Source organism: Hydra viridissima, unplaced genomic scaffold (assembly GCF_058129835.1).
Source record: "Hydra viridissima isolate aposymbiotic clone 2 unplaced genomic scaffold, HvirCarnegie_v1 scaffold_5, whole genome shotgun sequence".
Taxonomy (NCBI): Eukaryota; Metazoa; Cnidaria; class Hydrozoa; order Anthoathecata; family Hydridae; genus Hydra; species Hydra viridissima.
In genome coordinates, this window is record NW_028324304.1 from 12210717 (window position 1) to 12263498 (window position 52782).

At 29.6% G+C, this 52782-nt stretch overlaps 4 protein-coding genes, 2 long non-coding RNA genes and 1 pseudogene across 13 annotated transcripts; 4 read left to right on the forward strand and 3 right to left on the reverse strand.

The window, feature by feature from the left end:
* Positions 1 to 2040: 2040 nt before the first annotated feature.
* On the reverse strand, positions 2041 to 2716 carry LOC149888738 (uncharacterized; annotated as a pseudogene).
* Positions 2717 to 5332: 2616 nt separating this feature from the next.
* LOC145189447 (metabotropic glutamate receptor 3-like) lies at positions 5333 to 8473 on the forward strand. The gene is made up of 3 exons (XM_090088764.1): positions 5333 to 5435; positions 5591 to 5666; positions 5752 to 8473. Exons 2-3 carry the CDS (start codon positions 5591 to 5593, stop codon positions 8250 to 8252), a joined length of 2577 nt encoding a protein of 858 aa, XP_089944890.1. The 5' UTR covers positions 5333 to 5435; the 3' UTR covers positions 8253 to 8473.
* Positions 8474 to 13493: 5020 nt separating this feature from the next.
* Positions 13494 to 16159, reverse strand: LOC145189358 (uncharacterized). Of its 7 annotated transcripts, XM_090088246.1 has the most exons (4): positions 16062 to 16153; positions 15701 to 15987; positions 15465 to 15599; positions 13494 to 15356 (listed from the first exon to the last, which is right to left on the reverse strand). In XM_090088246.1, the coding sequence occupies exons 2-4, from the start codon at positions 15909 to 15911 to the stop codon at positions 13540 to 13542; spliced, it is 2163 nt and encodes a 720-aa protein (XP_089944372.1). In that variant the 5' UTR covers positions 15912 to 15987; positions 16062 to 16153; the 3' UTR covers positions 13494 to 13539. The 7 variants fall into 7 exon arrangements, with proteins under 7 accessions (XP_089944372.1, XP_089944370.1, XP_089944371.1 ...); XM_090088244.1 differs by having other exon boundaries at positions 13494 to 15599; positions 16078 to 16144; XM_090088245.1 differs by having other exon boundaries at positions 15701 to 16132.
* A 208-nt stretch (positions 16160 to 16367) lies between these two features.
* Positions 16368 to 17258, forward strand: LOC149888739 (uncharacterized). Its single transcript, XR_016452759.1, has 2 exons — positions 16368 to 16493; positions 16782 to 17258. It is a non-coding gene; the product is annotated as an uncharacterized LOC149888739 (long non-coding RNA).
* A 4912-nt stretch (positions 17259 to 22170) lies between these two features.
* Positions 22171 to 27713, reverse strand: LOC145188931 (uncharacterized). Of its 2 annotated transcripts, none has more exons than XM_090087276.1 (9): positions 26769 to 27713; positions 24824 to 25081; positions 24551 to 24715; positions 24332 to 24476; positions 23864 to 24126; positions 23164 to 23731; positions 22933 to 23090; positions 22639 to 22834; positions 22171 to 22526 (listed from the first exon to the last, which is right to left on the reverse strand). In XM_090087276.1, the coding sequence occupies exons 1-9, from the start codon at positions 27012 to 27014 to the stop codon at positions 22339 to 22341; spliced, it is 2187 nt and encodes a 728-aa protein (XP_089943402.1). In that variant the 5' UTR covers positions 27015 to 27713; the 3' UTR covers positions 22171 to 22338. The 2 variants fall into 2 exon arrangements, with proteins under 2 accessions (XP_089943402.1, XP_089943403.1); XM_090087277.1 differs by having other exon boundaries at positions 27004 to 27227.
* Positions 27714 to 27774: 61 nt separating this feature from the next.
* Positions 27775 to 30183, forward strand: LOC149888740 (uncharacterized). Its single transcript, XR_016452461.1, has 3 exons — positions 27775 to 27882; positions 28332 to 28417; positions 29894 to 30183. It is a non-coding gene; the product is annotated as an uncharacterized LOC149888740 (long non-coding RNA).
* Positions 30184 to 32941: 2758 nt separating this feature from the next.
* LOC145189005 (double-strand-break repair protein rad21 homolog) lies at positions 32942 to 40896 on the forward strand. Its single transcript, XM_090088145.1, has 6 exons — positions 32942 to 33411; positions 37613 to 37696; positions 38249 to 38430; positions 38518 to 38808; positions 39686 to 39911; positions 40029 to 40896. Exons 1-6 carry the CDS (start codon positions 33041 to 33043, stop codon positions 40693 to 40695), a joined length of 1821 nt encoding a protein of 606 aa, XP_089944271.1. The 5' UTR covers positions 32942 to 33040; the 3' UTR covers positions 40696 to 40896.
* Positions 40897 to 52782: the final 11886 nt, after the last annotated feature.

A 52782-nucleotide genomic window follows, 5' to 3' on the forward strand; every position in this document is an offset into this window, starting at 1 on the left:
GGCCGCAGGACGGGACCCATACGGGTAATCCAGACGGATCCCGCCGGTTTTTGTCCGCGGGATCCAGACGGGACCCGTCCGAGATTCCCGCCAGAATACGTAAACGGGACCCAGCCGGGACCCAAATGGTATTCAGAAGGGATAGCAAACAGAACCCATTCGGAACCCAGCTGGTATTCAGCTGGGATAACCCAGGTGGATCCCACAATTATCCCAGGTATTATAGGTATAATAATGATAATAAATATAATAATAATAATAACAATAATAATAATAATAATAACAATAATAATAATAATAATAATAATATTATTAATATTTATTATTATTATTTTTGTTATTATTATTATTATTATTGTTATTGTTTGTGTTATTATTATTATTATTGTTATTATTATTATTATTATTATTATTATTATTATTATTATTATTATTATTATTATTATTATTATTATTATTATTATTATTATTATTATTATTATTATTATTATTATTATTATTATTACTATTATTATTATTATTATTATCATTATTATTATTACTATTATTAATATTATTATTATTGTTATTATTATTATTATTATTATTATTATTATTATTATTATTATTATTATTATTATTATTATTATTATTATTATTATTATTATTATTATTATTATTATTATTATTATTATTATTATTATTATTATTATTATTATTATTATTATTATTATCATTATTATTATCACTATGTCACATTACTAAATAATTGCTAAAACTGATAAGCGGTTAACTATATGCAAAAGTCTATTTCAAAAAAAAGCAATTACAAGTCATAAACTGAGAAGTTTTCAAAAAATGCACCAATAATATCATATAGCATACAAATGATGCAAATCGCAATAATGCATCACTGCAAGTCATAACCGATTAAAAATATAAATATACCAAGAAATACACATGAATGATTACAAGTAATAACAATTAGTTAACTAAATTTTCAACGAGCATAACTGAATTAAACAAATAAGAGTATATGAAATCAGGTCCTCTGTGGTATAAGGCAAAATATATTTACAGGCTGGACAAACCAGTATAATGTATACAGTGCTTGAAAAACAGATCACTTTGGGTACTATTTTCAATAAATCATAACTTAGACCATGGCAAACAGTTTGTAAACTCTTAACTGATGCTAGATAAAAAAACATTGTTCACTGTTTAACATTTGTAACTGCATCATCAGGACTTGTATTACATTATTGACTTCTGTTGCATTCTTCCCTTTCGGTTTTCGGCTTCCTTCCCCACGATCCCGTGAATTTCCAAACCCCGTAGAAAGTTACTTCTCAAGCATCTCCTTGCTTGTGTCCTTAGTGGCAAAGTTTTGTTTAGCAGCACCTAAATGCATATAAAACAATTATGTTGATGCCGCAGTATACATGTTAAATTATTATTATTATTATTATTATTATTATTATTATTATTATTATTATTATTATTATTGTTATTATTATTATTATTATTATTATTATTATTATTATTATTATTATTATTATTATTGTTATTATTATTATTATTATTATTATTATTATTATTATTATTATTATTATTATTATTATTATTATTATTATTATTGTTATTATTATTATTATTATTATTATTATTATTGTTATTATTATTATTATTATTATTATTATTATTATTATTATTATTATTATTATTATTATTATTATTATTATTATTATTACTATTATTATTATTATTATTATTATTATTATTATTATTATTATTATTATTATTATTATTATTATTATTATTATTATTATTATTATTATTATTATTATTACACCATTTAGCAAGTATTACTTTTCTGGGCTAAATATTGTGACCTAAATAAATAACTCAAAATTAATATGTTGCTGTTAAATGTGGGCATATAAATTTGAAGTGAATACTTACTAAACAAAATCTGAAAGTGTTGCAGTGCTCAAAATTTGATTTTGCTTCGTTGGCCAATCAAGCTACACTGTTGCGCTTGCTTAGATGTCATTAAATAGGCTAGAGAGAAATGTTTGAGCTGTTAAATAAAGGAATACCATCAATATTTATGTGAATTGTAAGCTGTGTAATATCAGATGAAATTGAAGATTTATTTAGGAGCAAAGATAACCAGTTTTTTAATCCTATATTAAAATATTCACAACCAGCTACAGAAGCAATAATAATGTTTCGATCAGTTCTAAGAAGTGTTCTAGCATCGTTAGGCAAATCTAAATTTGATTTTTTCAAATTCTGAAGCAAATTATTTATAGCACTATGAGATATGTTAAATGCAATCGTCCATTGCCTTAATTCATCCGATACAATTTCATTAACTTTTGTTACGCAATTGTTGCCATCAATACCATCACTGTCAAAATCATCATGCAAACAAGCTTTCCATTCGATGTTATCACTAGATTCTTCAAAACTAATGATAGAGTTACTAAAAGGTAAGTTTATATTGTCATCCAACCAGCATTAATTTTCGGGAATTTTAGAAGAAGACTCGGGTAACAAAGTATTTTTGACAATTGGACATGATTTAGAAGAATTAAACACTAAAATATTATTAAACAACTCGGATTAATTGCATGATACTTCTTTCACTATTCTTGCTATTTCAGCAGCAATTTTTCTACGTTTTGTTCTGTTTGAACTCATAGTGAGGTTACTTATATCTTCGTAATTTTACAAAATGTTTTTCTATTATTTAACAAAATTAATTAATTAACAAACAATAAATAGATAATAATATAATAACAAATAATATAAAAAAAGTATATGGGTTATAAAATCTTATTAGGTTATAAATATTCCCCAATAACTAAAATAGTTTTATTATAAATTAAATGAAGATAGATTTTATAAATTATATGCGGTAAAAATTATTAACAACGTATATGTTGCTTTCTCCCGGCGAAAAACTCCCATCTACAAAAAATTCGCCTTCAATTTACACTTTACAAATCAACTCAAATATGTCCATAAAAATACCGCTCAAAGTATGTTTATAGGATTTTAAGGAAACTGCGCAATGTCCACTCTTTGTAATTGCTTTCGCGCGTAGTTTAATTACAGTATCTCAACAACTAAAAACCAGTGTTTTCAACTTTATGTTTGAATCAATTTGCAAAAATCAACATAGAATTATCTATAAATAGTAATTGCAAATATAACGAAAACATAATGAAACTACACTACCTAAAATACTGTTAGTAAATTATTCTCAAATATATTTTACTATAATCAAACAGTAAAAAAATTGTTCTTATCCGACAATCGTAATTTAAAAACGGATAACTTTAACGAAATATTTTTAAAAAATATCCAAAAAAATACATACCAATATTTGAAAAAGAAACAACATTAAAGCGTAAAAGAAATATAATATTAACAAAGTATCGCAAAAACTTTCACACAACAAAATGCCAATTTCAAACTTCATCCCAGAGGTAAATTCTAAAACAGTCAATATGTGGCGTTAACGCCCGGGAAAACCGTACGGTTCCCGTCTGACTCCCGGTGCCATAACCTGGATAAAAAACCATACCAGATCCCCGGTTCAATACCGTACGGGACCCGTCTGACTCCCGGTACCATAACCCGGATAAAAACCATACCAGATCTCCGGTTCAATACCGTACGGGACCCGTCTGTATAGGCTAGCTGGGTAGTTGCAACTTACAGCAGCTTTTTGTAACATACAAAAAGCACTTGTGAAAACTCAAGTCGTCAAAAGTAATCCAAAGTCATATTTGTTGAAGAAAGTCATATTTGTTGAAGAAAGTCATATTTGTTGAAGAAAGTCATATTTGTTGAAGAAAGTCATATTTGTTGAAGAAAGTCATATTTGTTGAAGAAAGTCATATTTGTTGAAGAAAGTCATATTTGTTGAAGAAAGTCATATTTGTTGAAGAAAGTCATATTTGTTGAAGAAAGTCATATTTGTTGAAGAAAGTCATATTTGTTGAAGAAAGTCATATTTGTTGAAGAAAGTCATATTTGGTTGAAGAAAGTCATATTTGGTTGAAGAAAGTCATATTTGTTGAAGAAAGTCATATTTGGTTGAAGAAAGTCATATTTGTTGAAGAAAGTCATATTTGTTGAAGAAAGTCATATTTTCAAATCCTGCAATTATTTTTTGAAAATTATTCATAAATTCTTACACATTATAACAATTTTACTTCTAATGGGGTTGTGAAAATTTACACATTTGATTAAATAAACAATTATTTGGCAGAATATGATTAATTAACAGTATTTCCTGCGTTTGTATTCTTTGAATCTCTTTCATCTCTTCATAACTTCCCACGCATCTGCTGTTTGTAGCTGTTAATGAGACAGATGTTCGCATTCTTATCAATTCTTTAGCGGTTTTCGTTACCAAGTAAGATGAAGGTTTCATTCGCATATTTTGACATTTCAAACCAAAAAGTTTTTCATGATTTTGCAGAACCGAACTTAGTTTGCTTGAAAAATAATTCCCAGAACCTGATAAAAAAAAACATAAGAGTGTATTTCTTATATTCATCCTGGACCTCCACGTAATGCAAACGTTCGTTAATGAATACTCAAGATCAGTTCCTTATTACAGCCTTATTAACTTTCTCCGTAGGGCAAAAATTAAATGTAAAAAGAAAAAAAGATAGAAAAAAAATTCAAAAAAAAGCTTCATAAAAAGTAAATAGGAATTGAAGCTAAGGATTGCAAACCAGGTTTTTTGAACTGCTGGAATGATTCAGCGAGTGATTTTAATCATATCTTATGACGTCAAAATATATTTTCAACTTATGCAATTAAGAAAAAGAGAGAGAAAAAATGAGATTTTAAGTTTTATTGGACATTTGTATAAGTTCATATATGCTAAAGGTTGAATGAAAGAAGAATGAAAAAATCAAAAGTAATGTAATCATGAAATGACATGTTTCTCGAGTCCCTAATATCAACCTCGCTCCCAACACTTTCTGAATTGAATTTCAGACACAGTAAAAGCTGCCCTCTTGATAAAAAAGAGAACAAAGTTTAAATGTTTCTTTACCGAAGAAAAGCAAATTTTCTCTAGAAAAAATTTTCTCTTAAAGTAAAACAAAATTTTTAAGCAAACATTAAAAGTTGGCGCAAAATTCTCGTGTATTGAATATGAAACGAACGAATGAAAAGGAAAATTTGAATACAACGAAGTAAACGAATGAAATAAACGAAATAAAAATTTTCTTTTGTTTTCTTCATTTTCACAAGAAGGGAAGAAAATCATTGTTACAACTCCATTGTTCTCTAAAAGTATTAAAACAAAAGAACGGCAGATTTCTTACCAAAACATCTTCCAAAAAACTAGAGGATCGCGCAAGTTTTTATTACTAAATGAATTAAAATCATCGCGCAAGTTTTATAACAAGTAGTAACCATAACAAGTACTTTTCTTTTAATTTTTGCGGGTTTTATTCTGTCAGCGGGCGGTTTTCTATTTTATCTTGAAATTAATCTTTTTTTTTTTTCAATTTTATAATGTTACACAGTTACACTGTTACAATGTTAGAAGCAATAATATTTGTTGTTGACTTTTCAGATGATTTCATATTTTGCTGTCGCTAGACTGACTTGGTACTCTTTTATTTTTATAAAGTCATTTGCTTTTTCAAAAGGTGGGCATTTTAGAACGCAAATATCTAATTTGTCATGGTTTAAATAATTAAAACATTTCTGGTGATTCTTCTTGTTATATTGTAGATCTTGGTGTTTTCAAAATTAACGGAATTTTTCCAATATCGTCAGAAGATCACAATCAAACTTACTTTCAATCAGGTTTGATAATGGCTGAGGCTATGAAATATGCTGTCGAAAAAATCAATAACGACACAGATTATTTGCTTGGTTATAAACTGGGCATTGAAAAGATATTTGACCATAAGTCTGATAGTGAACTTAGAAGAAACGTCCTTTCAACATTTATGAAAGATGTACCGTTTTTGATCGGACCATACTCCTCTGAATCGTCCTATATTGCAAGTATTTTAACTGGAACATTCAGACAAGTCGTAATAAGTTACAGTGCTACATATAGTGATTTCGATAGGTCAGGAATAAAGTATGGTTATATGTTTAGAACAGTTCCGTCTGACAAGTTCCGACTGAAGCTTTTATTTTCTTTAATACAAATGTTGCAATGGAACTATATTTCGGTGATTGGTTCTTACGGTTATAACGGAGAACAAGATGCGCGTCATTTTATCTTCGAATTAGATAGTCTAGGGATTTGCTCAGCAAGGCACTTTTTTTTACCAAAGCAGCAGCAAGCAATTGAGAATTACATTGTTAAAAGTCTGCTCGAACTAAATGATGACAAAAATCTTCGCGCTTTGGTCTTGTTCACAACGAACGAAGACTCCGCGAAAGTTTTATCTGTAATTAAAAAGTTAACCCTAATTCATAGATTTTATTTGATCTGTGTTTATGGCTGTACAAACTATTTAGAAGTTGTAACAGGAAATGAAGAAGCTGCTAATGGGACAATCAGTATAGATTTGAATTCTCCTGAAGATATTGGGTTCAAAGAATATTTTCTCAAAAAGAAGCCACACAACAACAGCGAGGTGCATTTCAAGAAATTTTGGGAAAACGTTTTTAACTGTTCACTTGACATCACAACATCATTCATTTATACACGAAATTGTACAGGAAACGAAACTTCACTTAAATATAGCCAATACTTTCAAAATACCCCAGTTAAAAATGTTATCAACGCCGTATACGCTGTTGCTTTCACCATCCGAAACCTAGTATTACACTTGTGCCCTACCCTAAGAAAAAATGATCTTGATAAAAACTTCTATTCTATAAATAAATCAGATGTTAGTTGCTCTTTTAATCCAAGCGATACAATAGGTTATTCTCACAAACTATTTTTAATGCTCACCAATATGTCTTACGTGGACGGAACACTAGGCTCGGTAAACCCGTGGTCCATCATGACTACAAATAAGGTTCAATATGATATTCACCAGGTTTTTTTTGTAAACCAAAAGTATGAAAACAAACTTTCTGGTAGATGGAAAATTGATCGACCAAACTTTAATCTTTACCCTGAAGAAGAATTAAAGCTTCAAAAGCCTGAGTTCTGGATTTCAAACGAAACGTTAACAAAACTAAAAAATAAGGCCATGTGCAGCTATGAATGTCCAATGAACTATTTCAGAATTAGAGATTCCAATGGACTAAAAGCACAATGCTGTTGGTCGTGCAGCAAATGTCCTTTTAATAGTATTCTTTTGAATTCCACCTGCAAGCCTTGCAAAGAAACAGAAGCAGTTAACGGAAATCAATGTGAAGCCCTTCCTAATAGGTATATAAAAATAAGTGGTAGTATCTTTTCGATCATATTACTTTTAACAACAGTAGTCGGTTTAATCGGTGTGCTAGGTACAACTTTCATTTTTGTACGCTTCAATAACGACGCCGTAGTTAAATCCGCCGGTAGAGATCTTTGCTACATAATCTTATTGGGAATAAGTTTAGGTTTTATTACGCCGATCGCCTACCTACTTAAACCATCAATGTTTTCGTGCGTGTTTCGCAAAATATTACCTGGATTATCTTTACTTATATGCTATGCGCCGTTGTTTTTAAAAACAAATCGAATTTATCGAATATTTAAGCACGCCAAAAGCTCCATATTACCCCCCGCTTTGGTAAGCCCAAAATCCCAGTTTCTTCTCTTTCTTGGAATAATAATCGTGCAAATTTTATTGGGAGCAATTTCGTTTGCATCTGAAATGCCGAACCAAATAAAAATAGTTTCTGAAAATCACGAATATGTGATGTTATATTGCATAGGCGACACAAATCCATTGGTTATGTTTTTAAACTTTACGCTCAGCTTTATGTTTATGATATCGTGCACGATACTCGCTTTCAAAACAAGGCGCTTTCCTAAAAATTACAACGAAGCAAAATATATAGGCATAACACTTTACATAACGTGTGTAGTATGGTCAGTCTTTTTACCTGTATTTTTCCTGATTCCGGACAGAGGCATTTTTATACGAGAGTACCTAATGTGCATTGTGTGCATTGTCATTGGCTATATTAATTTGTTGGGATTATTTGGACGAAAACTTGCACAGCTTCTGTTTTTAAAAAATAAAAATACCAGTTCCACGTTTTCATTGAGTAACTCTTTGAAAACTCTTAAGAATGAAAACATTACTTGTATGATACTCCTCGATCAATAGTTTATTGAAATAAAAATATTCCTAAAGACCCTACATCCCCCTAACCCCCTTCCTCCTGCGGAATCTTCTCTGTGTCTATATGCACATGTGAGTTAAGTATTAAATAATATAAGATTTATTAAAAGATAAAGGTCTTCCCTATTATATTACTATATTTGTTTTGTTTCAATTTTAATATGTTGTAACATTTCATATTGCAAATATTTTATGCTGCAAAGAAAGTTTTTTTTTAGAAGTTTATAGTATTTTAAAAAGTAAGTGAAGTTGGACTTTAAAACTTATTAACTTTGTATAGGTTATAGAATTAGTAAAAAAAAACTCATAAAAAATAGAGTAGAGTTCAACCTTCTTCTTCTTCTTCTTCTTCTTCTTCTTCTTCTTCTTCTTCTTCTTCTTCTTCTTCTTCTTCTTCTTCTTCTTCTTCTTCTTCTTCTTCTTCTTCTTCTTCTTCTTCTTCTTCTTCTTCTTCTCCTTTACATGCCGTCCTTCATTTTGCTCAATCTAGGGCATCCACAGGGGTGACTCCTGGTTGAGTAGATATTTTGGAAGACATAAGATGCAACTGAAGAGACCTTGACCGACGCGTCGCTCCACCTGTCGTCAAAGACCGTCCACCGTTAGTCAAGAACTAAGGTCTTGTTTCCAGCTGGCACCACGAGAAGCAGGTATTAGGATTTCGCCAGCCTGTAGAGTGCAAGCTTATGTTCTGGAAAATAGAGTTGAGTTCAAGGATATGTCCTTTATATTTCGTACTAAAAATTTCTTTATTTTTTTGTTTTGACCTCACAAAAGGATTATAGCTGAAAAAGTCAATTTTCCCTCAAAATTTTTACATTTTTAATGTTGATTTTAAACATTTTATTAGAACCCAAAATACCAACTTCCAGTTAAAAACAATTTTGAAACTTGTACTTTGATTGTCAATCAGCTTCACAATTTAATCTTTTCTCAACCAAAGTATTTAACTTATAAAAAGATTATTAAACATTTAACAGTAAATTGTTTTTTTAACTTCCTAAAAATGTACGCGAGTTTATAATGTATTAAATTCTCGATGGGTACGCAAGACACATTCAATAAGTATTATGTCTCTGTGATATATCAGCCATATGAAAGCAGAGTTAACCTAAAAACATATAAACTAAAAGCATAATTCACCAAATCTATTGCACATCTGTTTTTATTTATTTACAGTTGTTAATGAATTTATATATATATATATATATATATATATATATATATATATATATATATATATATATATATATATATATATAGTCAGAAAAAAGATGAATTCTTTCTTCGAGAGAAATTCAAATAATAATCATAATACTAAAAATTTAACTTTTATTTAAAAAGACAAAAAAATAAAAAAACTAAACAACAATAAAAATAACAAAATTTAAGTTTGTTCTAAGTTTTTTGGCCAAATGAGAATTTTAAATTATTTGAGGGAAATTTAAGTTTGGGGTTGTAAATTTTAAAAATAGCATCTGTTATTTGGCAACCATGTAAATTTTTTTATTTATTGGTGGGTTAATAAAAATAGCATTTGGTTTTCGCGAAATTTCTACCAAACAGTTATAATATTTCTAAAGTAAGAATATAAGTTTGGAACTTAAAAAAAAATTATTATGGCTAAAAAAAACAACTGCCAGTAATCAAAATTTTTGACTGAGTGATTTTAATGAAAGACATTTCGTTTAAATAATACTTCCCAACAAGCACACAACGTTGAAACAACGTTGATCAACGTCGATCAACGTTACTTCAACGTTGTTTCAACGTTGTGTGCTTGCTGGGCTGACTTACACCACTGGACAAACGTAACTAAAATAATTTGACATTTCACAAAGGTAAAGAAACATACAACACCAAGCAAAACTTCTATTAAAGAATATTTTTCATTCGTAACCATATTGATTAGAATAGGGAAGTGGGAGGAAGTATTGAGAAAGGAGAGAAAACAGTACAGTTTATTTGAAGAGATTTTAATTTTCGGATATAATACTTCTCTGCTGCACAAAACTCACAAAACTGTTTAATTTCCTTGACCTTAAACTTATTTAGATAAACAAGTTCAAAGTTCGTCATTTCTAAGCTCAATCAAACACAATAAGTAAGTTTACATTGCCGGCCTAAAGTTTCACTTGAGAGCTGTAAATTACATTGCCAACCTAAAGTTTCACTTGAGAGTTACAAATTATTTAAAAATAATGGTATACACCTCTATTGAATGTAAAAATATTTTGGTACAGTTGTCGTACAAAAAATAAGAAACTTTAATACTGGATGAGGCAGCAAAACTTAGAAAATCCAAAATGTTTTTAGGGCCATTAAAAAACATTTTATTTAATATGGCGCCTTTGTTGTCTATTACAGCCTGCACACAACATCTGAAGGCTTTCCCAGTAAACTTTGGACGTCATGAGGCGTCCGGTGGACATTCTTAGAAAACATTGGATGTCCTTAGACGTCTAGTGGACGTCTAAGGACGTCCAATATTTACTGGGTTGCAACTATTCACAATGAAGTCTCAAGATATTTTGTCACATTCTAATCTCAATACTTGCTTGATATTATTGACACTAGGATGAGATGTTCTGTTGGTTGAGTGCTCCAATTTGCCTCAAATTGAATAGTTCTGGCAGTTAATATCAGAGCTAGATGAAGGCCAGGAGTTAGTTGGCCAAAAGTATCCAAAATTGTTTTTACATAATTTATGCTTTCTTTTTTTGCAGTATGAGGCGGAACACTATCCTGAATCCACACATGATTCCCATTAAGATAATTTACCTTCGGCCAAAACTTTCTACTGTAGAACCTTATAACAAACTTCAGCTGCCACTTTTTTAACAGGTTTGAAAGAATGGAGAGGCATCTTTTTTCCATCAGACGCCACATACCCCAAAACCATGACTTCAGCTGGGTTCTAAAGATTCCGTTCACAGCATTTCTTATGATCCGTGGGCTAACATTCAAGTCTCAGTTTTCTGATGAATTCCGTAGGATCTTTCAAAACATTAGTTTTGAGAAACTATAGCAATACAAAATCTTGTTTTTTATTCCTCCGTTTCCTAACTTCTCTTAATGACTTCTCCAACTAAAGAAAGAAAATCAAATACAGCCTTTTAAAGTTAAAACCACTACAGCCTTCTATTAGCTTCTTTTAAAATGATTCTTTTTAAAGTAAAAATGTCACAAAAATGTGAAATGTTTGTGAAACTAATGTCGAAAAGTCATCTGTTATTTTATCATTACACAATGAAAAATAATCAGAACACAATATTGCAGTAAATCTGAAAATATCACATTGGAAATAACATTGACTTGTGTTCTTTATGACTTCCACTTTGATCTGTAAATCTTCGATAAAAATACAAAGAGAAGTCATCACAATCTTCCTTTGTAAAGAAAGCCAAAAGCTGCATCAAAAAGAAAAGAGCAGATTATTGTTAAAACCAACAAGCGAAATGGATGACTCACAACTCCAGGAATCCGCGTTGATTTAAAAGACGTCTGCAAGAATCTAATCTGTTTGGTCGAGTTGCCGTCAAAAATCATTGCTTCAACCTCAAGATGAGAAAAAAAAGAAAAAAATGTCCCCTTGCTCACCATGAATTGACAATAGAAGACTTTGATAACATGGTTTAGAGTGGCGAAAGTTGACAAATATTTGTTTCAAAAAGAAGAGTTAACGTTCACCAAAGAAAGCACATGGAGCCTTCAGTGAAGCATGGTGGATCTCTCATGGCTAATCGTTGTTTCTGGCTTTGGAGAAAAAAGTTAAAACCAATGGTGTAACAATAAAATAAAAAAAAAAATGAATAAAATAAAATTCTTGAATAAAATGCAATCTGTATTACGAGGTTAAAAAAACTCAATCTTAGGGAGGTTTTTTCGATGAAAAATATTTTTTCACAAAAAATCCATTTTTATCTTTAACTTTTTTTTTTTGTTATTACATAAATCAATTTTAAAAAACTTTTACAAAATTTTGCAAACACCTTATCACCTTAAATTTATTCTTACCATGTTATTAACTAACTTTCATTTTTTATTATTTTTTTCATAACTCAAACTTTTGGCTGGCATTGTAGTGGCTCAAGCATAAACCTGTAACATCACATGTACTTATGTGTAACATACAATAACCTGTAGCATCATCTGTAACATCTGTAACATACAATAACCTGTAACATTATACTTTAAATAAGTTTTTTAAACTTTTTGTTTATAAAATCCTTTAAAATAATTTTATAGCAACCCTTTTTAGAAACAAATTGGTAACACCTTTTATACAGGTTAGTAACAACTTTTCAGAGATGCCTTCTTTTTTGCTTTGTAAGTTTTGGAATCAAACTCCAATTTAAGTTGATCAAATTTTTTCAGTTAATTTGTATTAGATAAAAATCCAATTAGTGTTTGCCACACATATGATGAAGTTGAGATTTAGTAAAAGACACGGCCTGGTCAACAAATACCGGAAAGAACAAAGGTCCAAAGTTGTCCTCGGCTGACATAGTGCTATCTTCGACAATGACATGGGATCCATACTCAAATAATCTTGTAAAAGTGTCTGGTAACTCATCTTATTCAATTTTCTAGTAATTCTTTAATAGAAATTTGAAAAAATAAATTACCAGACACTTGTACAAGATTATTTACATACTCAAAAACTCAGCTAACCCATGTGTATATAAAACATCCAAGTTATAAGCAATTTTGAGGACACGTGTTCTAAATAACGAGAGAGCATCACATCAATTTCATCCTATAATCCAAAAAATATCAAAGAGGATTTACTAATCGGTTTTCATAATAGCCAGGCGATGTTTAAATTTCCAGAGTACCTAGTTGCCCTATTGTTAAACGCTGTTAGCAACATTATTATAGGAGCCAATAATTGTTCGTAATCCCCCTATTCCCAATAAGGAGCGCAGTTCCTCCATAAGTTCTTCATTCATCACCAGTTTTGACTGTTAAGAGTATGAAACTGCGAGGAGCATATTTTAAATTTGACTATTGGTAATTAAAATGTAAAATGATCAATTTATAGCACTACTTCGTTTATACATTTTACAACTTAAAATCTTAATTTAAAAATCGTATCCTTTCCCCTTTTAAGATAAAATGGATTCGTCTCTGCACAAAGAAATAGAAGGTTAATCAGGATTCATTTTTTATCCCCTACGTTAACCATATTTACCATAAGTTTAAACCATATTTATGACATACTTGTGACATATTTATAACATATATTTTTTTAAACAATTTGATTATTGCTTTAAACATAACTCATTTTAGTTGATTCAAATGCATCTGCCATCTCATCGTTGATATCATTTTTTAGCTTTACATGGATTAAGTAACATATCTTCTTTTTGTGAATCTGATCTGTAGTTACTTCGCAGCCTACCTGACTAAAATGCGAAGCCATTGTGCGGAACAACAAGTCAAAATAGACACTCATATCAAAATTAACGTTTGCTCGAATATGGAAGATCTCCTCTTTGGAAAGAATCATTTTATTTCTAATATAATCATACAAGTCATCAAGTTTTAATCTTGCGTTTAAAGATTCTTTCAAATCTTGAGTCACTATTGTTACCATAAAGTTTTCGATACTATCATCCAGTATCGTCAATCCACTTTCATGATTTTGAAATGCTATAGCAATTTTGACAAGATCCTTATTATACTGCTGCAGTTCGGTGTCTCTGATGGTTGAATCCGTTTTATTGCGTGATAAAAATGAACTGACACTTGAAGAATCATTATCGAGAATAGCATCTTTAAATTCACTGGTGGCGCCACCTGAGCTGTTGAATTTCGTTTTTGTCTGATTTCTCGGTGACTCATGCATTTCAGGTTGTTTATTTCGAAGGTCTTTCCTTTTGCTATCACATGAAAAAGATTTACTTGTATTCAATTTGACAGTATTACTTCTATTTATTGACGAAATTGTCGGGGCGTTAAAAGAAGTTGATTTTGAAACAGTACCAGAATTGCTTCGTTTTACTGGTTTTATTTGTTTTTCCAAATTTTCATGAGAAATTTGTTTTTTTTCAACTTCAATATTAGAGAAAAATTCTTCTTTCGTCGTTTTTCTATTTTTGTCAAAATTTAAGTAACTGACTCCTGAGTTCTTATTAAAAGATGAACGAGTATTTGCAGGATTAACTCTCACATCCGTTGCGCTCAAGCTGGATGATCGACTAGCAATCCCCCTTTCAAATGGAAAGTTTGATCTTATATCAAAATTGCTACCTCTAATTGAACGATTGTTTGAGGAATTTTCCAAATATATTTCTTTTCGACCTGACTTCGTTACAAATGCTTCCGTTGAAGTGATTGAAGTGGTTGTTCCGTTAACCTGCTTCATCCGGCAAACATGGTTCGGAGATACTTCGTCATGTTTATTAGAATTTGATTCAAACTTATCTTTTACTGAACTAGTAACCAGTTTTTCTGAGATGCGAGAGAAGGAATGATTTCTTTTTAATGAAGATAGTTTTGGTGAATTTTGATTCTTGCTGTCGTCATACTTTTTTGGTGAATCTTGATTCTTGCTATCGTCATAGTTTTTTGGTGAATCTTGATTCTTGCTGTCGATACTCTTTTTTTGATCATTTGCACTGGAAGATTTCTTTGTAAAAGATGTGGTCATACGTCTTAAAAAACCTATTTTGGTTCTGTTATTAAGTGATTCCGTACTTTTATTAATATCTAAGCTAGATAAATCTTTTAGCATATTTTCCTTGTTTTCCTGATGACGTTTTTGCTGAATGGAGGTTTGTTTGTTATCGTTAAAAAAAAGTTCATCATCGGACTGCTCAGAAACAACATTTACGTCTTGATTGGATTGTTTAACCACGGTTTTATTGTCATACTCGTTATCTTTTATGCTAGTTCTACTCATTTTGTTGAATTTTTTATCTGTTTTTTTATCGTTCGCTTCTTTGTAGGCTTCTATTTGTTTTAATTCTTCATTGTCATCTTCATCATCATTACCATCATCATCATCATGAACTGGATTAGTATTCAAAATGTTAGCATCCCTCAACGCCTTTATCCACGCATGCGCTTCAGCGTTTGTTTTTTCTAAATAAGATTTCAATACTGGTTCAGTTGTCACTCGAACCAACTCCTCTTTAATAATATCATTAGAGCAATTCTCTAAGTTTACAAAAATAATTGAGTGAGCCGCACTTTGGCGCGTTATAACTTTTTGAAAACTTGATTGCACTATGTTTGTGATTTGTCTTTCAGAAATAACTCTTCGATCCTTGATGATTTCATAATCAAGAAGGAAATCTACAATATCAGCATAAACAGTAACATCCCCTAAAAACGTTAAGAAATATTTTTAAATAACTTTATTTTAGGTTTTCTTGAAAACATGCTCCGAGCTGTAACTACAAGCGACCTACGGAACAACGACTTACCTACGGAATATCTAAAACCTAGCTTAAGAGCTTGCTGTAGTTGAGTATCTAATTTAGTTGTTCTAGTGGAGCCAAGCGGATCGTCTTCGTTTTGTTTTTGGATTCCATTTGACATCAAGATGTCATAGCGTTCAATATTACCGAATCTTACTCGACGATCTGGCGATGTTGAGCGCCGACCGCTAACTAATATTGAACCATTTGTTGACATCTGTTGAGATCTGTCAAATTTATTTTATTGTTCGTACTCAATTTGCTTTCTTCAAATTATCTTAAAATTTTTAAAACTAAAAGAAATAGAAAAGGTTGGACAATCATTCTACAGTTTAATGAAATACTATAAAAAGTCAAATAAAGTTACATCCGAAAGAATGTACGTGTTTCTAGCCCGACCATTCTACTTCCTCTTCGCTCTATTTGTGTGTCGCAAAGTTCTTGCAATTCATGAAAAACTTTTATGAATTCAATACTATTAAATTTATAATTTTTGTGAAAATTAAAATTTAATGGTTCATTCATCATTCGTGAGTAATGTGAACAAAATAAGTTCATTTTTAATAACGTCATATAACGGCGCTAAATAACGTTTCAAAAACTCCATCTTAACAAAAAGATAAAAAGGATTGAATCAGAGTAAATTATTCTGACCATTTGCGGTTTACAAAATTATGAATCAAAAATATCATTTAAAAACTCTTTTCTGTTTTAAAATCTGAGCATAGTTAAACGATATCTATGATGATCTAAGAAGATTAAAGAATATCTTATATCATAATTTTTTACTTACCAAAAGGTTGGTATGGTAAAAAACCTCAAAAAAGTAAAAATTAAAAAAATGTTAAAATATTTTCATTTGAACTTTTTCAATTACAATGTTCAAATAAAAATATTTTAATATTTTTTTCAATTTAAGTATTATTTAAATTTAGCCCAATTTTTTTTTGGACTATTTTTTTATTCTTATTGTGAACTTCATGTTTTCTTCTTATCTTCTAACTAGTCCTTTTTTCTTCTCATGAGAGCTTCTGCAGTATCTTCTGTAAACTAAAGTATCTATTCATATATGTATTTTTATTTCTAGAGTACTTATATTTGAAGAAAACACGTCCAGCTTATTACTTAACATCAATAAGTTGAGTATTGACAGAATGTAGAAGTTTATTGATTTGACTTGGATGGATGGCAAGAGAGGTTTTAAAAAGTAGCTTATAAACTAAATCGTTCCGGTGAATGGGACCAATTTATTAGCATCAGAATTTATCACCGAAGTTCTTCGTGATCTCCAACTTGGATGCTCTTTTCCTTTTCCTCAAGTCTCGACTAACTTCTTTTACGCCAATGAATTTTATAAGTAAAAAGTGTACGTTAAATAGAATGCTCACTGGGCAAATAAAGTGTTAAAAACTAATTGACATCATTCAAAATATGGCGCATTTATTAATAGTTATGCTTTTTACGCTAGTTTTCAATTTTATTCCTTTAGAAAGATGTTAACATGTTGAGTCGAATGATTTTATCTCCTCTGTCAATATTTTGACAATATATTTTGTCAAAACCATTGCATGATTATATTATACAATCCCGATTGGGAGCAATCAAATTGAAGAGCAACTTGCCTGGATGAAACTGATTATATATTTTCATCCAGGCAAGTCATTCATTCTCTCGTTCGTTATTTAACAACACAACTAGTACCCTCGTATCCAGGTTCATTTCAATACTTAGGACTATGTTAGCAATTGTTTTTGATTGACTTTTTCTGCTTTAAAATGGTGAAACTGCCAAAATTTTCCAAATAAATACCGAATAAAATTCTCTTCCATTTTGTCCCTTCCATTTTATCCCTTCCATTTTGCCCCTTCTATTTTGTCCCTTTCATTTTAAGGAGATTTTAATGCAAGTTTAGTAAAAATATGTTTCGGAACAAAAACACGGTTTAAAAGAAAAGTTGTTTTGATGGCAGTTTATAAAAAAAAGCGGATGACCATTGTTCAAAAACAAAACATAAGAGCCATCAGCCATTAGTTATATTTTTATGGCAGATAAACAGTGATTCTCTTAATGCAGGAATTCCTCTTGAATGTTTAAAACGTAGTTACTTTGTATCACTATATATTTTCTCTTATATCCATACTCTCTATAAGTCACTATATATTTTCTCTTATATCCATACTCTCTATAAGTCTCTATATATTTTCTCTTATAGCCATACTATCAAGGAAAAATCGTGTTTTTAAAAAAACTGCAGTTTTGTAAAAACGAATGTTCCTTTGAAAGTATGGATATAAGAGAAAAAATAGCGCAACGCTTTTTAGATTCCCGATTTTTTCAAGCCAAAAAAAATTGTGTAATTTTTGGTACGTTTTAAAACCTCCTTTTTTGTGGATTCTCTTTCTTTTATTTTTATTTTACTTTTTCACTTTTTAAATAGAAAAACATCAAAAATGATTTATAAATCGATAAAGAAATTTTGTGAGAGATAACAAAATCTTGTGGGTAACATAATTATTGCGAATTTTAATTGGATGGTTACTTTTTTCTGCCTACTCAAAAGAAAAAAATCAGTGAATATTTAGGATAATGTCAAAAATATCAAAACGTTGAATTTGTAAATATTTCAAATGTTTCAAATGAATAAAACTTTCATTTTAATTTTAACAAAGTAATCAGGTAACCAATAAAATTCACAGAATAAATTGAACGGAAATTCGGCGTTTTTCGATATTTTAAATGAAAAAGTGGTATTCGATGAAGAAGTAGTATTCGGTTGGTTAAACGGGAATAGAATGGTTTGGCAAGGGACCAAACCTCATAATTAAGAATTTTTAATGTTTTTCAAAGTTGTATAACAAAAAACGTTTTTAGTTTGATCTTTTTCTATAAATTTGTATGAATAACTATCATTTAATAACTTATATCTTAACTATTCTGATTGTTTGGTGATGGTCTGTTGGGCGCCATCATTTGAATGGAAGTTGTCTACTTACTATTTAAAAACTAATGAAACCACAACCCAACGTTTATTTTCATTTTTATATCAAATGGATAATGACACCTTCATTCACGTAATGCTATTATGACACGAAGACGTTTGCTGTTGCTAGCAATGTGGAATAACAATCTGATATATGCAATGAGAAAGTACTTAATACAGGCTATAGCTTAAATATTATCGGTATAAAATATTAAATACTAAAAATGGCACAAAACTATGCAGTTAAAGTTTCTCTTGTTTTAATGATAATTTGAAAACACGAGACACGACACAATTTATCTTTGCATCAAAAATTATTGCAATATAACTCGTGTTTCTGCTCTTTTTAATACGTTTTTTTTTTTGTCTTGCAAAAGATTGGTTTCAACATTATCCGTATTTATCCGTATAAAAAAGTAAATTTTTCGCGATTAAGCGGATTTGTCCTATGTTTTGAACTTATCAAAATAATACAACTAAAAAAAAAAAAAAAAAAATGAAAACACACAGGAGCCTGGAACCTGAGCATAGAAAAACTTAAATGGTAAGAGAATAAGCTCGAATTGTGACTGACTTGTGTTCAGTTTCATCAAAAGTAACATTGTATTGAAAATGTTTCCAAAAAATTTAAAATTTAAAGCTTTAATCTATGAAAGGTTTTTTTGTGTTAAAGACTTGTTAACTAAGCATAACAAACTGTAGGCGCATCATCTTTTTTCCACTGTCACAATTTTTTACCACTATTTGTAAGCCATTTACTTTTTCTGAGGTTGTGATAAAAACAAACAAACATGCTAAACACTTTTAATAAAATATTTAAAAAATACTCAAAGCGTCATACTTTTTCATAAGTTTTAACATAAACAATTTAAAAAAAAATTTTGATTTGTTATGAGATTAAACATTTAGTTAAAAAAAAATTGGAAAAAATTTTTTTTCCTCCGTATTAACTCACCGCCGAGCTGATAAAAACCTGGCCGTAGGGGACAGTTAAAACATATTCAAATTCATTTAAACTTCAGCATAGCCATAGCCAAACCTGACGTGAATTAGTGTAAATATGTGAAATAAGTTTAAGTTTAAGCCTTTAAGTTTGCCTTGACATAACCACCCCTAGGACAAGATAGAAATATTTCTATAGAAGCGCAGTACTAATTTATTCAACAGGTTAAAGAAAGATATAAAATATAATTGCATACTCAAAGTGAACCATTTACTGGTTACTGGTTTACTGGTTACTGGTTACGAAGTAACTTACTGGCTACAATTTACTGACTTAATGAATGACTAATTTACTTTCATTTTGACCTATTTTATTCATATATTTTAATTATATATTTTATTTATATATTTTCTTTATATATTTTCTGTATATATTTTCTTTATATATTTTATTTATACATTTTCTTTATATATTTTCTTTATATATTTTATTTATATATTTTCTTTATATATTTTATTTATACATTTTCTTTATATATTTTCTTTATATATTTTATTTATATATTTTATTTATATATTTTATTTATATATTTTATTTATATATTTTATTTATATATTTTATTTATATATTTTATTTATATATTTTATTTATATATTTTATTTATATATTTTATTTATATATTTTATTTATATATTTTATTTATATATTTTATTTATATATTTTATTTATATATTTTATTTATATATTTTATTTATATATTTTATTTATATATTTTATTTATATATTTTATTTATATATTTTATTTATATATTTTATTTATATATTTTATTTATATATTTTATTTATATATTTTATTTATATATTTTATTTATATATTTTATTTATATATTTTATTTATATATTTTATTTATATATTTTATTTATATATTTTATTTATATATTTTATTTATATATTTTATTTATATATTTTATTTATATATTTTATTTATATATTTTATTTATATATTTTATTTATATATTTTATTTATATATTTTATTTATATATTTTATTTATATATTTTATTTATATATTTTATTTATATATTTTATTTATATATTTTATTTATATATTTTATTTATATATTTTATTTATATATTTTATTTATATATTTTATTTATATATTTTATTTATATATTTTATTTATATATTTTATTTATATATTTTATTTATATATTTTATTTATATATTTTATTTATATATTTTATTTATATATTTTATTTATATATTTTATTTATATATTTTATTTATATATTTTAGTTTAAGTTAAATTTTCACTTATTTTTTTTGTTTTCAAATATATTTTTACGTAAACCAGTTAGCACTTAAACACCTGATATTTTATCAGAGCACTTTTCTACAAGTCAAATAAACTGTAAGTAATTTTTTTTATATTATTAATATATTAGTATTCAAAATTACATAAATCTAAAATTTACCTACGTATTTACCTAACTTTCTTTTCTAGAAAAGAAAATGTCATATATGAAGAACAGGGAAGATATTGAAAAAATTCTGATACTTAGAGAAAAAACTTGACAGCATACAAAAAGGAAGGTACCAAAAAGGACAATTTTAGCAACACCCAAATAATGTCTATAAGAATGCCCAATGAGTGATAGTAGTACAAACTACAAACATACTTGTTAACAACTGTTTTCTTTGCATAATATTGAACATACCAGCGGTTACAGTCAGCGAAAAATAAGGGGCCTCGGGCAGAAGGGGGCACCGATGTGGGTTTGTGCCTTGGGCACTAAAAAGGCTTAATCCGGCCCTGTTTTCCCCTAATTTCAAAGTTGAGCTTAAAAGTTTTTAGATTGACATTTTTAGATTTTAGATTTAAACATAAATTGAACTTTAGAAGGCTTTTCTTTTTTAGCAATTAAAGCAAACTTTAAGCATTGCTATAGAACAAAAAAAATAGATATTTGGAAATGGAAGGATAAGAGGATGTGAGCGAAAAGAATTTTTAGAGGTGGATAAAAACATAACTAAGTGTGATCATTGCGAACTGAAGATCAGTAGAAAAATGGAGCGTGTTCATGCATCTAATGAAATGCAAGACAAGTGTTCCCTATAGGTAATTTTTTCTTGTTCTCTGCAGACGAGCCTTTTTCTATTTTATCACGGTCAGTTGTAAAGAAGAAGTCGCATTTTTTCATCTTAAAGATGGTCAGTTGTAACGAAAAAATTGTGATTTTTTTTTATTTTAGCTCATACTTCTCAAAATGAGAGTTTATCTAGTTTTGTGAATTTTTGATATCCCTGCGCCCCTACCTGATAGTGTTTCCTATTTCAACCTCCATTGAAAGAGCATTTGGATTTGTCTGATCAAAGATCAGGAATCGGTCAGATTCGGAGAAAATAATGAAGCTGTCAAAGATATATTAGGTCTCCATAATCCCTCATAAATAGATGAACATTGGAGGGTTTTTTGGAGTTTTTTAAATGGGCTTTTCTAGTGCCCCTGATTGCAATCATTATCAGTATAAAAAGAAATTTAAACTCACTTATTAAAAATTGTGATCTGTGATCTTTTTGTATTAATATTGTATTAATTTAAATTGAATTGTGTATTTATATACAAATGTCGATTGATTTGCGATAAAAAATTGTCGCAAAAATGAAAAGAGCGATTTAACTTCATCACCTCGGAATTGTTCATTTTGTCTTGACAGATCTTATTTTTTCTCCTCTCTTTTTCTTTCTTTCTTTTTTCTTTTTGGTAATAAATTTCTTCTGTTCAAAATTGCGCATGCGCATATAACAAGAATTTGAAGCCCAATTATAATTGCGAGAGTGGCAGTGACAATAATGTTCATTGTTGACTTTGTGATTGGGGAATCTTCTGTGACTTCTATGCTTGCACCTATTGTAACAGTTTAGTAATTTAAATGTAATTATAACTTTGCATACTAAATAAGTAAATTTTTCAGCAAACATAAAAATATCAAAACAATTTGAAAAAAATAAATTCGTACATTTTCTTTCTTTGTAAAAATTAATATCTCTGCTTCGATCATTGTAAAAGTTGTTGCAGACGGGAAATCCAGGTGGAGGGACAATCTCTTTTTCAGGAGCTTCGTTAAATACCATCCCCATTCCCTCGAGCGCATGCACCTCAATATGACAGTGGAGAAACCATTTTCCAGGGTTTGTTGATTTTAAGCGTAAAACCTATTGAAAATCTTTCTTAAATTAATTTTTTGAACTTTATTATAAAATTAAAAATGTTAAAACTTGAAGATTTTAAAGTTATTAAAAGAAACATTTACAGCGTATCCACCGGTAGGAATAATAATGGTATCTTTTCGGATAGGATTGACCAAGTTTAAACCAGGAACGTTTCCGTTTTCCCAAGTTGGATCTTTCCATTTTGGGTAGTTGCAAAATCTAAGCTTAGTATTTGCGCAATATATATCAGGTGACTCCCCTAAAACATTCAAATATTGAATTCAGCCAGATTAAAAATAAAGCTTTTTTCTGCATTAAGACTATGCTTTTACCTATTATACGCCCTGTCTTTTTATCTTGGGGCGGATATTCCATTTTTAGTAAATAAAAGCTGTGCCCATGCAAGTGAATAGGGTGTGCCCAACCCGAACCAGATCCCACATTCAGCCACACCATTTGAATTGTTTTATTGTAGGGGACTGTTATCTGGTAATGGCAATGGCAAATTTTATCTTCTCCGCAATCCTTTTTGTCGCAATCGTAATCACTTTCCATTTGTTCGTTTTGAAACAAAGAGTTTACACCAGGATTTTCAAATTTTCTACCGTTAACAGCTCCAGGTGTAAATTTTTCAATACCATCTCCCGGGAAAGCAAAGTTAAGAAAAAATTCAAGTGAATCGTCTTCCATTTTGGGAGGTTGATCTTGTTTTGTTTTTGCCTTCATCTCGCTCATTTTTATGCATTGAGTGTGCGCTCCAACAGGAAAAATAGAAAAAGGGCAGTTGAGAACAACACACGGCCTGTAGGAGAAACAATTTTGTCGATTACTAGTGGGTTCTACCTCTAAAGAACCTTCGTAGTGCAACACAGCTTCAATAGTGTGGTCTTTTACACCTACCTAATTGATAAAATAATCTTTAAACTTTTATACTAAAAACTAATTATTATGAATCTAATTGAAATCAAGCACATAGATAATAAAACAGGTTTCTTTTTCATTTTTGGAGTTGAAGTTACAAAACTTATTTACCTCAAGACTGTCGGCTCGTATCCAGTAATTTCCGTAAGGCTGATCTGCAGTGAGTATAAAATCATATCTCTCACCCGGATTGATTATAAAAGATTCTACAATCCATGGTTCGATATCGTAGCCATCAGAAGAAATGATTTCTAGTGAATGAGCGTCTATTGATATACGCAGAGGGTATATGGATCCAACTCCAATTACTCTAAATCTATATTTTTGACCTCTGGTTACGTTAAACCAGGTCAGTGGAGCCATTACTTTCACACCTGAATCAATAAAATTATAATAACTGTTGATTTTGGAAAATAAAACTAAAAAAAAAATTTTCAAAAAATATCATTGTTGTATTTTGTTTTTAAATTAAGATATATACTTTTAAATAGTTGAGTTATTTGCAAACTTAATAACCAGAAAATCTGTAAAGCACTCGAAACTTTGAAAGTAATTGCAATAAATATATCAAAAAAATACCGGTTATTTTATCAATATAACGACCCCTGCCATTAATTAAGCCTGAAACCCATGGGACTGCACTGAAGTTACCTCCATCCAACGTATGGGTTGTTTCATATCTATTTCTTCCTATATAATTGCCATATATCATTTTGATGTAAACCTAAAATTTTTCAGATGTTAAAATTCTAAAATCATAAAAAATTTTTTTTTAGTTATATAATGCAATCCTAATACCTCATCGGAATTCTCATGATGCCAATCTCCGACTGTCATGATCATATCTGTTAGTGGTTGCTCTCCAGGTTTTGGCCTTTCTTTAACAATGAATGGCCCAAATACTCCATTAGTTCGCTGAGCACCTACGTGACTATGATACCAAAAGGTCCCTTTGGGAGAAGCCTGTAAATAGAAGAAGATTGTGATTAAAGTGAAAACAAAAAAGACTTTGATGATTTGAATAATAAATGGTTTATAACAATTTTAAAGTTTAAAAGTTCAAAGTTCTACCTTAAATTCGTGTGTAAACGTTTGTCCAGCTGCAATTGGGCATTGTGTAATATAAGGCATGCCATCAAAATAAGGTGTATCTTTTTGATGCAAACCGTGGAAATGAATTGTAGCTGAGTCGCTTAAAAGCATATTTCGAATGTGGACAGTAACCATTTGCCCAGCATATACCACTATTGGAGGACCTGGTACAGTACCGTTTACTGCTTCTACCATGCGATTTACTCCGTCCACTGTTATTACTTTGTCTATCGGTACCTGAAAATGAAAAGATTGTCATAATTTTGCATTATGTAAGATAAAGAGATTAATGCATTTATACAAAACAAACCAAGAGGCGTGATTTTGAATTTAGCAAAATTTTAGTTTGGACAGTGGGAGACATGGAAAGGGGACGTGGCACAGAGATAGCCGATTTGGGAAATGTAAAAACAAAATTTTGAGTTATATTTACTAGCAAAAGAAATTATGCAAGTTGCTCAAAAGAAGAGATTGCTATTGGATCTAGCAGGGAAAAATATAAAGTCTTGAATGTATAAATAAAAATATATAAAAATATATAAATATATAAAAATATAAAGTCTAATCTCTTGAAGAAAACGATGCTAAGCAATACAATGTTATGTATGAAAAACTTGATCAGTATTTCAAACTCAGAACATCACGTACGAACGTAAAATTTTTAAAAAAATAAACGAAGAGGTGAGTACTGCAAGTTTTATCAATCAATTACGAAAACAAGCTGAACAAGTTTTGTCAATCGTTGCTGGAGCTCTAAAAAATCAATTTTTGTCAGCTTTTCTATAAAACTGAAACAAAATTCGTTCGGTACCGAGGTTTGCATCTCAAGTATAGAGATGCAAACCTCGGTACCGAACGAATTACAGTTATATGATTTTAATGCAATTTATTCCAGAGTAGTTGTGCAATTTATTCCGATGTTTTTCATTCCGTATTGAAAATCACTATAGCTCCAAACACGATGTATTGGACATCCTAACAAAATAAGAAGAGACCTCTGCACTTTCAAAGTGAAGTTTTGAAATCGTATTTTGAAAATGGTAGTATAAAATATGTAAAACTATTACCAAGATGTCCACAGGTTGAAAAATTCACGCAGAAATAACTTCGGTAATAGTTGAAAAAGTGGCTTTCAAAAAATAAACATATAAAAATAAATATATAAAAATAGATATATAAATAAATAGAAAAAAAAAAGATGTCAGAAAGAGTCAAAGAAGTTAATATAGATTTTGACACATAAGTGAGAGAAAATATTAACATTGGGATACAGTCTTTGTTAAACGCTATAAACGTGGGAGGAGCCTAGACTCAAAGTATTTAAACAAAAATGTCTGCAGTTAAAAGCAGGAAGCAAGATTATTTTAGTAGATGAAGAAGGAAACGAGTTTGCGAGAAATATATTGTTTATAAAGAAGTTGTAAAACCTAAAAATAAATCCAAGAAGCCTGAAATACTCATTAAAAAGAATAAAGAAAACAAAGATTAATTGAAAATCTTCAATGGAATCGTAAATCAGTAAAATTCTAATGCAAAAGATCAGAGCATTTTGATTGATGGTGTCAATTGATATCTTTCTAAACGGGAAACTGTTAAGTATGACACTTATGAGTCACGTAAGATTTGTAATATACAATTACAAACGTGAAAAAAGTTCAGTTCAGTTGGACTTTTTTTAGATTTAATGATAAGTTCTTTTACAATAAATACACGAATGAATTATTACTTTGTAAAATTTTTTCGTATTTTATAAAGTTAACAAAATGTTGCCTGACCTTGAAAGTAAATCATTAAATATGCTCAATAATTCTCCTAGAACATAATTACAGCTTCCGTGGTTTGTGATAATCATGAGTTTCAACGATTATTATTGCCACATATAATGTCTTTACTGTCAACTTTTTAAAAATTGACAAAAACCTACCTCCGTCGTGTAGTTTGAATGGTGTTCATTGTATAGATATAACTTTCCATTATGAGCATATACAAGATTCTTTTCAAAAATCATAGTTAGCTTTTCTTGAATAACCAACCAGAAAGCGCATTTTTTTTGATCAGGAGGGCACTCCTTGTAATTGAAACCATCTGGATGTAAGTTTGCAAATGTGGCGGCAAAAAAAGCTAAGTTTATAAACAATTTTTTTCTGTCAAATTTATACCTGGCAATCATATTGATATAACGAGAAAGCCTAAGATAATTAGCTCGTCATTCTTTATCTCTTCACCTTTATAAATATATCTCTGACTTCTTTTGTGTATACACGTCACAAATATTGAGGTTACATTAACTATAGAGTTTTTTATGAGATTGGAAAACAATAAAAAAAAATTTATATTTCAAATTGTTAGCAAGAAGTTTTGAAAATATCCTCTTTTTTGCTTTAAAGCAGGTTTCAAAATATACTCCACGCATGAGCGATTAAAAGCACATTGTCAGTAGAAAAGATAGCGATATTTGAAAGATCTTTAATCTAAAATTTCTTCTGCTCTTTTTTGTGCAGCATGAATTTTTACTTTATATTGTTCTGTTGGGCATGTATTGCAACTTTTTACATTCCGCCGTTCTGTTGGGCACGTATTCCGGTTTTTATTCGAACAACCAAAAGTACTAGACAGCCGAAACACAAGGTTTAAAACTGTTTTCACAGCAACGACATGAAACTCAATTGTATGTACACCGATAAAAAAAATAATAGCTTGATTAGTAATGCTCGCGACAATTCTGTAACTACTTTATGATTTTTGTTAACAAGTCGATAACAGAGACAATTGTTAATCAAAAGATAACTGGCAAAACCTGTTTTAGAGAACCATGACTCACAGGTTGAAATAAAAACGCTAAACGAATTTGAAGATAAAGCTCATTGTCTGAGCTAAAACAACACTTGATTTAACACCTGCGGGACACATATAGAAAGAAGAGTAGTGAGTAACGATTTAAATAATAAGGTATCTAAACTTTAACTTGTCTATAAAAAACGTTGGTTGTCAATTTAAAAGAAGCATTTTTAAAAACGTCTAAAAGAGAAATAAAAAATGTGCGTCTTTTAGATTTATTTTCGTAGTTGTATTCAAACGTTTTCATTTAACAACTGTTATTAATAACAGTTGTTAATAACTGTTACTAATATTAAATTTATAAAATAAAATTAGTCGTAAACTTTTATTACTAACTTTTTTTTATGAATATGAAGTTAACAATAGTTAATAGGCCGGGTGAATAAAAATGAGCAATTGCTTTTACTCAGTAATTGGTCAGCTTTACATGAATAAAAACTTCAACAACTTTTATTTAGTTTTTATTCACGTAAAGTTGATCAGTTACTGAGTAAATTGCTTAAGTTTACGTGAATAAAAATATGAGAAAAACTCCTAAAGTTTTTATTCACGTAAAGCTGACCAATTACTGAGTAAAAGCAATAGCTCATTTTTATTCACCCGGCCTAATGAGTTGGGTTGGTGCAAAAGTTCTCTTTGATTTTTTTAGTATGCTTTTTCAGAATGATTAGTACATAAGGTACTCACAGATGATGACCAAGGATGATGTTGATAAGCATGAGGTCAGAGGCCAAGGTAAATTTCAGTTGATTGATTTGAAAGAGTGTTCAGATTTTGATGGTTCTCCTATACATATCCAGTATGTTCACCTTATTTACCCCAGTTTTTTGCTGGTTCCTTGATAGAAAATTTAATGCTGTTGAGTCAAATACGTTTATGATGATCTTTAGAGAAATCTGTCTTCTATCAATACCAACACGTGCAACAGAAGGAGCACACTTCATTTACTGGTATAGATATGCCAGTAAAATAAACAAAATTTTTTTCAAAAAATTTTTTACCACTCTTGAGTTAACATTTTTTTACTTCTTACTTGCCTTACAGGTAATCTGTGTCTGCACACTTTAAAAGGAGGAGCCTTTCCTCTTATTGCAAGTTTTATGTTCGTGTAGCCACCAGGATCAAATAAGTTTTTTGCACTTGAGAAACAACTCTGTTAGCTACTTTGGGATTCTTAGAATAAATTAATACACGAGGGTTTTTAAAGGTTGTTTATTTGTTGCAAGGTTGAAAAATACTGGGACCAACTATTTAACAGAGTTCTGAGCAACTAGTTCCTTCTTTCTAATGGAATTTTCTCAGCGTCTTTTTATAGGTGAAATGAGAAAGGTTTTACTTACGGTTACTTTCTGGTAGCCTGGTTCTAGGCGGGAAATAACATTGGAACAGTTATCTTCTTTTCGATTAATTTTTTCAACTCTTTAAATGGTTTACTCCATTCAACCAGGAGGTCTCTACAGATTTACCTTTCTGTTTAAAGAAAAATTGCGTCTTGCAGCTTCCACAAATTTGATTGGATGAGAGATTGCATTCAAACTGAATCCAAATTCCACAAATTCTTTTACTTGTTAAATCAATTAACTGTTCTTCTCCAAAAACTTCGATTTGAAGTTTTTTTCTTTGGAAAAGAACAGTTAATACCCGCCATATTTAATACCCGTATTTACCCGCCATGGCATAGATATTTTTTGTCATTTCAAAAAAATGATAATTTATTCCATCAAAATGATGATAATTTAATTTAATGATATTATGAATATTTTTCAAAAAAATTAAACATATCAGAAGGCGTAGGTGTCATAACATCGACCCCTGTCGTCGAACATTTTCGCGATTAAAAAATTACAAAGTATCTTCCTAATTATAAAAGAGTATCATAAATTCTTAATTACGTCACAAAATGATTTTACAAATTTAGCATTGATTTCAATCTTTTTTCGAGAAGTATGAAAAAGTTTGCATAAATAAACGAACGTATTTGTTTCATAAGATTAAAGAAGGGAATTTACAAAACTCTACGTGGGCAAAAAGATTTTTTTAGATATTCAAAATAATGATTTTTGAAATAACGATATTCAAAATAATGATTTTTGAAATAACGGTTTAAAGATGTAACGTAAGATGTATTTTTCTATACATATGAATAAGTGTATGAACATGTTTATTATCACTTTTAATACAAATTGTTTACTTGTATTTAATTGTATTTAGCCTGGCGTTTGAATGCTGCATCGGGTTCATCGCGCTGCAAATTCCAGCAGTAATCTGCAAGCATGGCGGGGCTCCACTTTCCCTTGTATCTGATTTCCATTGTGGCAATACACTGATGAAAGCGCTCGCCATTTTCATTATATACATCTCCATTGACAGAGAAGAAGGAAAGATGGGAATGAAGAAAGTGGAGCTTCAGCGACATGTTACAACCCAGTTGTTGATAGGATGCAATTAATCTGTCTACCAAATAAGCGTAATTTGGTGCGATATGTTTTCCAAGAAATCCCTGGCACACCCGTTTGAATGCATCCCATGCTGCAAGTTCATATTGATCCATCGTTCCCGAAACTGTTTCATCCAGCATCAGTTCTCGTATTTGGGGCCCCACCAAAATGCCCTCTTTAATTTTGGCGTCACTGATTTTAGGAAATTTGGTCTGCAAATACTGAAATGCTGGTTTGTCGTGATCTAACGCCTTTACAAACTGTTTGATGATTCCAAGCTTGATGTGAAGATTGGGCAAGATGATCTTCTCTTTATCCACAAGAGGTTCATGAAATGACGTTATGGGAACCAACCTCAAATGTTTCTCGTTGTGGCCAACATTTCCTCATATAATGTTCTGATTTCATCCTGCTATCCCATTTGCAGAGGAAACACATGTACTTAGTAAAACCAGCCTGCAATCCATTTAGTATAGCAACAACTTTCAAATCTGCACATATGGACCATCTGTTATCTCTGTATTTAATTCTGTCCAGAATAAGTGATATATTCACATAGCTTTCCCTCAGGGTTACCGAATGCGCTATGGGAATGGAAGGCAGCACATTTCCAGTATGCAGTAATACTGCCTTAATACTATAAAGTGATGCGTCAATAAAAAAATTCCACATAGATGAATCGTATTGTATTCCTAGATCATCAAACAATCCACTGATGTCATTACAGAAGCAAAGTTCTTCATCCATAGAGAAGTATTGCTGCAGTTCCCGTGATCGCTTTCTAAATGACGACACTCTTGCATCACCAGCCAACAGATGCCACTCCTGGAGACGTGAAGCCAGCAATTCACTCTGTTGCTATGTTAAATACAAATCTCGAAAGAGATCTTTTAGGTCAGATCCTGTTATGAAGTGGGGTTTACGCTCTGTATCTTCTGGCAACTCGTAACTATCATTGTCATCAGTATCCTCGTCTGAATCAGAACTGTCCGTGTTTGGGATTTCCGATGGAGGTTCAGGAACAGGGAGTTCAGCCGAATGAGGAACAGGACGAATAGCTGAAGGTAGATTTGGGTACACTATAGCTTTTTTACCCTTAGAATTGCGACCTGATATGTTAACAGAACAGAAATAGCAATCTGAACAATGATTTTGGGGTTCACGCCACACCATTGGCACCCCAAATGTTGGTCCTCCACCAGTCCTGTTCGGCCTCAACGATAAGGAACTAGCGCACCTCACACAGCATGCATGAGGCGCCCAGTTCTTATCCTGGTCGCCGACTTTGCAACCAAAGTATAGTTCATACAGTTTTTTCACATGTGGTATCAATCTTCGTCTGCATCTCTTTAAAGTCAGTTCGCCACAAATGTAGCAAAAGTTGTCGGCTTGAATTTTACAAGTTCAGGGCATTTCTTGTTTCAATATACACTGTATTATATCTATATATTACTTGGCTAACTGTAGTTTATCTAAAATAAAACAGACTTACATTTAGCTTAATACAAGGTTAAACAAGTGCAATTAGGTATATGATAAAGAAATGCTAATAAATAAATCATAAACAACTGCTAGTAAATATATTAAAAATCACATTGAAAATTTTCATAGTGAAAATCGAAAATTTGAAAATGTGAATTTACGCAAAATTGGTGGGTCACACAACAAAACGGACATCATTTTCGTAATCTCCAAATCAAAATACATAAGATAGTGTCAATGGCATTTTCGTTTTTTTTTCGTTGTTGTACAGTGTTATGTTTTGTTTTCTGCTTTGATTTAAAAACTTGATGTGGTTAAACACAAATTGATAGGAAGAAAAATTTTTGTGTATTTCCTTCCAGATCCCTTAAACAAAAAATTTTAATTCACCGTTTTGATACACAAAAAGTAGTTTTACCCCAAATATTTTTATTCGTTAAATTTATTTTTAAAGAATCCATTAATAGAACTGTGCTACATGCCCTACTGCCCTGAGATATTACATACCCAATTCATACCTAAAAAACCTATACACTATTCTTATTATAAAATCTCAAACTTTATATTTAACCTACACTGAAATTAAATAAAGGTTCATGCTGCGCAAAAAAAAAAAAAAAGCATAAAATAACCTTTATTTTGGAACATTTTTATCATTTTACAAATTTCTCATGTTTCAAAAGACTTATGCGGTGGTAACGAAAATAAGGATGTTCAATGTTGCATCTATCAAACAACAATCACGTGACTCATTCCAAAAGATATGGGATAGTTGCCCGCCACTGAAGCAAACAACAAAAAACATGTATTTGAAAGTCTGTATTTACTTTATATATCTATTTTATATGCCAACATATGATAGCTGCTTTGCTTTAAATTATTTTCAGATATATTTATAAAGCATATTGCAGAAATTTTTAAATCCGAAATTAAGTTGAAGGAGAAAAATTTTTTCCCATTTGTACTTAAAATAATACCAGACTGATAAACCAAAGCACACACACACAAACACACGCACACACAAACACACACACAAACACACATACACACACACACATACATACATACATACATACATACATACATACATACACACACACACACACACACACACACACACACACACACACACACACACACACACACACACACACAAACAAACACACACACACTTGTATGTATGTATGTATGTATGTATGTATGTATGTATGTATGTATGTATGTATGTATGTATGTATGTATGTATGTATGTATGTATGTATGTATGTATGTATGTATGTATGTATGTATGTATGTGTTTATATGTGCACATAACTTTATGCATACATAACATACTTATAACCTAATAGTATCTACCAGTTTTATTGTTTTTAGGTTTACCTACATATGTATATGCATAAAAAAATATTTCTACATATCTTCACTGTTCCCTAACAAAATGTTTTATGCTCACTTTGCATTAGCTAAAAAGGGTAAGTTGGCAAAAGTATGGTTGGCTGCTCATTGGGAAAAAAAATTAAGTAAAGCTCATGTATTTGAAACAGATATTCAGTCAACAGTTGCAAATATTATTTCTCCAGAACAGAGAATTGCCTTACGTACTTCTAGTCACTTACTGTTAGGTGTAGTAAGAATATACTCCCGTAAAACAAAGTATTTGCTCGCAGATTGCACAGAAGCACTCATAAAAATCAAAATGTCATTTCGTCCAGAAGCTGTTGATTTGCCATTAGATAATCAAAAGGCAGCTGTTTCTGCAATAACCCTTCCTGAGTTTCAAGAGTGGGATGCTATGATGGATAGCTTAGGGTAAGTGTTATTTAAACATATTTTTCTGAATAATAAATTTTTCCCACTAATGTTTGTTTTGTTGGACATCTTGTCTAAAAATTTTTTGTGTATTTATGTGTTTCTTATAGCATTAAAAAACTTTAAACAAGTTAAATAGTTATCTTGATAACATAGTAGGATTTATTTTTTATTGGACAAAAAATTTATTCTTTTGAAGCCACAACTTGTGTTTTCCAAGTTTGGATTTACACAAATAAAAAAAACAGTAGGGACAGACTTTGTAGTGGTTTGTAAAAATCATATGATGTCGTTAGTTTAAACTTGATAAAATTCAATAGTAATGGACTATTTAAGAATTATAGAAGTTGTTTAACAAAATTTATCTATCCCAAGTAGATATCAAAGGATTTTATATTTTTTACTAATGAAGAATTACTGATTATTAGATAAAGAGCATATGTTCAAGTGGAGCTAAATCTAATTTTTCAAATTAAAAAAAAAAAAACTTATTGAGAGGGAAAAATTGGCCTTCTGCTTAAGATTAAAATTTTGCTAGAACCTTCTAGTAGTTTTGACAAAATTATTAGAAATGTTGAAACACCAAATAAGTTGGTGCTTCTCTACAATGAAAATGACCTGATAAAAACTTTAAACCATGACAGCATTATTATTCATTTACAGGAAAAAAGAGGAGTATGCTCATACAAATTTTCAAAGTTTGTACAAAAAAAAAAAGGTTTTAATAACAATGAAGACAGTATTTTTCTTCAGCCAATTATGAAAAAGCTTTCTTTACAGAAGGTTCACAATTTTTACAAACTAATTGTACCACATTGTGTTGAAATAATTCATAGTATTCTCAAAAAAAGAAAACAGTTTTATTTGGATATAATTATCTTAATTATACGCTGGAATATACAACATTTAAGTACAGACAATCCTGTAAATATCTAAAAGGGTTTTTAAAATGTTCTAAGTAGAAATGAAGTTTAATATTAGTGTGTTACGACTTTGAAATTATCAGACTGTTGACTAAATCGATTAATGTATTTTTCAAAGTTGACCAAAAGCGACTAATACTTTTTTAAAATTGACTAAAAGTCAATTTAGTCAAATTGTTTGAGTTAATGTTGCTTGACAATTTATTTTTTACATGTATAAAACAAATAGAACTTTAAGAGAGTAAACAAAAAAACTAGGTGGTATGTAATACTGTTATAATAACACATGAAGTTGTTATATCAAGAGCATTTTCTTTGTTCAATTTTAATTCATCAAATCTCTTAGATGAATTAAAATCAAATAAACAAACAAAAAAGGGAAATTAAAATCACAAAGTAAAGAAAAAAAAATACAACTGGGTATTTTATATCATTTTTTACAACAAATAAAGCAAAAAATAAACAAACAAAAATTAATAAAAAACAGTGGCGTAGATAGAGCAGCTAAACTTTTTTTGGGGTGGCAGATTTATAAAACTTTTTCTCATCCTTAACTGAGTACCATAAGACATTACTTAACACTTTGCTTTAAAAAGCAGCAACTGGTCACTAAAACGAGAAAAAGAAAACATTAATGAAGTGGTGCTACATACAGTAAGCTAAGAGTTAAGTTTATGTGATTCAGCAAATTAAGTTCAATGTTCAGATATTTTAGTTGAATTAAAAAAACCACTTTGAATGATGTTCTAACGCATGGCTCAATTTTTATAAATAATTTATCTTTGCAAGATAAACCACTAATAAAGATATTTCTTTACTAATTGATCAACATCATAACAATGTTAAAGGTTGATAAAATTAAATCAAGTGAAAAATAGAAATAAGGATGTCAGGATGATTACCCAAGTAAATAGACATTTAGTCGATTAGTAAGAAACCCATAGTTGATTAAATCAACTATTTGATTTTACAAAGTCATTTAATTTTGACTTTCAACTAGTTGACTTTTAGTCGATTTAGTCAAAGACAATAACAACACTATTTAATATTTAGAAAAATACCAGAATAAAGAATTTTTTGGCATGTGCAAATTCTTTTAGCTTCTACTAAACCATTATTTTCCATTAGCTTAAAGTTTCATATTTTTCAAGTAAATAAAATGGTGCTGCATTTACAGCGGAGAAAATAGAATTAGCCTCACCTTTATTTTTTGTTCTAATTTAACAAAAATCACAGTGAAACAATTATTAAATCTACTTTATTTCTTATCATCTTCTACTACAACTAAAAAGTTTATAAATTGGTATGTTTAATTAATTACAAATAGAAAAAGAATTAAGAGTATTCAGTTTGTGGAGAAAATTGAATTAGCCTCATTAACGTTATATACAAAAAAAAAAAGAAAATATTTTGTTTTTACGCTCATTTAATATTTAGTATTGCTTCCTGAATTTTTGATGACTTCAAATATGCGATTTGACATACTAGTCACAAGATTTTGGATAGTTTCTATAGATATTTTATTCCAAGCTTCTCTGATACGAGTTTTCAGCTCCATGGTGTATTCAAATTGCTTACCATATTCATAAATCTTTCTATAAAGTATTCCCCATAGATTTTCAATTGGGTTAAGATCTGGACTACATGCGGGCCATTCCATTACATGAATATTTTTTTCTCTAAACTAAGCTTTTGTAAGCTTTGAATTATGGATAGTAGCATTATCTTGTTGGAAAGTGAAATTTTCACCCATCAATTCCTCACCATGTTCAAATAAACTTATTTCTAATAAGTCAATGTAGTCCTGTGAATTCATATTTGTTGAAATCGATGCCAGTGGAAGTTATCTAGCAAAGGAAAAAGCCCCCCATATCATAAAATTTCCACCCCCAAAGTTACAACTCATCTGAGTTTCTTTCTCTTTTCGAAGATTGTGGCAGTAATATTGATAGCCATCAGGACCATCTAGATTGAACTTTTTTCATCACTAAAGAGAACTTGATGCCACTCTTCTTGCCAAGACATGTGTTCTTTTGCAAATTGTAATCTAACTTCTTCATGACGAGCAGTAAGTTTTGGTTTTGGTTTATACTTTTTCCAAACTGTGTTTGGATCTTCATGTTTTTTTTTTGTCTCACACATTGAACAGATGCAGGTAATTGTAAATCAGCACGAGTTTGAGATGCAGTCATGTGCTGAGCAGCAGCATGATGTACAATAACTCGTTTAGTAGGATTATCAATTTTACCTTTGCCACCGCTTCCCTTATAAGCTCCATAATTAACGTCAATCTTGAAGTAATTATTAACCACTTTTGGAGATCTTTTAATTTTCTTTGCAATTTCCTGATTAGATAAGCCTGTATCTTTGTATGCTTTGATTACTGCTAATTCTTCATTCGTTAAATGCTTACCACGTCCCATTTCAAATTAAGGTATTAAAAACCAAATGTTAAAAACTTTATGAGCACTGATTTCACAGTCTTTGTTTAACTTACAAATAATAATAAAAAACTAACTCACAAATGCGTATCACCAGATCAAAATATACAAGTAAACTGAAAATAATTATTGATGAGGCTAGTTCTATTTGTTGCTGCAATTATCAAGTATTATACTTTTTATGGTTTTATCAAATGTACCGCAATTTAATTATGCTATATTATAATCTAAAAAGTTGTTGTTTGTAACAATAATTATATGTGTGTGGATACAAAAGATGTACCGCACAAACTTGTTTACAGATTTACAAAATATTGGATCAGCACATGATGAGGCTAATTCTATTTTCTCCACTGTATTTAAGAAATTTGCTGCATTTTTCTTTTTCTAAAGCCTTTGCTAAAGTGTCTTAACAATCATTTGAATATTGATATGTTTTTCTTGCAACATGCAGTTGGAAGAACTTGTTCAATTACAATACCCTTTGCTTTTTATATTTTTTAAGAATTAGTGATTTCTGCCATTTAAAAAAAGTGAGTTTTTTAACAGCAAAAGCCAAATAATAAATAAAGAAATTAAGAAAAGATAGTTTATGCATGCCTAAATGATAAATTAATAATTTTTACAATAGAAGGCTTTAACTTGAAATCCCCTTTACCTTTCTACAGCTTTTTATTGTAATGAAAAAGTAGAGTGGTAGTGGCAGAACTTTTTAAAGAAGAAAGTTTATTTCTGCACACATTTTGTTAAATGATAACTAATTATGTACTAAAAAAGTTTATTTTTACAGCTATTTTTCTAAATATGCTCTTGGTGCATAGTGTTTTTTGTTTACAGGAAATTTGACTATACTCTTAATTTGAAAAAAAATCAATGTAGAGTGGAAGATATTACAATGAAAGAAGATTTAGTTAACACAAAGTAAGTTGTTTATACTTAATTTATTGCCATAATATCCCACAAAAGAAATATTATTGGTACTTTAAAACATTTTATGAAATAAATAAACTTCGTTCATTACATGTAATCAAAAATATTTCTCAAAGTATTTAAAACATATTTTTGTCTGAGATTATGTTTTAGAATATCTCCTGCTTTTATCATTCCTGAACATTTTATTGTTTTAGTTTTTATTAGTAAACCTTATTTTGCACATAGTCAATATCATTTTTAAGTAATTTATCTTTTCTAACATTTTAACTTCATTATTAGGATTGAAATTTACCCAATTTGTTTCTAAAATACAATTTTTAGCCAAAAAGTTTTAAACCTCTTTCAAATTATCTATTTATTTTAGGCTGTTTAATAGAAATGATTTGCTTTAATCTGTTTTATTAAAGTGAATTACTTTTATAATTTTTAAATATCATTTTTTTAAATTATCATTTTTTTAGTTATAATTTTTATTTCTTACAAAAAATTAATTTAATGCTCTTGTGTTTGGTTTGATGTGTCTTTTTAAAATTATTTCAGGCGTTTTCTTTCTGATGATAATTTCTTTGGAGACACTCCATTTGGTGAGACAACTGATAGAGAAGTGATGAGGGATGAGGACACTATCAATCAATCTATTGACTTTCAGGCTGATTTTTCTAAAGTAGATGAATTTTCACTTGCAAACAAAAGCTCATTATCAACAAGTAAAAGCATTAGAGGTGGAGTTCTCTTCTTGTTTTCTCCTAATAGTTTAGTTGCAGAAATTTTTAGGGAAATTTTTTGATGTCAAAATTATTTTTGTTTAGATCTTGATTTGGATGAACCAATGATGATAGATGATGGGGGGTTTGGTGCTGGAGAAGGGTTAGATTTCCTTGAGGGTTTTGGAATGCATGGAGACAATATGACAGGTTTAGAGGAAGGTCAAATAACAGGCCTTGATGATTTGGATAAACATGCTACATTAGATTCAATTGACATTACAATTACAAATAACAAGAAATCTATGGATCATACAGCTGATGTTGTTGAAAATATTGGTGCTGCATTTGTTAATCCAGATGAAGATGATCTTAATCTGCAGGATCAACCAATGGGTAATAAATATTATTTGACTTTAACTATAGTCATTTTTATATGTTTATAAAAGTTTATAAAATAAATCTATATTTGTATAATAAAAATGTTTGAATGCTTTTGAAGTTAAAGTTTATGATGAGCGCAGTCTTAAGCACAAGTAGTTACTACATCACAAAACAATCAATTGCTGAAAATAGAAATATACATCATTTTAAGTTTTACATCAATTTTTTACATCATTTTAAGTTTTACATCAATTTTTTACATCATTTTAAGTTTTACATCAATTTTTCAGTTGTTGGGTATGCAATAACAAAAAATTGTTGAATTTGCAATAAAAGGACAACAAAATTATTGCTAGTGTAGTTGTATTGTTATCTTTGCAGTGCACAACAAATTGTCTGTCTTTGGTTTTTTTATTCAAAATTTTTCAAAATCAGGTGTTTTCTTTTTTAAATAATTTTCCTAAGAATCAATTAAATCATTATAAGAAGATGTTTCAAATGTAGTGTGCATAAATGATTTTTAGGGAGAATAATGTTTGGTCATAGATAAGTGATTTGACCCTAGGCATGGTTTTTTCCTTCAGGAAAAACTTTGCTTTTATTTGGTCATTGAAAGTATTGTTAAATCTGCTTTACTTAGAAATTTCAAACTATTTTTTATTTTTTAATACAAAAAAAGAAATCTTGAAAATTAATTTTTAAATATGAGTGTCAGTAGTGCAAATCCATTTGTACATCCTATTCTAATGTGCTTTAGATTTAAGGTCTATGGTTTTTTTATATTCAGGAATTATTTCATTCTGGTAAAATCATTTACAAATGAAAACTTCGGAATGTGTTTTTTAATTCTTTCAAATGTTTTTTTTTTTTTTTTTTTTAAAAAAAAAAGAACTTCCTACTGGTGTGGAGAGCACAATGTTCACACGTGACAGTGAAGCTTTAGCATTAGATCCCATAGAGGAAACGGTGCTTGGTAAGGATAAGCGTCGTAAACGAAAGCGAAAACTTGTTATAGATGATGCAAAAATAATTGATAATGCAAAAATGAAAGCCCAATTAAACAATTATGAAGATTTGGTAAAAAAAGCCACTGTTGCCCCACCAACTAGAATAAGGTAATTATTTTTGTTTTTTTCCGTTTGTTAACTGAAAATTTTATTAGTTCCTCTTTTTTTTTTTTTTTTTTTGATAAAATTTTTAAATTTGCATTTTTGTGGTAATTCTATATTAAGGATGGCTTTGTTCGATAGCTCTGTGAAAACATTGTATAACCAACCTACGTTCTTTAAATTTTCCAATAATCTACTTAAACTTTACACTAACAATTTAACATCAAAAGTTCCAGAAGATCTCATTCTGCCTTCATCGCAAGAAGACGAAGTTCAACTTGAAGAACCTACTGAAGTTCTTCGTCAGTCTGAAACAGTTGAGGAATTGCCAAATGTAAATGATGTAACCGAAGTTGAAAAAACACTTAACGAGGAAGAAGAAAGTTTTGTTCAACAAATAAACAGAGAGGTAACAGATGAAGAGGTAACTGACGATTTACTTCAAGTTCCTCCTCCGTTCGTAGAAGAACCTTTTAAAACACTTGATGAAGACAATATAACCAAAGATTTTGAAAACGAAAGTGATACGGAGGAAAAGCAAGACGAACAACTCACGAAGCGCTGGACCAAACGTTCACAGCAAACTATCCAATTATTAGGGAAGTGTATGAAGAGGAATTTGAGTGTTAATTTTAAAGAGCTGGTTAAAAACTGCAATCGAAAGCAAGCTGCATTGAAATTTTATACATTGTTGACATTAAATAAAGAAAAAGCGATTATTGTAAAGCAAGAAGGGCTTTTTTCGGATATTTTCATAGAAAAAGGTGTCAGTTTTTTTGAGTGTTCATAAAGTACAGTGTAGTAAGAAAATATTCTACCAATATTTTTTTAAAATGTACTTAAATTTTGGGAAAAATCAAAAACGATTCTTACAATAGCATCAAGTTTGATGTTTTACTGAGGTTTTCGGTTGACTTTAAATACTGTTCTAAACTTTAAAGCTAAAATTTGTATGCAAATTCCTGTTGCGAAATAATATTACGTTTTAACTGATCGTTGATTGTTTTCGTTAGGTACGCGAAACGATTTCCCTGTTATTTAAGACAATATTTATATAATTCATTTTATTTTTATTTTGAAGTAGTAAATGTTCATATTTAGTGTTTAAAGTTTTTTGCTCCTTTTTTACGTTCGTTTCATTGTGTAAAAATATCCAAAAGTTTTGAGACAACTAAGTTACTGTTTTAAGTAAAACAAGAACTGATTTTTGTAAAAAAAAATCTTAAAAGTAAAAGAATGATTTATAATATAAAATTTATTTATAATGATGCAAGCAATCTTAAAAATTAGTCAGAAAAACTGAGGTTCATCTTAAAATCTCATCAAATTATATTCTTAATTGACGAATTAAAATAAATTCGCACAGTGAATCACCTACAACAAGCGAATTGGACAAAAACATTTCTTCTACGATATTTAATTGTTATGGATCAATATTATTTCAGTGTTTTACTGATTAGTCATTTTTTAATTATTTTAAAGCTTTGGGGAATTTTTGTACTAAAACGGAATAAAAATGGAATTATTCAATTTAAAACAAGTAACAAAATTTTCCGTTAAAAGGAAATATTTTAAATCATATGCATGTGCTTAACTATAATTTAGGGGTAATGCAAAATTAAAAAATATATACTCAACAACTCATCAGATAAATCGCTGTCATGCTCACACTCCGACGAATCGGATCCTAAATAATAATTCTTATAAAGAATTTCTCTTCCAACCATAAGGTCGGAAGTAAAATTGGCATTAAAGACGGGAAAATTTAGTTCGGAACTTCCAACGGTAATTCTCCAGTTCTCTTACTTAGCACTTCTCTGTATGAGTTGATGACAGGATCGAATGTTACCAAAAGCATATTAAGCAAATTTATATTTGTGAAATTTTCAATGGTTTAGTGCTCACTAAGTTGACGTAAATTTAATTGCCGGCTTTTAAAAATTTTTCCCTAGAGTTGTCCGATAGGAAGAATGTGTGTTAGTAACTTCCGAACATCGGTATTCGGTAAGAACTTTGTGTACAGACATAGTATCACGGATACTGAAATTGATAGAGATTTTTGGTTTCAGGACAAATTTATTAGAATTGGATAAAAATAATATCTTAAACGAAGGATAGCGTTTAAAATATAATTCTAAAATTTTTAATGAGAGTAACATACTTATGGTCCTCACTAAAACGTCATAAAGAACGTGCGAGTTTTGTTCCCACCATTTTTATTCCCAAAACGAGGTTTTTGATTGTCTACAGTAAAAATCCACGTGGTTTTTAGATTTTTGCTTAACTTCTTGTGAGCGTTATTGCAAAGTAGATTTATCTTCATCACTTCTAACTTGCTTCTTTTCTATATTCAACCAGTCTGAGTTTGTTTTGTCAACTAATTTGTTGGACTGATTTGTCAATTTATTTAAAAAGTCAGTAAGTAGTCAATTTAGAGGTTGAAATTATCCTAATAACTTTTTTGAGGGATGAAATTAATAGTCTTGGGGTCGATTTTATAAAACATTTTACGGCTGAAACAGTTAAAAAGTCGGAATTGTACAATATTTGTGAATTAAGAACGTTAAAACTAAATCATTCTTGTTTTATAAATATCGACAATTCCAACTTTTTAAGTGACTTTTTGCCCCTCCAATTTACCTTCGGAATCCGTTTTGGCCGTAAAATGTTTAATAACATCGACCCTTGGTCTAATCATAAATTTCACCCCTCAAAAAGTCTTTTTAATGACATTTAATTAAAAACCAAATAGCTAAACCACCTTTGTCCTTCTTTGGGGTTGTAAAAAAAGAAAAATTAATACAACCTGAAAAAAAATTTTAAGTTGAGACGTTAAGCTATTTAGCATAATTGAACTTGACGCGCAAAATTGAACTTCACTCATGGAAATTAAGTCGAATTTTCTATAATAGAGTTTTTTTGTTGAAGATATTGTTTACTAAGATGGTAAAGATTTATCATCTATCCATCAGCTAGAAAGCTTGCTACTTTTCTACGCTCAAACGATAGCAAATGTGTAACAAGTATTCAAAAAAAACGAATCCATGGAAAGTAGACAAGTCAAAACTGTTTTGTTCTTTTTTAACAACTAAGTCTTATAATCTGCTGTTCATCGTTTCTTAGTCGCATCACATATTGATAACGTGTGACAGACACATGTTACATTTTCATTGATGAAGTGCCTGTCAACATATGGTGCATTTTTGTTGATGACGTGCGTCTGTTAAAGAATTGCATACTTTTCCATCTATCATTGAGAGCATAAGGTCGTGTTTTACAATTTTTTGTAAAACATGACCTTATGCTCTTAATGATTTACCGACTCTTACAGGAGTTGGAATATGTTGAGATGATTCTTTTAAAACTTTGTTCGTTTCTGTTGTAGTTTCTTTATTTGTTGTTTCTTCATTTTTTTTTTTTTTAAAAATAAACTCAATTGGTTGGCAATAGAATTTTATGGCCGTCACTCAATCTTAACGGAACAAATAAAATGCATACAGAAATTCATTAGTAGCAATTAATCCCATTTATGAGTGCTGTGATCAGAATTTCCATCACTTCCTCATTTGCTAATTAGTGTAAATGACGTAGGAAGGAGGACATATTGATTAACTTTTACAACTTGCATTAACTATGATAAGATGGAAAAACTTGACCGGAGTTTTCTTTTTTAACTCTTTATTAAAACTTGTAGAAAGCTAAAATAAAGTTGAAATTATGAAGAGGTCGAATATTTTTTGCGGATGGCCAGATTTAGCCACGAAGTTGCCATTCTGGTAACTCTGCTGTAAAATTGCAATTAAAAGGTTTTCATAAATAAAACGTTTTTTTCACAACTTTTTTTGAATCTGGTACTTTAATTACTTTTAATCAACAACAGTAAAATTTCAGTTTTTAACATTGTAGACGTAAAATTTTAATAACGTACTTATGTCAGCAGATTCTCTACTTTTATCTCCATTTCATAATTTAAAAATATGGATACCTAATGTTAAAAAAAAAAAAATTTAGATATTTTATTAGCTAAATTTTAAAATTTATTTTAACTTCAATATTTACATAAAATAAAATAAAGTTAACAAAAAATACATCTTATTTTAACAAGTATTAAATGAAAAATAAAATAAAACGAGAAAATTAGTAAATGAAAAATGTAAATATTAAAAGAAAGGTTTTAAGTAAAATTTTTAATGAAGTAAAAAATACGTCTTACGTATAATAAATAAGGTTGTAATAAAAAATTGAGTTCGAGTTTATTTTACGCGGGAGGTGAAAAAAATTGAAGAGTTTTTTAATATAAAAGTTTTCTATTTTAAAGTTCAAATCAGCAAATAAAATTCTTAAGTATTTGTTTTTTCGTTCAAAGAAGATAGAAGTATAAATTCTAATGAAGAATTGGTGATGATTCTAAAATATTTTTAAAAGCATTTTTGTGGCATGATCATGAGGTCGATAAAATTTATGTATTTAAAATAGTCGATGATGCAGAAAAAATATTTCAATCAGCAAAAGAAAAACCGATTAATAAAGAGTAAAAAAAATGAAAATTCACAAAACATTTGTAAAACGTTGTTACTTTGTTAAGTGGTTTTATTTAGTTAAAAACACAGGTATCCAATTTAGTCCCCTTTAATAAAAGTAAACTAAATTACTGATCTTAAGAAATTTTGATACGCTGGTCGCAAATATGCACGTTTTGCCAACACCCTCAGTATATTGCGATAAACACTATGGGAGAAATCGCAAAAAAAAAACACCTTAACTAAGAAAATAACTTATTATAAATACAATATTCTTTACTTCGCATAACGCGTTCCGCACTAGTTAGGTTGTTAAGTGTCCAAGAGCAGTGAACCGTGAACTGCAAACGAGATTGAAAACCAAAAAGAATTTCAGAAATCATAAAGTTATTGAACAGCAAAACCGCATGTCAATCGTTCTCGATTTAAAACCTCGTTATGCATCTCCCTTTTATCCTTAACTTATCAACTTTACGAGTTTCCATATTTTACTCTTCTTCTCCTTTCTTTGATCAATAAAAAGCCTTTTACTTTTTTCTTGGTGGAAGTAAAAAAAAAAATGGAGGTAAAACAATCAAATCATCCACTCGGAGTGCTAAAGTGTCTTTTCGGATCTCCTATACTCCCAAGTTGAACCACATTTTAGTTCCCTTATAACCTACGAAAAGAGGCAGAAATTCACCTACACCCTTATCTCAAATTACTACAGTGATGCTTGCCTCGGAAGAAACATCCGTTTTATATTAGTTAGGTATTTATAGTCTCCCTTTACCGACAGTTTTTAGAGCCAGTTCATCAGTTAGTCTTAACACGTGGTTAAATAATACCAGAGTTGGTTTACAAACGTTTGAGAGGTGTTTTGCCCGACACTTGACGACTGAGCTTTTAACAACATTTTACGATGTTGTTTATTGTTAAAATAACTACAATAAATAGCATTTTCAAAGACATTTTTTACCGTTAACTATAAACAAAGAAGCAATTACTAATGTTTTACATTCGTCAACTGCACCTAACAAATATCTGCTCCGTCATTTTCTTCGCAAGGGTTGACCACTGCGGTTGATTATAAAACCGCATACTTGACCGTGGGCATATTGCTCGCGAAAGTCGCTACCAGTGTATCTTTTCATGTAGCACAATCCTCCCGAATGTGTGAAGTGAGTACATCGAGGGTTGGCAAAGCAAACTCCTCCGCATCGCTCACCTGTACTTGGTTTGACGCCAATATCTCTGCCGTTGAAGTTGCAGTTAAAATCCCATCGAGCAAGGCCACCGTCACCTTGTCTCCAGTCTCGAGCAGACACAGACAACAAAATTACCGAGATAAACAGGGAAAGCGATAATAAAAACGACGCCATCCTGTTAGCAAAAAAAACAAGTAAAAACGATGTAGAATAGTTGTTGCACTTGTAATAAAAAAAACTTACTGAATGTTTTCAAATACTGGGCATCTCACTTAGAAGCATTATACTTTAAAGCCGGAACTTCTAGATTGCACGCGTGTTTTCCAGTTGTTCAGGGCCAAAGTATAGCTAATTCAATTGTAAATCATGGAGAGACCTGTTTTTTATAAAAGTGTTGAATTTGCAACAATTACCTGTAAATATTTTTACAGCAAAGTTTCTCAACGCAAAGTTCCTTTTGGTGAAACCGAAATTGTCACAACCTTTCTATTGCTGAGCAAAACTGAGTTTTTCGCCCCATTTTAAAGGTTTCTTTGTTCAGGCTCCAGCCTGCACGCTTGTTTTTCATTTGTTGCCGTGGTTTCCTCGTCATTTTTTGGTTGTGGGATTTCAACGCGTTTCAGAGAGCTGAACATTAAGTCAAGGGCAACTCTAACCACACACTTTTGTGCCATTATTATAGCCGCGATGAAGAAGCGCAGGAGAACCACAGAAAACACTTAGTTCGTCCATGGACCTATAAGAGATGGACGTGCAACCTATTGTTTTTTTTTTTGCGAACCATGCTCGTTGCACATTGTTAAAAATCTTTTGTTTTAAACTATAGAAATTAAATTATATTAAAGTCTGTCGGATTTGTCGAAAGTTTTTGGTCTCGTCTAACCAGTCACATCAACTTCCTTTTAGTTATTCAAGATAACAGCAATAGAACCAAGTTTTAAGCTTAGTTTTATATAGCTAGACATTCTTAATATTTTAAGAAGTAAAGCTGATGGTAATATAGAAATTGACATAATTTACTTAACTACTTTAGTATATGTATAACTAGAGATATAATAAATAATACAAAATATCAACTAGTTTTGTAGCTAGCTAGAGGACAATTGTTTCATGTCCAGGGAACTACTCCGTCTACTACATTACTGTAGACTTCCAGTTTATGAATATTATAGAATTTTCTATTTTTATGTTTAACAACAGAAATATATACAGTTAAGGATAAATAACTTATACATAAAATCAATGTAAATACAACAAAGAAAAAAATAATTTGTCACAGTTTTAAAGAATTTAGCAAAGCCAATTAATGGCAAACCGCAAGAATTACTAGGTATTTACTATTAGCATGGTGTGATTTACCAGCTATATATAAACTAATTTTTAATTGACTAAAACAAATGGGCTATGTGCTTTTTATGACAGATGAAAAAATATATGAAAAATGAAAAACGAAAACATGAATTATCTGGCCGCATTTTGCAAGATAATTGTAAATTTGATTAACTTTTTATAAGGTTTTGCATTATCAAATGAATTATAAAAAATCCCATTAGAAAATACATCTGCTAAAGAATAATGCATAGAGGAATATATATTATAGAGCTTATAGAGTAGTCGAGGCAAAAAATAGCGACAAATTGGAAAAAATACTCAAAAAATACACTAAGTTAAGCCTGGTGAATGAAGGACCAAGGAGTTGAATGAAACCAGACCTTGACAAAAAATTTTATTTAAGCTTTTTTATATTTCGCTATACTTTTTTTAGTCATTTTAAAATTATCCTTTCAGGTCTATTTTATCATTGACGGAACTTTTTTTACACGAAAAAAGTTCCCACATTTACAAATGTTTATCTTGGAAAAATGATGAAAATCTGTTCGTGCCGACAACTAATTTCCTTTACCTTGGCGTACGTTCAACGAATTGTAATAGATCAAAGGTGCCGCCAATTAGCTTAAAAACTATGCGTGTTACCGTCAATTTTCTAAATTCATGATACAGATATTCCGACTTCTACCCGTCAAATTTACGTCAAAAAACCTCCTTCAGTAAACCCATTATAATTATGCGTTTACTGAAGCTTATGGTTATAAAAGACAAAAAAATTAATCAAGAATAGTTCACAAATCTAAAAAAAGTTGATTTGAGCTATGAACTTTGCTTGATAAAAATTTAACTGTGTTTAAACTTTGACGTCTAAAACTAGGCTTTTGCAAAAAGGTTATATATGGTTGACTAGAATGGATAGAGTAAAGTTAAACAAATTTCCCTTGTTAAATTGAAAATGCTATGATATAGTTTAAAGGTCGAAAAAGAGATTTTTAGTGTTCTTTTCACCCCACTCTCAGATTATGCTTCCCACTTTTAGGTTCAAATCAGAGAGTATTTCTTTTTTTGTCGGAAATGTCGAACTTATTTGCCTCGCTTTTTTTTTTCTCTTGAATTTTGTGTTGTTTTTTTCGCGAACGTCCTAGTTATAAACTTTCTTATTTTCGATCATAACTAAAAGCATCTTAAATTTCATAAAAAACTATTGATTTCAGAAGTTGGAAAGAAATATTAAGTATGTATTTTTAATGAGCATTTTTGATAAAGCAATTTTAAACAGTCAGTCATCTAAAGGTACTTTAACTTATAATGATCTTATTATTTTTATTATTATTGTTGTTGCTAATAGTAACAACATGATAATAAAAATAATAAGACCATTCCTTTCGTTGCATATTCTTGAGCCTTCTACAAGTGATGTACAACCTTATTTTTAACCTTTTATAGATATATCAAAAGAAGTAATCTTATATTCCTATCTATATCAAAAGAAGTAATCTTATATTCCTATCTATTATCTCATTACTGGATATTAAATATATATAGATACTGGATTTAAAACATTTATGTGGAAAGTGTGGCTGCATAGTAAAACAGGATAGTCACTATCAGTTAAAACCTGTTGTTATCTTTAAACAAGCAACTCTTAGTTTTTACAAACTGGATAAAACCTCAGACAATCAAAAAGTTCATCTTAAATATTTATGCAAATCATGTTACATGGTCTTATGCAGGTTAGATTTAAAATCAAAAAAAGGCTTTGAAGCTGAGAGGAATGACAAATTCTTCACTTTTTCTGAACACACAGAAACCTGTGATGTATGTAACACACTCACAAGAGTTCAAAGAAATAAAAAAGTATGTGTGATAAGTATTCATCAACAGTTAAAAGCTTTTGCATCAAAACATGGTTTTGACTGTTACAATGAAAATAACAAAAATTATTTTTTAATACTTAAAATCAATAGTTATTGCCAGTCAAATGGCATGTGGAGACTAATTGTTTTAAATCGTGAAGTGCCATTATCCAATAATGTTAACAAATCTCTTTCAGATCTACTAAATCTTCAATCTGCTAATATCATATTCTCCAACATTTCATCCATAAACATCTGTAAATGTAATAATGACTTCCACTATCTTTTTTTCTAATCAGAAATAAATTTTCTGATTTTAAAAATTTCTGAAGCACATCAAATGAGGATGTTGGAGTAATTGAAATAAAAGAAGACAATACAGTTAAAAACTTTAAAATTATTAGAATAAAGATTGTTCATTAATATGTTCAGATGTCTGTTGTGATTTTAGTACCATCTACCATACTAACTTGCCTGTAATGGAATCCAAGTTAAAGAGTAACAAAAGTCAATTATCTATTAGGGCAAAGAAGGGCATTAAGACCACTTTTTTTATATACTTTTAGATTTCTCTATTAAAATAATTGACTATTGTGAAAATTAAAAATTTTTTTTTTCCTAAAGGCAGACAACATATGTTTATACAAGGCATACCACTTTATTCTGAAAAAAAAATTTTCTTATAGTGCCAATACTGGTTTGAAGCTAAAAAAAATAATCGCAAAAAAAAAAGAAAAGGGGGGCAATAAGACCAGGTATATTCAATCTATATATGTTGACCAAGACTTAGCGCGAAATGTTAAACTTCCATTTGATAACTTAAATATCATCTCTTTATGTAATTAAAGTGCCTTTGGCATTGAATAAAATGTCAAATATGCAATAACGCGCCGATTTATTCCTTTTACCTCTACTTAAATGATCACTACTATCTTCAATTAATAGAATTTTTTTTTTTGTTTAAGTTACTTTCTAAGTAACTTAAACTAATTTTAAAAAATCTTAAGCGAAAATCCTTTTATTAAAAAAAAAACATTTTTGTGAAAGGTGAACAACTTTTTATACAGAATTAACAGCTATATAGTAGTTCACACTGACAATTAGGGGAAACAGGATTTTTTTGATGTTTTAGATAGTTCACTTTTAGGCATTGTGGAAGCTTTTAACTTTAGTATATTCATCCAAATGTCAAATGAGAATGTTTTGCAAAATATTGTGTTGACTCGAGCCTGGGAACTTAAATACCCCAAACTTTTGACACCATTGCCCCATAGGTGGGGGCAATGAGCTGATAAAAATATTTTTTTTACTATCTTATAACACATTTAAATTTATCAAAAGTTTTTAAATTTGATCTTATAATTTTTTAGTGATAAAAAGCTATGATCGTGTGAGATTTTTACCCTCTCCAAAATGAGGGGGTTGTATATATTACTTGACCATAACTTTCAAACACAAAATGATTATTATATGAAATTAAAAACCTGTTAATATATTTATAATTAGTTTTAACTTTTTGTATGTTCGAACCATTCTAGAAAAAAATATAAACAAGATTTGTTCTCAAATATACATGAAAAATTATATTTAAACAAAAAAAAAAAAAGTTTTGCCATTTTTACTCGTCAGGGAGGGCATTAAGAGCAACTTATTTTTTAAATAAAAGTTTTATACTCTAATTAAACAAAAATATTAAAAATTAGATACAAGCATCTCAAATAAGTCTTACTTTTGCTAGTAATACAAATTTTTTTTTGTGTAAGCTAATCTTAAAGGTATATGTTTAAAATATGTAAACCTTTATTAGACGGCTCAAACGACTTCGCTATTTTTAACTAGAAAAAATAAGACATTTAAATTATTTTTTTATGTCAAAACATTACTTAAGTAGAATTGTGTAAATTTAAGAAAGTACTTACATAACTAAGATACTACTTTACTTTCAAGAAAAATAAAAAAAAACAGCAGGATATATACTTTTTAATTAAAAACTTAAAAGAACTAAGTTCGGCAAAGTTTTTCATAAACTTTGAACAAGCCTTTGAACTGCCGTAAAAAACATCGATATTAAATATCAAATTAATAATGGTTATAAAATAGCTGTAAACCCAAGAAATGTTTTAAACTACTCCCTGATTTAGTAAGTAAACCTCTACTATGTAAAAATAAGTAATTTCTTTTTTACATAACTGCATTAAGTAATTTAAATTAGATTATTCTAAAATTGATCCTATTGCCCCTCTGATCTTATTACCCCGCTTTACCCTACCTTTAACTAGCCATTTTTTAACTGTGTACATTTTCTTACACTAGTAAATGTAAGAAATGTAATAAAGACAACTTGCATTTTTCTATATGGAAGTTCAATAGAACATTGCAACAATTTACTGTTTTGAATAGTTTCTAAAATCAAAATTAAGAATTATTATAATATTTTCATAATCTGTGAGTATTTGCAAATATAAATTAGCACCAGTTTAGACGTTAAGTTCCACAACATGTGAGTATAAACACACCTTTAGTGCCAATGTAACATTTCTTTTCATCCTTTTTAAAATTCGATTCTTTAAGATATTTATTGTGACATTTCGGATAGGTATATTTAGTTATTAAGCGTTCTTCTGTTTTTTTCTGCATTTTGGTTTCTTCTTCGGCGCTACTCGACTTCCCCCCCCCCCCCCCCCACCCCCCCACCCCTAATTTTATGATTGATTCTGATAGAGAATTTTATGCTGATTCATAAAAATATAAAAACATAGACCTGAAAATTAACGGAAAGTGCTCTAATTCGAAGTCAAAGTTGTAAAAAATCCCATTAAAAACCCTAATATTCGCCATTTTTTTTAAAAACGATTTCATTTTTAACGAAAATTAATTACCGTTACATTGCGCAGTAAACAGACCTGGTTTCCATAAGCCTTAGAATTATTATTTTAAAGTATGGTAACGAAAGTGTTATAAGGAAATGAAATTAATAGAAGATTTCAAATAAAGTTTGAACGTAGAGTTTGAGAATGTAGAAAATTTGATTAATAATTATTATTGTATCGTACGCTGGTTTTTTTAATTAAAAAAAACGGTTTGAAGGTTACATGTTCTAAATTTTACATGTGATAGAACAACTATGAACTGAGTTTCAAAAGTTCTTCTTTTAGGAAACATTAAATTCTTGAAACATTAAAATGAATTCTTTTTTAAAATTTATTCTTTTTTAAAAGTACATTACTTGCAAAATAGTTTATTCTCTAATAATCAAAAATTTTCATTGCCACAAAAAATTGCGCAAGATAAACATACTTTAACGACTTTTTTAACGTAAAAACCATGCTATTAATGCATTGCTTTTGTCAGCTAAAAGTTCATTAACTTATTATTTTCAAAATGGCGAATATTAAGATTTTTTACAACTTTGACTTCGAATTAGAGCACTTTCCGTTGATTTTTAGGTCTATGTTTTTATATTTTTATGAATCAGCATAAAATTCTCTATCAGAATCAATCATAAAATTAGGGGGGGGGGGGGGGGGAGAAAGTTGAGTAGCGCCAGTTTTCTGTCATACTCACATTATGTATCGCTGCTCAGAAAATTATTTTTAAAAATATTTTATTGGATAGTCGAGACCATCTTTTTTCCGACGTCGAAAAAAATAAAAATACTCCCCAGTTTCGCAATTATCACCTATTGTTTCGCTTTTGTTATCTAAACAATACCGTAACACGCATATCTTTTTTATGAAACAATGCGTTGAACGTCCATCTATTAATAGGTCCTCGGTGTAATTTGTTTAGTAATTTGTCAACGCGTGAAGTAGTAATTTATCCTGAACAGTATTATTAAACAAATGTTATAAAAGTTTAAACAATACCACGTGATCAGAGTTTTAAAACTGTGGGCAGCCATTTTAATAGATCTTTTTGTTGACGGGTGAAAATTTAGAGTTTGTCAAAAACTCGCATGGCTCACTGATTTTTGCGGCCTCTTTGA

Excerpts from the sequence above, each read along its gene's own strand:
- LOC145189358 (XM_080065971.2), bottom strand. The coding sequence starts at position 15,911 with ATGTCAACAAATGGTTCAATATTAGTTAGCGGTCGGCGCTCAACATCG. Across the intron at positions 15,600-15,700 it reads AGGTTTTAGATATTCCGTAG|GGGATGTTACTGTTTATGCT; the intron begins GTAAGTCGTTGT and ends TAACGTTTTTAG.
- LOC145189447 (XM_090088764.1), top strand. The coding sequence starts at position 5,591 with ATGATTTCATATTTTGCTGTCGCTAGACTGACTTGGTACTCTTTTATT. Across the intron at positions 5,667-5,751 it reads GTCATTTGCTTTTTCAAAAG|ATCTTGGTGTTTTCAAAATT; the intron begins GTGGGCATTTTA and ends GTTATATTGTAG.
- LOC145189005 (XM_090088145.1), top strand. The coding sequence starts at position 33,041 with ATGTTTTATGCTCACTTTGCATTAGCTAAAAAGGGTAAGTTGGCAAAA. Across the intron at positions 37,697-38,248 it reads GAAGATTTAGTTAACACAAA|GCGTTTTCTTTCTGATGATA; the intron begins GTAAGTTGTTTA and ends AAATTATTTCAG. Across the intron at positions 39,912-40,028 it reads GCCCCACCAACTAGAATAAG|GATGGCTTTGTTCGATAGCT; the intron begins GTAATTATTTTT and ends TTCTATATTAAG.
- LOC145188931 (XM_090087276.1), bottom strand. The coding sequence starts at position 27,014 with ATGATTGCCAGGTATAAATTTGACAGAAAAAAATTGTTTATAAACTTA. Across the intron at positions 25,082-26,768 it reads ATTCAAACTACACGACGGAG|GTACCGATAGACAAAGTAAT; the intron begins GTAGGTTTTTGT and ends TTTCATTTTCAG. Across the intron at positions 23,732-23,863 it reads TACGAGCCGACAGTCTTGAG|GTAGGTGTAAAAGACCACAC; the intron begins GTAAATAAGTTT and ends TTTATCAATTAG.